The sequence below is a fragment of the Abramis brama genome, assembly GCF_963993115.1.
Source record: "Abramis brama genome assembly, chromosome: 1".
In the NCBI taxonomy this organism is placed as follows: domain Eukaryota; kingdom Metazoa; phylum Chordata; class Actinopteri; order Cypriniformes; family Leuciscidae; genus Abramis; species Abramis brama.
Window position 1 is genome coordinate 54,411,000 of NC_139963.1, and position 55,280 is coordinate 54,466,279.

General features: G+C 39.3%; 1 protein-coding gene across 1 annotated transcript; it reads left to right on the top strand.

The window, feature by feature from the left end:
• The first annotated feature begins 25,402 nt into the window (after nt 1-25,402).
• On the top strand, nt 25,403-31,018 carry LOC311067190 (galactose-specific lectin nattectin-like). The gene is made up of 6 exons (XM_084088879.1): nt 25,403-25,592; nt 25,984-26,037; nt 29,468-29,547; nt 30,031-30,165; nt 30,633-30,744; nt 30,854-31,018. The coding sequence occupies exons 1-6, from the start codon at nt 25,535-25,537 to the stop codon at nt 30,910-30,912; spliced, it is 498 nt and encodes a 165-aa protein (XP_083945005.1). The 5' UTR covers nt 25,403-25,534; the 3' UTR covers nt 30,913-31,018.
• The last annotated feature ends 24,262 nt before the right edge of the window (nt 31,019-55,280 follow it).

Genomic DNA, 55,280 nt, shown 5'->3' on the forward strand with positions numbered 1-55,280 from the left:
AATGTCATACACTTGCAATGAAGCTAAAAATATAAACAACTACATCATTAAGTTGATATCCTATATTTTTACAATAAAACTTACGACAAACATGTCTTCTAATATCCTCAGTTGTTGGGTATACCGAGCTGCATCGAACACATTTGTAAATTACTTTCCTTGAACCCATTGTGCGAGTTCACTTTAATACCACGTGCTTTATATACATGTTGCTGCTGATTGGACTGCAGTTCTGACACACCCACCAAACGAGAAAACGTATCTCAAACCCCGTTGCACACCGGTGCATGCCGTTTTCAGGAAACATGATGTTCAACCCGGAAACCGTAGCAAAACTTTGCGCACCATTTTGAACTTGAATGTGCCCCTGGCTGCAGCTTGCAGATCGGGTTGCAGATTGCAACGCTTCTCATTGGTTAGTGTCACAGTAATGACTTCGACGCCACGGTAAAATGCAGTTGAAAACAATGCTTATGACTTATACATACAAAACTTTTAATCTGTTAATTACTTATATCTGGTAATAATATATAGTATTATAAATATTGTTATTTTTTGGAAAACGTTTCATTGTGTACATTTCCAAGCAATAATCCAGTTACTTCTTTTGACACATTGCAATGTCAACGAACTTAGTTTCAAGTTATTTTTATTAATTTTAATGTTATTTCAGTATATGTTTTACAGTTACAAGTATGAATTATTAACATTTAAATAAAAGTCGAATATTTTCATTAAGTCTCAAGATGTTATTAAAATGAATAGCCTACATTATGGATTTACTTGATAATGAAAAGGGTTATGGTTAAAATACCAGCATTGTTTGTATATGAATAATATGCCAAGACAATTATTTCATTGCTATTTATTTAGGTATCAAACGGTTTAATTAGTTCTGATAAAGATAGGTGAAACTTTACATATACATTTCTCTATACATATACATATCTGTTTGTACAAATTAATTAGATTTTTGTACATATTAGACATTAACATACTTTTAACATCCTACACACTTTCCTCAATCTTATTTTCCCAGTTCACGTCACCTGTAGCCAAAAACACACAAAACAGAACATCCTGGTTGCGTATGCAACCCACCGTTCCCTGAAGGAGGGAACGGAGGACGTAGTCGACGTTGACTGAATGGGATCACACTAGGGAGCTTGTCATCTTTGAGCATGTTAGAAAGAGCCAATGAGCGCACTGGCGTGCGTGAAAACCACAGCATGCCTGGACACTTGTTCTAGGGGCACTCCGGCCCGGAGAAACGAAGGGTCTGACCACAGGCTGAAGGTTTTGCGGCAGGCTGGGGTGATTCTCACATGGAGCGTGGCGCTGTGCCATGCCCACCTCGGGACTCGGTCGCGAAGCCAGTGCTGAAGAGGTCTCTGAAAATGTTTCAGTGGAACCACTTCCCTGCTCTTGAGCGTACTCAGACAGGTCAGCGTCGACTGGACACGTTCCTCTGTGAGGCGTACCGTTTGTTGGACCGAGTCCAGCTCCATACCGAGAAAAGAGATCCTCTGCACGGGGGCGAGTTTGCTCTTTTCCTAGTTGACCTGAAGACCCAACTGGCTGATATGTTGGAGCAACAAATCCCTGAGTTCGCACAACTGTTCCCGAGACTGAGCTAGTATCAGCCAGTCGTCGAGATAGTTGAGGATGCGAAGGCCACGCTCTCTCATGGGAGCAATGGCTGCCTCCGCGACCTTCGTAAAGACGCGGAGTGACAGGGCCAGCCCGAAGGGTAGGACTTTGTACTGATAAGCTCGACCCTCGAACGCGAAACGCAGGAATGGCCTGTGTCGCGGCAGGATGGAGACATGAAAGTACGCGTCCTTCAGGTCGATCGCTGCAAACCAATCTCGGGGATGGATGCACTGAAAAATGCGTTTCTGCGTTAACATCTTGAACGGGAGCTTGTGAAGGGCCCGATTCAAGTGTTGCAGGTCCAAGATTGGCCGTAACCCACCTCCTTTCTTGGGTACAATGAAGTACGGGCTGTAGAAGCCCGACTCCATATCGGCTAGAGGAACTGGCTGTATTGTATCCTTCGCCAGTAGGACTGTGATCTCCGCACGCATGACGGGCACGTTCGGTCAACACCAAAGTGTACAGAACGCCGCTGAATTTGGGCGGATGCTGGATGAACTGAATCGTGTAGCCAAGTCTGATTGTACGGAGGAGCCAGCTGGACCAGCCGGGAAGCACTCTCCAGTCTCTTATTTTTCTGTCAACCTTTCGGGCACTTTTGTGCCGTGGCAAGGAAACAAATGTATGGCAAAAAAGGGACACAGGAAGTGTGTTATAACTTCTGCATATATTAACTGATCTTGATTAAACTTCAGCAGTGTGTTTGTTGTCACAGGCCAATCACATGGATGTGACTATTGTGAGTCAAAGTTATAGCGCCACCAACTGGCAGCAGGAAGTGTGTCACTTTCAAAATGCTTTGAAATCACCTTCTTATTCTTACCCGATTTGCTTAACTTTGTGTATAATGTAAACACACGGCAGATGTAGACCTGTGAAAGGATTCTTGATATCTTAGATACTGTTGCCGTGGCAACACATCAAACTTTAATATTCTTTTTTGATGCTTTTGAGACTCTTAGCATGCTTGAAATTGCATGAAACTCGACAGACACATCACATTTATTAGCCAGTAGACATGTGCAAAGTTTCAGAAACGGGCGTGTTGAGGGGCTCAGTAGCGACACCTTTTGACAAAAGTGGGGGTTAGTTTTATATACAGTAACAAAACTCAGTATGTATATTGTTCTCATCAAGCCATACAGTCATTAGCTCCGACCAACAGGAAGTCAGATATTTTGGTTTGAATGTGGATTTTTGGGAGAATTTTATCCCTCTCTGTCTCTGCGTCTCTGTGCGTGTGTTTGGGGGGATTTGTCTGTTCGGTGAGATTTGCTTTTATAATCGTTTTTCAAGGTTTTGGGGACTTTGGGGGGCCCTTAACGTGCTCAAACTCTTGAAACTTTGCACACAGGTCAGAACCCGTTGCCATCAGGGCCGGGCTGAAACTGGTACCCGGGCGTGGCAGGGGGGGCTCAACAGCGCCCCCTTGAATGGGGTCCAAAAACTTGGTCCATATATAAAACACGCTTGCATGTAATAATATGAAACTCGGTACACATATAGATCTCATCGGGCTGAACAACTTCCGCACTCTATGTTATTAGCTCCGCCCAACAGGAAGTCATCTATTATGGGTTGTTTGGAAAATGCATGCTTTAGAATTTGATATACTCCTCCTAGAGAATTCATCCGATCGCCACCAAACTCGGTCAGCTTGAGGACAAGACATTGAGGATGATAAATTGCAGACAGATTTTTGATATCTCGAACGGTTTGGCCGTGGCTTGGAAACAAATTTATGGCGAGAAAAGAGAAACACGAAGTGTTATAACTTCTGCATACATTAACTGATCTTGATGAAACTTGAGCAGTGTGTTCGTGGTAAGAGGCCGATCAGATGGATGCAACTACTGTGAGTCAAAGTTATAGTGCCACCAACTGGCAGCAGGAAGTGGGGGGGGTTAGTTTTACCTACTAGGGTGGAACGGGACACAGAAGTCACGGTTCGGTTCATACCACGGTTCAGACATTACAGTTCAGTACGAGTTAGGTACAATAGAGGGAAAAGGCAATTTATTTTTAATTGTGCATGTCTCAGGCTGTACCACCAAAGGAAAATAAATGTCTTAAGCCTTGGATTTTTTAAATTGGTTTTATTAATAAAGTAAAGGCATAGAACCAGTTTATTTGTAGTGCATTGACCATAGTTTTATATAATTAGTTTATTAATTAAATGATTAAAAAGACAAAAAGACCTTGAGATATGTTTGGTAATAGTACCTGAATGAATTTAAAATTAATTTGCTATATTTCAGATCAATGTATTTGTTTTCCTTAAAATTTTAATAAACACTAACTTTATTCTCATCTGAATTATAAATAATTTATTTCTGTATAATACTACCATTAAAAACATATTCGATTTTCTTTTTTAATCAATGTAGAATGTGTCACTTAAAAATGAACAGATTAGTGCTCTGTTTAAGGACAAGAAATGAAAACCAATGCAATATGATGAATGTTTGAACCCACAGTTTTTAAATGGGGTTGGATAAATATTTTTTTTGCTTTTAAACTGTGTGTGTATGTGTATGTGTGTGTATGTGTGTGTGTAAAGCACAATGTTGGGTTTTATTGTGAGTGTACACAAATATAAGTAAACGCTTTGCAGTTTGAGTAATGTCCAGGACATTGAGTAATGTCCTGTCCTCTTTTTGCAACACTGAGTTGCCTGTTTATCACTGTAAAGCTGCTACTTTATAAAGTGCTATAGAAATAAAGGTGACTTGACTAGGCTGTGTTCAGACTGCGGGTGTAACAGGATTGTCTCTGCGTTGTGTTGTGTTTAACTCATGATGGACATAAATTCACACTTAAGGATAGATTACTGTTGACAAAACAGAACAGCAGTGATCAAATTCGCAAATCACACTTGCACTTGTTCGCAGCCATTCACTCTCTCGGCTGGTACTAATCTAAATTACTTCCACTACATAACTACATAAACAATTATACAACAACAGATTTGAAACACATGGTCTGTACTTGTTGGCAACACATATGATCAGAATCGGGAATCACATGTTCTAAAATGTCTTTGTATTATTTTAATCTAATGTTGCCAGTTTCTTTTAAAGGGATACTTCAGGATTTAGCATTAAGCTTTGTATTAGTAGAAAACCTGTAGTATTTTTGAATTACCATGCTTTCCACCCTCATATCCCCCTGAGACAAGAGATTTATGTATTTTTTGTCTGGAAAAAATCCTCCGATGACGCAAAAATCGTCATTTTGCGTCATCTGAGGATTTTCTGGCCAGAGACTAAAGACTACAGCCAGTAGATGGCGTTGTTTCGCATGTTTTCAACCCACCCATAGAGGGAGGGATCTCACTCCCAGAATGTACACAGTGTCAGCCGTCTTTCTTTGGAAGCTAAGCTAGCAGGCTCTTGTTCTGTGGAGAAAGCTGAATAGTAGGAGAAAGCTGAGTAAGTAGGGGTTACCATCCTCCTTTTCCCGGACTTGTCCGGCGGGCGAGATCGTTCAAAATGTCCGGGATTCGGCTTTTGCGTTCTGCGGTCGCCATTCATTGTTTACATGCACACCTTTTGTTTCAATCTAACTGAATTCATTCCGATTGGTGAATCTGAATGTAGTGTTTACATGAACGCTAAACAAGTGATCGGTTGATGTGCGTTTTACCATTGCTAAGAAAATTCCTGCTTCTCCGTGAGAGATGCGAGACCCGACGCGTCTCAGTAATGACGCCACCGGCCTCGCGCCGTTCTCCCGCGGCCGTCAGCCTCGTCCTGCTCGCCACAGTAAACATAATGAATGAATGGCGACTGTAGAACGCAAAAGCCGAATCCTGGACATTTAGGGCAATCTCTAAATCCCTGGCAAACTCATCACGTAGACTAGCCTTTTTATTTTCAACTGCAAACTCTTACCGGTAGGCGTGGCCTCCTAAGGCAGCGAAGCAAGTGCATTCTGGGAGTTGTTGTCTTTCATCCACATAAGCCAAAAATACATTTTCTGGCTTTTCTCAGTCTAGAAAGCTCCAAATTAAAAAATTTCTTCACATTTCTTCTACTTAAATGACCTATTTTAAATACACATTCATCTTCCCATAGGTGAAGTATCCCTTTAACTCCCCTCACACGAGTGCTTATCAATGTGGGCGACTGTCAAACTGGATTGTCTTAAGTGAAGATGCTGAGATCTTGAGAGATTTGTTGTGTTTAATGTTCTGTTGGGATTTAAAAACTTTGTTATAGGTAAAGGATTTCGTTTTTTTTTCTTTTGAGTTCTAAAATAACTAAAAGAACTTCACTGCTCTATTTGCACGCGTTGTGTGATCCTTGAGATGCTTTCTTTTTACCACTTCGTGGTAATTCACACAAAACAATATATGAAACTTTATGTAATACTGTGACATGAATTATGTTAATAAGCATTAAAGGGATGTTTCGGAATAATTTCAACCTAGGGTCTTTTGGACCATGACCTCGAGCCAGATGTTGATGTTTCATTGAATGTTTCATTGAAAATTTCATTTGAGTTCACCAAAATCATGATTAGTGGCACCTTTATTTGGGACCCTTGACTCTTTAACATAATTTATTCTCTGGTTACACTAATTGTGTGTTTATTTTGCACATTTGAAGCAGCAAGAATAGTAATGAGATGATATGAAAAATATAATCATTCAATAATATTATCATCATGTAGTACTGTTAATGTCAGCAAGTGTGTAATATATGAAAAGTGATTTTTAAAAAGGTTTTTATTTTTGTGGTTCTACGGTACGAGATCAGCAATGTTGTCGTTATCTGCACATTTGTTTTTAAAGAGACGTTGCGTACAGAAACTTAAAGTCTACACACTGTAAAAATAGATGTACGGTGGCCGAGAGAGCTCAACGCGCTGCAACTGAAGAAAACACACGCACATTAAGAAAACATCATCAGTTTCACAACACACATGTGCTCCAAATACTCACAACACAACCAAATACAGAAACGCGCTACAAATAACACAGACCACAACGGAAATGTACTTGACATTTATTGAAGGTGTACAGAATAATAACCTGGTAGTGAGACACAAAATAAGAGTGCCTTTAATATATTTGGTGAGTGTGACTAACGTTTTCAAATTATAATTTTACTTGTTTAATTATTTATTTATTTGTGGGATTTATTCTAGCAATCTCCATGTGTTTTTTTGTTTTGTTTTTACTGTTGGTAGCCATTTTAGGATGCCAAATTACTTATTCTAATGTGTGTAAGGCTACGTCTACATTAATCCGGATACATTTGAAAATGGCGTTTTCGTTTATAAACGCTCTCCGTCCACACTAGCGTTTTCGGACGTTTCAGTGTGGATGAGAAACTTTTGAAAAATGCCTGAAAACGCTAAATTCACCTTTACTGCGCATGTGTAAAACCCCACAAAAGATCACTGATATGATTCAGATGGAAAAACAAATAATGAAGTTATCGCGCAATTCTTCTGACATGATCATTTTATTTAGTAAAATATCTCACCATTCACTGATGCGGTCCAGGTCGCACGCAGTCACCATATGTTTGGTCTAAAACACAACTGCTCTCATGTATTACCGCAGGACAGCAAATGTGAGTAAATTCTGTCATCTTTGCAGGACTGTGATATGAAGAGTGTGCAATGTAGAATATTTTTAGCAACAGTGTGAAAGTGAATAGCACATAACAGGCACAATACTGGTATAAACATGAATATCTATTGGTACAATATGCGTCACATGACTAAATTTACGTCATCGTTTTTAAATCCCTCTGGTAAATCCCTCACAGTCCACACTACAACGTGAAAACGGCGTTTTCAAAAAGCTTCGTTTTCATTAATAAAAACGCCGTCTCAGAGTGGATGGTTTACATATGAACAGTGTTAAATTTCACTGACAGTAGAAATGATGCACCCTCTCATAAACTACCCAGTTGGGTTATAATAACCAACTGCTGGTTTGACAAACTGGAATAAACTGGATTGGTAATTTTGTCTTCTGTCCTAAGAGAAAACTTCTTGAGGTGAGTTAAGGTTTCTGCAAATCATGCTTAATAAGCTGGATGTCCTTCCTCTGTCGTTTATGCTGTTGTCTTCTTCTAGCACTCTTGCTCTTCTTTACTGTAGTCTTCGTCTATCTCACCTCCGCAGGCGGTTTCAACACATTCTCTTCACGCCCATGTTATCCTCTTGATAATCTCTGTGGTTGATTACAAAACATTAAGTTCAAGAACCTAACTTTCAAAACTTTTGCTCATCTCATCCTGCTCTACAAAAAAGAGGAAGTCAAATGCATTTGTTTCTACACTCAAAAAAAAAAAAAAAAAATGTATGCCTAAACATAAGATTTATGTATTTGAATTGCATATAGAGTTTCCATCCATTTGGATTACATAGTTTTAACATAAACCAATTAATAATCTGAATGTGATTCATATTTTTAAGTCATATATAAATGAAACAAGTAAGATTTATGTAATTGTATTAATAAACTGAATGTGATTCATATTTGTCAGTCATATGTAAATGAAACGGGTAAGATTTATGTAATAGTACACAGAAAAACGCCCATGTTAAATTAACTGCTCAGTGTTCATATGTGTGCACACTACAGAGTTAAAGAACCATTGAAGCAGTGTTGAAGTTAATGAGATAATTAAGTGGTGATTGAGCATTAATTATGAACACCTGCTGTTAACAAGCAGAATCACTGAAGAACAGAGAAACACAAGAACTACAACTGACTTCAGCCACAGCCTTAGATGAAATCAACTGAAGAGAAAAGAAGACATTAAATCTGTGAAGATCTCAGCAGAGGAGGATTAAACAACTCCACAAACAGCATTACCAGCTTCACTTATTACTAACCAGACTGACTTTATTTAATTTCCGTTTGAATGAAACCAATAGTTGTATTTTAAAGTCACCATGATGGTGGTTAGCGTTTGCTTTAGTTGGGCTCTTGACCCTTGATTTTTTTAATATAAAATGTTCTCTGGCTGCTATAATTGTGTGTTTAATCCTGTGTTACTGCAGCATGAAATCCAGCAATATTATAACAATAAGTTAGAAGACTTTAACAAACATGAACATGAAAAAGTCAGTTTAATATGACACACACAGACATCAACAATCAGCGTATGAATCTCAACAATGGTGACAATCAAAAGTACCTTGCTGCAATGCATGCTGGGTACCAGCATGCATTGCAACATGAATAAATTATGCAGCTGAATTGTCCTATAATTTAGTTTGATTCTAAATATTTGCTTTTATTTTTTGCTGTTGTTTTTGTTGTGATTTAGTAGCTTTTCAGTGATGTTCTGAATTAATCTGTTTATCTAAATATTTTTGATTGTCACCATTGTTGAGATTCATACACTGATTGTTGATATCTGTGTGTGTCAGCATAGGCCAATTTTTTTTATTTTATGTTTGTTTAAAGATTTAAAAGGATTGTTATATTGCTGAATCTCATGCTGCAGTAACACAGGGTTTGTGATGTGAATATATTAGAGGAACAACGCAATTGTTAGATTATAAAAACCTCAGTGAATCAGTCTATTTCATGATGATTATAAATCCATCAACAGGAAACCATCATCACCTGATCTCATTTCACTTTAGCTTTCTTTGCTGCTGCAAATGTGTTTAACAAACACACTGTCACAGCAGGCAAAAAAACACAATATGTACATTAAGAGTTAAGAGCCCAACTAATGGAAGCACTAATCACTGATATGGTGACTTCAAATGACACACATTAGAGTTAAACCTCTGTTAATTCTCAATAAAACTTTTGTAGACGTCTGACAGAAATAAAGTCAGTCTGGTTAGTAATAAGTGAAGCTGGTAATGCTGTTTGTGGAGTTGTTTAATCCTCTGCTGAGATCTTCACAGATTTAATGTCTTCTTTTCTCTTCAGTTGATTTCATCTGAGGCTGTGGCTGAAATTACTATTTTTTGGCTACGATAAGGTCCAGTTCTGGTTTAGGCTATTTCTTTGCTCTTGGCTGACATGTGGCATTGCTATGCAGAGGTGTAAAGTCCAGGTTCAGAAAGTAAAAGTCCTCCTCAGTATTTTGTTCCAATCACCTGGATTTGCTAATTCAGACAGGAGAGAGAACTAATTAGTGAAATCAGCTGACTGAGTTCATGGGTGGAATAAACATATGGCAGGACTTCTACTCATTGGGCCCTGGATTTCCCACCTCTGTTCATATGTAAACCATCAGCAGGGTGTTAAATAAACAGACTCAGTGTTAGATTTAATTCGATACTTAAGTGATTAATTGTGTGATGATTGTTTGATTATTGAAGACACCTGATGTTAATGAGCAGAATCACTGAAGAAAAGAGAAACACAAGAACCTGAACTGACTTCAACCACAGCTTTAGATGAAATCAACTGAAAAGACATTAAATATTCTCTTATTACAAACCAGACTGACTTTATTTCTGTCATTTGTCTACAGTTCTTTTTGAGAATTAACAGAGGTTTATAACTTGATGTTTTATTGTAAATGTTTGGTCACCATTATTGGTAATCAGCGTTCCTTTAGTTGTGTAGTTTGACTCTTGGCTTTTTATGTGAGTTTGTGGTTTTTGTAAAAGTGTTACAAAACACTGTTAGTGAAAATCTTTTAACAATGAATAACCACACTGTTAACCCTTGCTGTAAAAAAAAAGTCAAATTCTGACAGTATCATACCATTTTCCATTAAACACGCAATCTACTGTAGAAAACAATGCATTCTGGGTTATAATTGTAGTTTAAAACTGTTCATATAGAAACCATCAGCAGGGTGTTAAAGAAACACAGACTCAGTTTTAGAGTTAATTCGATACTTAAGTGATTAATTGAGTGATGATTGGTTGATTATTGAAGACACCTGATGTTAATGAGCAGAATCACTGAAGAAAAGAGAAACCTTTATGGTGATCAGTGTTACCTTTAGTTGGACAGTTTGACTCTTGGCTTTTTATGTGAGTTTTTGGTTTTTGTAACAGTGTTGACTAAACACATAATTTGTTGCAAAGGATGCGTATACAAAAATGATCAGATGATATAGTTTTCATCATCATAAAGAAAAATGTTTGACTAAACTGACCAAACCTGCATTGTTAGACTTTACCAGTTTTTTTATTACAGTAAAATAATGGCAACAGTAATGTTGTAAAAACTACTGTAAAAAAAAGAGAAAATTAAAACTAATTTCACTTGGAGAAACCGACTGCCTTAATCGTCCAACTGTCATTGTATTAACTATGTATTGTTGTATCTAATGTATTAAGTTTATGTTTATGTTTCATTAGCTACAGTCAGAATTATAAAGTAAATCTGGTTAGTAATAAGTGAAGCTGGTAATGCTGTTTGTGGAGTTGTTTAATCCTCCTCTGTTGTGAATATTTTCAATTTCCAACAAAACTTGTTAATTATTAAACTCAAGAAATAGGCAGAATTATTCATCATTGTGCAACACATTTTGGATACCACATGACAACTTACAGTGCTTGACTTTTTCGTGAAAAGGAGTGAAGAGTATTTTGCCGTTTTGAAATCATTGCAACCTCTATGAAAATGATGGATACAGCGTGGGTGCGAGCATGGGCGTGTCGTGATGCACGACTGACTGATTACCATTGAAATGTGAAAGTCATGTATAGACTATCTTGACTCTTTGAATTTTAAATCTGGATGTATGCACATTGGCCCGCGAAAACCTCAACTTGTCGTGAACACACTTGCACTAAGAAAAAGTGCGGGGGACGAATTTACATTTTTATAAAAAGTGGGGGGGACACGTCCCCCGCATAATCTACGTCCATGAACGAGAGTATAGCGTCATTTTACCAGTGTTGCCCAGCACGGCTATACACACCATGTTACAGCACAGTAGTGCTAATGCAAACAGAAACCAGTCAAGAGAAATTTCATGTCGGCATGTTTTTTTAGCGGACTTTGCCTTTCCGGTGAGCGCGAGCGACTGAGCAGAGCACGGAACACACACACAAAGGTTGCAGCGGAACATTGAGCAGAACGCGCTGCGAACACAGAGCGGAGAGCACAGCGCGTGCACACACACACACACACACACACACAGCGGAAACACGCTTCGAAGATGTGCATCTTCGGAAACTGAGCCACTCGCAAAGTCACAAAACATGCTGAGCCGGAGTGAAACCAGATCGCCGAACACGGAGAGGCGGGGCGGTGTCCCAAAAACCTAAAATGACAATCACAAGACAATTACATGCTCTCGCGTGTGAAAATAAAGTAGCAGGCCGGAATAGGCCCGCGGGCCTTGAGTTTGACACGTCCTGTACAGAAGTCACACAAGATCCACACAGTAAACAGAAGCGGTATCAGCTGGTTTTACCTTCTAGCCTCAAGGGGCAGGCTTTAAAGGGTGTACTTGATCTTGCGGGTCATCAGGGGCAAGCAAAAACCATTCGTCTAGCCCGCCAACACTTCTTCTGGCCGGGAATGGGAAATGATGTGTGTGAATACATCAAGTATTTTCAAAGATGCATCCTAGCCAAGGCTCCTGAACCATCTGCACGGGCACCTCTTGAAAGTATTAAGACCTCTATGTCCATGGAGCTGGTATGTCTGGACTTCTGGTCTGTGGAGGATGGGAAGAAATACTCAGTGGATGTGCTTGTTGTGACAGACCACTTCACAAAGTTGTCTCATGCTTTCCCTTGTGCGAATCAGTCTGCAAAACAAGGAAGCTGTGGGATTGTGTATTTTGTGTGTACGGATTCCTGAGTTGCATCCTCACCGACCAAGGAGCCAACTTCGAGAGTGCCTTTCTAACAGAGTTGTTGAAACTATTAGGAGTCACAAAGTCTCACACCACTGCGTACTACCCCATGGGAAACGGAGGAGTATAGAGGTTTAATTGGACTTTAGGAAGTATGCTCTGAACTCTGCCTCTAAAAGAGAAGCACAAATGGCCAGAGCAAATACAAACGCTGACTTTTGCCTATAATGCTACGTTCCATGAGATGACAGGGTACGCTCCGTTTTAGCTTATGTTCGGTCGATGTTATGTACAGACAGGTGCTACATGACCCTCTAGTTGTTGATCATGGTACTTACATGAAATCGTTGATGTCATACCTCGATGAGGTGGCTGAGATAGTGCAGCGGCATTCTGAAAAACAGCAGAGGAAACAGGCAATAGGTTACGTTTTCTGAATATTGGGGACTGTGTGCTGGTGGCAAATAAAGGAGAAAGAGGGAAGAGGAAACTAGCGGATAAGTGGGACCCTGTGGTGTACTCTGTAGTAGACAGGAACCTGCAGAAGCACAAGCTAGAGGACAAGAAAGGGAATGTGAAAATAGTTCACAGGAACCTGGTGTTACACATTAGTTTCCTACCAGTTGAATCGCCTGATTTGGAGGAAAGCATTCTGCTCTTTGCGGAAGATTCAGAGTGTGAGTCACGTAGCGTCAGAAGTGAGTCCTGTGCGGATGACTTGGAACCAACAGATCTGGAGGAGAGAACCAGGAGATGGGTGAATGGGGACTCTGAAAGCCCTGTAGTTCAAGACTCTGAAAGCCCTGTAGTTCCAGATTCTGATGTTGAGGAAGCTGTGGGAACAGACCATTTCAGTTCGAAGGGAAAAGAGTCCAGTGACTAGTTGCACATCAAAGAGAATAGTAGCAGGGATCTCCCTCAGAGTGGAGCTGAATCCATATCTTGATACCCAAGTTCCAGTTACTGCCGTTCAGGGTGTTAGGACACGAGCAGGTAGAGTTGTTAAGAAAGTGAACAGATTAACTGAGCACAATGGTGACCCAAAAAAATAAATCTTAAAGTAAACTACTGGCAACAGTGTTGCCAGCATATACCTTTTTTATAACTTAGTTTATTACTGTAAAAATACATTTTGTGGGTGTGTCTTTTTATCTTACACTGTTAACCCTTTCAACCCCACAGAAAAATACACACTACAAAGAGTAACTGTAACACGGAGTAAGAGACATTCGAATCCATCTGCAAGGCTTTATTAAGAATCGTCAACAGGCAGGAATAATCACCAGAAAACAGGAACAACGTAGGTAATCCGGGACACAGTTCAATAGACAGGCAATTGTCGCAATGGCAGGTAGCAGGAATCGTCAACGGGGTACACAGTCCAGAGTCATACACAGAAAATCCAACACAGAGATAAACGCTCAGAATTACGACCATAGGGAACGATAAGACTTCGCAATGAACAAGAGAAAGTCCGTGCCTTATAAAGGCGATAACTAATGGGATGATGAGCCACAGCTGAGACGGAAAAGTACTGGGTCCGTGTGAGAAAAGAGTCCGGGCGGAACTAATATTCGGGTGATGGTTCCCGCTGTGTTCGGTCGGAAAGGGCCACAGAGGCGCTATTAGTGACAGAGCCCCTCCCCTGCGAACGGCTCCCGACGTGAGCTCCTCCTCGGCGCCGAGGTCTACCACGAGGACGAGGAGCGGGTTTCTCCGAGTGTTCCCGGTGGAATGTAGCAGTAAGTTGGGGGTCGAGCATGTCCTTAGAACTGACCCAAGACCGCTCCTCGGGGCCGTATCCCTCCCAGTCCACGAGATACTGGAGGACCCCGCCTCGGCGCCGAGAGTCCAAGATCTGGTTGATCTGATAAATGCTCTCTTCTGCGTCCATTAGGGGAGGAGTCTCTGCCGGAGCGGCCTCGTCCTGGTCCCCCTCTCCTCCCGGTTCCACAGCGGGCTTGAGCAGGGAAACATGAAAAGTGGGTGAGATGCGGTAATGAGATGGGAGATCTAAACGGAAAGACACAGGAGTGATTTGTCTGAGGATTTTGAACGGACCCACGTACCTTGGGCTAAGCTTTCTGCAGGGGAGTCGGAGTCTCAGGTCCCGGGTGGAGAGCCAGACCCACTGTCCGACCTGGTATGGGGGAGCGGCTCTCCGGAGGCGATTGGCTTGGCGGGTAACTCGTTGGATTGCCTGTCGTAGGTTGGTGTGTGCTAGATCCCAGGTAGCTTCGCTCCTCCGTAGCCAGGTGTCCACTGCGGGGAGGTTAGTAGGTTCCCCGGACCACGGGAATAGTGGAGGTTGGAAGCCTAACACACATTGGAATGGGGTAAGTTGGGTGGAGGGCTTCCTTAGGGAATTCTGGGCGTATTCAGCCCACATGAGGTATTCGCTCCAGTCCTCCTGATGGAGGTGACAGTAAGCTTGTAGGAAGCGGGAGAGTTCCTGATTCAGCCTCTCCACTTGTCCATTGGATTGCGGGTGGTACCCTGACGTGAGGCTGACGTTGACATTTAACTGAGACCAGAGGGACCTCCACACACGGGACGTGAATTGGGGTCCTCGATCCGAGACTATGTCCTCGGGCAAACCATAGAATCTAAAGACCTGGTTGAGCAAGGCTTGAGCAGTCTCCCATGCAGTGGGAAGTTTGGGAAGCGGAATAAGGCGGCATGACTTGGAGAACCGGTCAATGATGGTGAGGATCACGGTGTTGTGGTGAGAAGGTGGCAAGTCGGTCATGAAGTCGACGGCCAGGTGGGACCATGGTCTCTCTGGGATGGGGAGAGGCTGGAGCAGACCGGCAGGGCGCTGGCGTAGGGATTTGGTTTGGTTGCATGTGACACACTCCTTGACGAAGGTTAGAATCTGTTGAGTCATGGAAGGCCACCAGAACTTATTGAGAACGAGTTCCCTGGTCGCCTGGACGCCGGGGTGGCCGGCGCTGGGATTTTCGTGGATCAGTGTCAGTACGCGATGCCGTAGGGGAGCGGGGACGTAGGTCAGTCCAGGAGGGCATTCCGGAGGTGCAGGATCTGTTTTTAGAGCCTCAGTGATCTCGGCCATGATGTCCCATTGCACGGGGGAGACGATCTGGGAGATGGGAATGATGGTGGCCGGAGAGGTGTCTGATTGGGACAAGTCGTATTGGCGGGAGAGTGCGTCCGCCTTACCGTTCTTGGACCCGGGCCGATAGGTTATGGTGAAGAGAAACCTGGAGAAGAATAACGACCATCTGGCCTGGCGGGCATTGAGACGTCTGGCGGTTCTCAAGTACTCCAAGTTCTTGTGGTCGGTTAGAATGAGAAAGGGTATGGTCGAGCCCTCCAACCAGTGTCTCCATTCCTCCAGGGCCGCTTTCATGGCCAACAGTTCTCTGTCCCCGACGTCATAATTACGTTCCGCGGGATTGAGTTTGCGAGAGTAGTAGGCACACGGGTCCAATTTCTCTGGGGTTCCCTGGCGTTGTGACAGTATTGCTCCGATACCTGTGCTGGAGGCGTCCACCTCCACAGTGAACTGACGTCGGGGGTTTGGGTGTTTCAAGATGGGAGCCGAGGTGAAACGAGTCTTCAGATCTTGGAACGCTTTCTCGCAGAGCGTAGACCATGCCAGCTTGTTGGATCCACCTCCACTGCGAGTGAGGGAAGTTAGAGGAGCTGCCACTTGACTGAAACCCCGGATGAATCTTCGATAGAAGTTGGCAAACCCCAGGAAACGTTGGAGGTCTTTGACGGTTTGGGGACGGGGCCAGTGTAGCACGGCGGAAACCTTGCTGTCATCCATCGTGACTCCCTCAGCAGAGATGATGTATCCTAGGAAGGAGACGGTGGAGAGGTGGAAGGCACACTTAGAGAGTTTGGCGTACAGCTGATTCTGGATTAGTCTTTGGAGCACAGCCCGTACGTGTTGGACGTGTTCGGACAGGGTGTCGGAGTAGATCAGTATGTCATCAATGTAGACTATGACGCACTTGTTGAGCATATCTCGGAAAATATCGTTGATAAGGGCCTGAAAGACAGAGGGACTGTTGGACAGACCGAAGGGCATGACCAGATATTCATAGTGGCCAGTCGTCGTGGAGAAGGCCGTCTTCCACTCGTCACCTGCCCGGATGCGAATGAGATTGTAGGCGCATCTCAGGTCGAGCTTGGTAAAGATACGGGCAGTGCGGAGTTGTTCCAGGGCTGAGGGTACCAAGGGTAGGGGATAACGGTACTTGGTTGTTACTTCGTTGAGGGCTCGGTAGTCGATGCAGGGACGCAAGGATCCGTCCTTCTTTTTTACGAAGAAGAAGCCCGCCGAGGTAGGTGAGGTGGAGGGTCGGATGAACCCCTTGGCGAGTTCCTCGTCGATGTATTGCTGCATGCTCAGAGTCTCGGGTTGGGACAGGGGGTATACACGACCCTTGGGGAACGTGGCTCCAGGTAAGAGCTCGATGGCACAATCCGTGTCCCGATGAGGTGGAAGCTGGGTGGCCCGGGACTTGCTGAATGCAGAGTGGAAATCCCAGTAAACCTCGGGAAGGTCCTGCGGGGGTTGACTTCCAGGTTGGGGAACTGGGACCACGTGATGGTTCCTCTGTGGGGATTTGAGACACCTCTGGAGACAAGATTGGGACCACTGGGTGATGTCCTGATCCTTCCAGGAAATTTGTGGATCGTGGAGGGTGAGCCAGGGGTGGCCAAGAATAATGGCGTGGTGAGGTGATTGGGTGACATGGAGCTGGATGGTCTCGGTGTGCAGGGAGCTGGTGATCAGTGTGATGGCCTCAGTGATGTGGTAGATCTTTCCAGCACCTAGTGGTCTTCCATCCAGGGCTGCCACCGCCATAGGAGGGTCACATGGAACAAGAGATATGCGATGGCGATTAGCAAAGTCTTGGTCAATAAAGTTACCGGCCGCCCCTGAGTCAATAAAGGCTTTAGTCTTGATGTGGCGGCCGTGGACGATCAAGCACACATCCAACAAGAGAGAGGGTGACAAGGAATTGTGGCTTACCCGAGTACTGGTGGTTCTAGGAGGACGAGCGGAACATTGAGCTCGGAAGTGACCAGACTGACCACAGTAGAGGCATAGACGATTTCTCATCCTTCTCTCGCGCTCCTCATCAGAGAGGCGGGAAAATCCCACTTGCATGGGCTCCTCCAGGCGACTCCTGCGAGAGCGAAGCAGATGGTCCAGTTTGATCGCCATCTCCATATACTCCTCCAAAGTCTTGCTCTCATCCCGACAAGCGAGCTCAGCCTGCAGGTCCGTGCGAAGCCCTCGACGGAACATGGCCTTAAGGGGTTTTCCTTCCCAGCCCGCCTGGGCTGCTAGCGTGCGAAACGTGAGAGCGTAATCCGCAGCGGTGGAAGATCCCTGGCGAAGGTTTAATAGTTCCTCCTCCGCCTCCTTGCCATCCTCAGCGTGATCAAACACCTCCCGGAATTTGGTGAGAAAGCGCTGATATGACGGGAAAACCATCTGTTGGCCCTCCCACAAGGCCGTTGCCCAGCTCAAGGCCTTACCGGTGAGAAGGGTGCAGACGAGGGAAACCTTGCCATCCTCCGTCACAGAGCCCGGCGGCAGCGAGTTCACATAGATGGCACACTGCATAAGAAAGCCCCTGCACTTGCCTGGAGAGCCGTCATACTTCTCTGGAAGTCCCAAGCGGGGTGCGTGTATTCCCGTGGGGAAGACCGCGGAAGGCGGCGCGGTGGGGGCTGCAGTGGGAGGATTCGATGCAGTGGGGTCTTGTTGCACAGCCTGTGGGAGCGACCGCATAGACCGCACCAACTCCTCGGTCATGGTGGTCAGCCGATCCAACTGTTGGTGATGCACAGTCAACAGAGAGGCTTGCCGTGTCACTTCAGTAACCACTTGATCTAAAGCCGCTGGATCCTGAGGTGGCGAAGTCTTCTGTAACACGGAGTCAGAGACATTCGAATCCATCTGCAAGGCTTTATTAAGAATCGTCAACAGGCAGGAATAATCACCAGAAAACAGGAACAACGTAGGTAATCCGGGACACAGTTCAATAGACAGGCAATGGTCGCAATGGCAGGTAGCAGGAATCGTCAACGGGGTACACAGTCCAGAGTCATACACAGAAAATCCAACACAGAGATAAACGCTCAGAATTACGACCATAGGGAACGATAAGACTTCGCAATGAACAAGAGAAAGTCCGCGCCTTATAAAGGCGATAACTAATGGGATGATGAGCCACAGCTGAGACGGAAAAGTACTGGGTCCGTGTGAGAAAAGAGTCCGGGCGGAACTAATATTCGGGTGATGGTTCCCACTGTGTTCGGTCGGAAAGGGCCACAGAGGCGCTATTAGTGACAGTAACAAGTAACATTGATGCAGTGTTGCAGTGAGATAATTAAGTGAATATGTAAGTGATTGTTGAGCATTAGTGATGAACACCTGCTGTTAACAAGCAGAATTTAATCACTGAAGGAAAAGAGGAACACAGAACAGAAAATAGAGAAACACAAGAACTACAACTGACTTCCAGCCATTACACATTATTACACTTATAATTACCCAGTATGACTTTATTTCTGCCATACATCTACAGAAGTTGTTATTGAGATGTTTAATTGAAAATGTGTGGTTTGAAGTTACCAATAGCAACTTTATTTATATAGCACAATAAAAACAATACAAGTTGACCAAAGTGCTATACAATGTCACACAGAACACAAAAAGAGAAAAGAACATCACATAGGCAACACATATAATAATTGTCACTGATTAAAAGTAATTTAAAACAGATGTGTTTTGAGTTGCCCTTTAAAATCCTTTACAGCAGTACTCTAATATGTTTAGGCAAACTATTCCAAAGTTTAGGAATGCTACAGCAAAAGCGCATTCTCCTTTTGTTTTCGATGTGTCCTGGGTATTTTGAGTAGCTTCTGAGTCGCTGATCTCAAACTTCGTCCAGTCTGATATTCAGTTAACAGATCTGAGAGATAGGCCGGTGCGAGTCCATGCAAGGATTTGTACACCAATAACAGAAGTTTTAAAATCAATCCTATAGTAGACCGGAAGCCAGTGCAAGGAGATGAGGGTTGATCGCAGTTTCAAGGCCTTTAAACGTCAAGCATGATTTCATCTTTGCTAGATTGCGTGAGTGAAAGAAACTTAACTTTACAACAGAGTTTATCTGTTTGTCCCGTTTTAAAGAGCTGTCAGTATTTACACCTAGATTTCGAATTTGTTTAAAGTTAGGTGACAAAGAGCCAAAGTCTACGCAAAATCCCCATTGTTAAATTAACAATGCTCAGAGCACATATGGTCCCACTCTACAGAGTGTTAAAGTAACACTGAAGCAGTGTTTAAGTTAATGAGATAATTAAGTGATTAATTGAGTGATGAATGACCATTAGTGGTGACAACTGATGATAATGAGCAGAATCACGGAAGGAAAGAGGAATAACAAGAACAGAAAAAAGAGAAACACAAGAACTACAACTGACTTCCAGCTACAGCCTTCGCTGAGATCTTGAAAGATCTTCTTTTATCTTAAGTTGAATTCATCTGAGGAGAATTAAACAACTCCACAAACAGCATCACCAGCTTCACTTATTAATAACCAGATTTACTTTATTTTTGTCATTCATCTACAAAAGGTCTTATTAAGAATGAACAGAAGTTTAGATGTTGATGTTTATTTAAAATGTCAGGTCGGAACTTTGTTTGTTCTTATTTCATGTTTAAAATTTAATAAAGAGATTGATGAAAAAAAAAATGTCTGGCCACCATTATGGTGGTCAGTGTTTGCTTTAGTTGGACAGTTTGGCTCTTGGTTTGTTATGTTAGTGGTAGTTGTAACAGTATTTACCAAAACACATAATTTGTTACAAAGAAAGCCAGAAACAAAAATTATCAGGTGATATAGTTTACAGCATCATAATGTTAACCCTCTGAGGTCGACAAACGCGCAGGCGCGTTTTGCTGGATTTTCTCCACATTGTAGCACTATAAACTTAAATTACTCCGTCATTTATGGTCATACAGAAAAAAGAAATATAAAAAAAGAATCTGTGATATTTCTACTTTTGTATGTGTCCACTTACAATCAAATCAAAACACTGTGCTTTTGTAAAATAAAGAAAATAAACAGGGTGTGCGTTCTGCCTCTCCGTCGCGGTGAACTTTTTTTTCTTGAGCACATCTATAAACTGAAACAAAACTCAGCGAATACTTGTCACACATTTATGAACCATATACCTTTATAAACATTTAAGTGTGTACTTTTAAATGATTCAAACTGAAAACAAATATTCTCTGTTCAAGTAATTTGTATAAAACCAACAAGATGTCCAGCTTTTCAAACGCTTGCTCATTATTTTTTTAATTTACCACGCCCACTCGCGCAAAAGATATTCACATGCAAATCTCCACATGGAAATTCTTTCTTACCTTACATCTTTCTTGTCTTCAAATCGCGTTCTTCTTCTGATGTAAATCCAATGTAAGCTCAGGCGCGTCTAAAAGCAGAGACTTGTAAAGTGTTTTGGTGTTTTGTTTTTGAGGTAGGCCTAATGAGCGCGATCGCGTTCCATGTGGAGATTTGCATGTGAATATCTTTTGCGCGAGTGGGCGTGGTAAATTAAAAAAATAATGAGCAAGAGTTTGAGAAGCTGGACATCTTGTTGGTAATATTATTAGCTTGCTATTGTTGCATAAATTTCACATTGCAGTTGAACTGTTGCTAGATATATGGTGAATATTATAATATTTAGACCCGTGTTTACTGTTACTGTGTTTGTGGATATCTGCTCAAACGTAGATATGTATATGGTAACCATAATGTTTTATATTTGAGCGCGATCGCGCTTGAATGTATCATTTTGCAGCGCGATCGCGTTTGAATGTATCATATTTTGCAGCGCGATCGCGTTTGAATGTATCATATTTTGCAGCGCAATCGCGTTTGAATGTATCATATTTTGCAGCGCAATCGCATTTGAATGTATCATATTTTGCAGCGCAATCGCGTTTGAAAAGCAAACGGCTTCATGTTTTTACTATTATCTCATTTCATATCATCATAACGAATGGAAACATTTGAAGTAACATGATAATCAATATATTTTTCTCTAGCTTAGTTGTTACTGAAATCTTTTGGAAGATTTATACTGCTACAGGTTATTGTTATTTTATCCAGCACTGCGCATAGCTTATGCCTACAAGGCACAACAAACCTGGTGTTCATTATATTATATATTGTTGGAAACATTTGTGTGTGTGTGTGTGTGTGTGTGTGTGTGTGTGTGTGTGTGTGTGTGTGTGTATTCTGTGAATTTTAAAAAGCTATTTTAACCAGAAAAATCTAAAATTTATTCCCAAAATCGTGCAGGCCTTTCTCTTGATATCAGTATGTTCACTTTTTTTTTCAGGGCCCAGATGCCACTGAGGACTTCAGTGAACATGAACATGGTAAAGTGAAAATCAAACACCTTGGAAATGAAAGGTATGTACAATGTTTTTAGGAATGGCACAAAGGTCTCTGTCTTTGGATCATTGTTTTCAATAAGTGCTTTTTTGGCATTTGTTGTGTGTATCTTTGGACTATGTTGTGTTGTAAATAAATCCAAACAATTTAAAAGCCATTCTTTTTTAAATCTCCTCATTTACAGTATTGTGCAAGGTTGCTCAGAATGACAGGGCCTGATAGCTCCTAATAGGGCCGTTAGGGGAGGGTCTTTGTCTTTCTCAGGTGTGAAAACAATACATATTAATGACCTCCGCATAAAGCTTTTTCACACAAAACACGTTGTAAAAATTTTAAATCAATATATTGTCTTATCTGAATGAGCAGTCAGGGTGATTTTCACATAGTTTTAGAGCAAATATTCTAGGCTACGTGATACAATTTTCAAAAGTCTTGTGAAGAAATAATCAGTATGGGTTTCATGGCCTTATTTCAGTGAGAATTCTTTTTTGTGTTTTCACAAACCACGCATAAATGTCATTATCTCAAAACTACAAACTTGTACATACATGCTGCTGATATATTATCGTAGCAGAGTTTGTGCTGAATACAGTGTAATTAGACTTTAGCCAAGAAAATGTCACAAGTAACAGAAATAACCAGAAATGTCAGAGCATGTCAGAACACCTCCAGGGCCCAGAAAACAGCTCAGACCTCAGAGAGTTAAATAAATTACTAATCTTATCTCTGACCAAAAGTGGTTATTTGTTATTAAAATAGATGAGAAATTATTAATTATGATTTTTTTTTTAATCAAGATAAAAAAACATCTTTAGCCACACAAACACAGACATCAAGAATCAGCATATGAATCTCAACAATGGTGACATGCTTCATGCTGCAATGCATTCTGGTAGCTACTGGAGCCAGAGGTGGACAAAGTACACAACTTCCTTACTTGAGTGAAAGTACAGACACTACTGGTCAAATATTACTCCGTTACAAGTAAAAGTTGTAAAGATCGATTTTTACTTAAGTAAAAGTACAGAAGTACTCGTTTTTAAAAGTACTTAAGTATCAAAAGTAAAAAGTAAATGTCAATGCATTGTTTTATTATTGTTGCATTGTTGAATGCAATACTTACAGTACCTTATGCCTCTGAATCTATGCCTGCCTAACCCTCGTACCAAAATCACATTTATTTCTAGAACACAGTTCCAGTAGTGGGATTGAATATGAAATTGAATAAGTGCACTCAACAACGTCTACACTGGTTTCGGACACCCAAATGGCTGTTCCCTCAAATAGTGCCTTGGCTTAGTTTTTTGGCTTTGGCGTCAACCCGACTTTCATTTCCAACCAAAATCTAACGTCTGTCCGACGTCGGGTTCTGACGTAAATCTGACGTTCATTTCCAAACCAAAATCATCCCCTGACTGACGTTACTACTTTCTACTCAAGGACCTTGACAGAAATGTAGTGGAGTAAAAAGTGTGATATTTGTCTTTCAATTGTAGTGAAGTTAAAGTAAAAAGTTTCCAGAAAAGATGATACTCAAGTAAAGTACAGATACTCAAAAAGTGTACTTAAGTACAGTACTCAAGTAAATGTACTTTGTTACTGTCCACCTCTGACTGGAGCCTGTGCTTCAGTCCAGGAGAAGATCTAGAAACATAGATGATTTGCTGCATGTTGAATTAAGTATCAAATTATCTCTAACGGTGGTTTCCATATGAACACAGTGTTAAATTTCACTGACAGTATAAATGATGCACCCTCTCATTGGTAATTTTGTCTTCTGTCCTAAGAGAAAACTTCTTAAGGTGAGTTAAGGTTTCTGCAAATCATGCTTAATAAGCTGGATGTCCTTCCTCTGTCGTTTATGCTGTTGTCTTCTTCTAGCACTCTTGCTCTTCTTCACTGTAGTCTTCGTCTATCTCATCTCTTTCAACACGTTCTCTTCACGCCCATGTTATCCTCTTGATAATCTCTGTGGTTGATTACAAAACATTAAGTTCAAGAACCTAACTTTCAAAACTTTTGCTCATCTCATCCTGCTCTACAAAAAAGAGGAAGTCAAATACATTTGTTTCTACATTAACTCCATTTTAAGTAATGCAGGATCTTTCCAAGCCACATTCAAGCATCTTTATATGGCATTAACTTAAAAGTAAGCAAATAATATTTCTTTGAAACAGGTAAATAGCAATATCCAAAACACATTCATCAGCTGGAGAAATATCATTCTGAAAGTGATTCCAACAATATTGCTTCTCTATGCCTATTTTCATTGTGGTGTGAACGCTACTATCTTTAATATTTAGAACGATCTTAATAACTATATCTTTATCGTTATCTTAATAGTTATCGTCCTTGGTGTGAACGGGCCTAATACTGTTATTTCTCACAATATGACATCTATAAAACATCAGTAACACAAAAACAAACATTAATGACACTCATCTTCATCAACCAGTACAGATAAATAACAACAGCAGCATAATTGAGATTCATATTAGAAGAAGACATGATGATTCTTGATGTTTGTATCTAATGTTTTTTTTTTTTTTTTTTTTTTCTTACTATGTATTTAAAAATTAAATTCAGAATGTTTGATATCTGGCAAGAAAGCATTACTGGTGAAAATCTAATAATAACAAGCGATCACTTTTGATCACATTAGTCAATTTTTCTTTATGATGATGAGTGATGTATCACCTGACCATCTTTGATAGCTAATAGTGAACAGAGTTTCTTGCTAGTTAATAGTAGCCACTAAGCAAAATTATGTTCAAAATACATCTTTTCAATGTCTTTGTCACAAAAGCGTATGGTCAACATACCTTCATCATCCCGTCTATATCAGACGTGCAGAACACGTCAAAAAAAGACGTCATAAAAACGTTTATTCTGGCTCCTCAGTGGACGTCTCTTCAACGTATGCTTTTGTGACAAAGACGTAGAAAAGATGTCTTTTGAACATCATTTTGCTTAGGGTAGTTACTAGAATGTTAATAGTGCATTACTCGTTTGTTGCAGTGTAGTTATTCATTAATGAAGGAACAGTATTCAAAAGTGTTACCATTCACAGTATATTCCAGTAGGCTACTTTCTTGAAAACAACAAATATTACCCAGAATTCATTGTTTTCTAGGGTATCTATAGATACCCTATAGGGAGAATGGTATGTTACGGTCAGAATTTGCCGTTTTTTTGACAGCAAAATTTTACAGTGTGCATATTTGCTGATGACCGCAACAATCCTCCATTCATTCCAGGTGAACAAAGAGCATCTTATGAAGAGTGTGAGAAATGTATAAACCATGTACATAAAACATGCACACTAATGCAATTACAAAATTACACTACTGAGTAGATGAATAATAAACATTTATTCTGTATTCATAAAACACACATAAAACAATAATAGTGTTATAACAGAAGTGGCTCAAGCACAAACTATACAAAAACATTGTTTGTACTGGAAGTGAAAACATGAGCATGTGATGGATGATGCTGATAAACACACTCCCCTCCAGTATATAAAGATAAACCAGGGCTCCGGTCCACAACACAATATCCAGACGTTGATATTGATCTACTGAACTGGTTTGTGTCACAAAAATACAAAACTTTGTAATAATTAATTCTGAATATTTCTGTTTCAGTATTCTTTGAGGAAAAATGGCGGTCTGGACTGTCTACCTGTCTCTCTGTCTTCTCATAGCTTTGAGAGCTTCAGGTAAGAGCATTATTCAACGTCTCACATCATTACTGTTATTTTAACATGAATTGTAGCACACCTGTAATGACTAATCAGAAGAATGATCTAATACAGTATGTGCACTAAAGTAAACCTGAGTTTGTTTCTTAATTATTATGATAATATTTAGACAATAAAACAACAACAATCATATCAGCTAGAGTTATTAATTCATATTAATATATTGTATATTTTATTGTTGACAATAAAAAAACAACAACAAATATGCATGTTAAATCTGTAGTATATTTATTATTATTATTATTATTAGTAGTAGTAGTAGTAGTAGTAGAATAGCAGTGCCACTACTACTGCTGCTGCTGCTATTAGCAGTTCTGTTTTAAAAATGTAGTATTTATTTTTTTTTAAGTGGAAGCGAAACCTGTTCAACATAGACGTTCTACTGGAAGTAAAGTTTGTGGCGGTAAGGCTTCTCTTGTCTTCTACTTCTCTTGTCAGTGTGTATACAGTCCAAAAGTCCAAAACCTTTGCATTTATTTATCTTAACAAGTGTGTGTGATACCTGATGATCATGTTCTCCAGCATGCTTTAAAAATATCCTAAAGAGCATCTTGGAAACAAGAAAATTTAACTGAAAAACAGGTTTGCATGATTAATGTAAACAAAAACTAAAAAATACTTATTTGATTAGTGCAAAATCTTAAATGTCTTTTCACATCATGATGTTTCCTTGTTCATATATTTTTTTTAAATCTTTTTTTATTTATTTAAGGTAGCTTTTTTGTAATGAGTCAATACATCATCAATCTTTCTTACAAAACATGATTCACTGATTCACTATGGTACACTGTTAACCCTTGCTGTAAAATTCTGACAATATTATACCATTTTCCATTAAAACAGTAATATACCGTAGAAAATAAAAGTAGCCTACAGAAATATACTGTGAATTAACAGTGCTCAAAGTCGACACTCAGAGGCTGTTTTCACAATCACACCCTATACCCTCATTCACTATTCTCTACATTAGTTCACTAATATAGTCCACTTGAATGAAAAGAAGTGAGTGAATTGAGACACTGATGAACACCTGATAAGCAGAATCACTGAAGGACAGAGAAAAAAGAACAGAAAAAAGAGAAACACAAGAACTACAACTGACTTCCAGCCACACTGAGTGTGAAACCAGTTTACAAACCAGTTTACGATTATTTCTTTCATACATGTACAAAAGTTCTTGTTGAGAATTAACAGAGATTTAGTTAATAAAATTTGTTGTCACCATGATTGAGATCAGTATTTGCTTTAGTTGGTCTCTTGTCCCTGGACTTCTTACCATTCATCTCCCTCTGACTGCTGTAACGGTGAGTTTATAAAACACATTTGTTATGGCACGAAAAAGTCAAGAGGAAGATGATCAGGTGTTTTTTTTTTGTGTGATGATGTCACAATCATCCTGGACATGCCTGGTTTTCAGATTTTTCCTGTATATAGTCATTGAAATTATAGTTATCTCATATTTAGCATATATCTGTGAATCTACAAAATGAAATCAATATTTCTGTAATCAGGTCTTCTGAAGAATATTGTAATCATATAGTGCATTCAATTTTATTTTTCTCCTGCTTGACTGAGACCCACACAGATATCAACAATCAGCGTATGAATCTCAACAATGGTGAAAAGTTTCATGTCGCAATGCATGCTGGGTTCCAGGATAATATAAAACTCCCAGCATGCACTGCTGCATGAATAATAATAATAATAATAATAATAAAGAAATATTGCCACCATTGTTGAGATTCATGTGCTAAATTGTGATATCTCAGTGTTTCTAAAACACAGTGTAGCTCTGTTTCTCTGGCTATGCATCATGTGTTAAAAAAAAGAGTCATTGTATCTTATTGCTGCGTTTTCACAGTGGTGCTAATGCAACACTTTTGATTGAGGATTAAACTCTGAATAAGTGAGAATGAATTCCTTAGTGAATGAACAGGCAATATGATGATTTTGTCATCATAATCATTATAACTGCAGTCATTCATAAACTGTGTGTGCGCAAGTGTGACTTGCAAAAACACAGCTCAAGCAGCAAAAGAAAAACTAACGTTTTAGCATCAGCATCCCAACTAAAGCAAGCACTGATCTCTATAACGGTAACTTCAAACCAAACATTTTCAATTAAACATCTCAATAACAACTTCTGTATGACAGAAATAAAGTCATACTGGTTAATAAAAAGTGTAATAATGTGTAATGGCTGGAAGTCAGTCGTAGTTATTGTGTTCCTCTATTTTCTGTTCTTGTGTTTCTCTTTTCTTCAGTGATTCTGCTTACAATCACTTACATATTCCCTTAAAGGAGAACTTGGTAACTTTTTTAACGTAATAAAACTGTCTAGAAATCATTTGGATGGTTAAACAACCTGTTCTGGTGATATTGGTGACTTTCCCCGCTCCCCCCAGCGTTCCCAGGCGGAAAACCAACCTTGCAACTTGGGGACTACCGTCCCGGCAAGATAGAAATTGGAAGTCTCGTGAGAAGCGAGAACGAGAATGAGAACGAGCGCGAAACACGAATTGCTTTACGGCAATTCGACATAAACAAACACGCATGTATGATGTATTACCAGATTACCCACCTCGGTAGACATAGCTCCACAAGATACAGTTGGCTTGCTCCGATCAAAACAAACGCACATGAGCAGCGGTAGAGAGGGGAGGAGGCCGCCGCAAGTGAGTTTTTTACGACTGTGTTGTGAAATATACACCCTCCCACAGCTGTAGGGGGAGCTCGTGGGGAAAACATGTGACAACAAAAGGGAAAATCAGCGAAGAAGTGACTAGAGTTCGCTAGAGTTACCGAGTTCTCCTTTAATTATCTCACTGCATCGCTACTTTTTACTCGTAGTGTGGATTTCCCTGAGGGGTTGAAAGGGTTAACTGTGTAAGATAAAAAAGACACACCCACAAAATGTATTTTAACAGTAATAAACTGTAAGTTATAAAACAGGTTTATACTGGCAACACTGTTGCCAGTAGTTTACTGTAAAATTAATTTTTTGGGTCACCATTGTGCTGAAGAGTAGAGCCTGTGCTTCAGTCCAGGAGAAGCTCTACAAACATTGATGATACGCTGCATGTTGCTTTATTTAACAGACGGTGACTGTGTAGTTGCTGATCCAGTGAAAATCTTTTTATGTACAATAGTTTTTTAGTGGTCTCAAATGAAAGAAGTTCACAGTAATACTTTGCTCACATTATTAATGCATTATAAATTTTAGTTAATACATTTAAATGACAGTTGGTCAATTTAAGGCAGTCGGTTTCTGCAAGTGTAATTAGTTAACTATAATTTAGTGCATTTTTACAGAAACAAACTAGATTACAGTAAAGAACTGTACAATTAACAGTATTTTACTGGCAACAGTGTTGCCAGTATTTTACTGTAAAAAAACCCGGTAAGGTCTAACAGTGTAAGCCTGTTATAAGTGTTTATAAGTGTCGGAATGGTTTTCATGGGGAATTGTGTACATACATCACTCGCCCGTGCGTGTCTCGTCATATACGTAAATAGAGAAAAGTTGCTCCGGCTACTTTGCCGTGTGTCTGGTGTGTGAGTGGCAGGGGTTAGCTTTCACATGAGCAAGAAAGGAAGAGATGGAGCAGCAAAAACCCGTTCACTGTAAAGCATCTATTGTGAAGCGTCGCCTTCATCTGCACTGTCATGCAAAGCCGAAGCACGGTCAAAACAATGTTGCATTTTGTGTTTTAACCAGTAAAGGGACAAAAGTTACATACTGTACCTTAAAGTTCTTAATTTAATTACATGAAAGGTCATTAATGGTAAAAATTAAATAAAAAATAATAACACACAAAACTTCCCTTTAACAGTCTGTTTGTCAGGATGGACTGCCTATGGATGCAGATGCTTCAGGTTTTTCAATAACGCTCACACGTGGATTGATGCCGAGGTATGATACATTCATCTTCTAATATGACATAAAAATCATAAACGAATATTCTTGGTTAAATACAACTTAAGCTCTGTAAACATCTGTGACAACTGTCAGTTATCAGAGGAAAATAATTTCAACTTGTTCCTCAGTTTACAAACAAAAATATGTTAACAGTAAATAAATTACAATGAAGCTCTAGGAAAATACAGACACAACACATTTCATGTTATCATGAGACATATATATATATATATATATATATATATATATATATATATATATATATATATATATATATATATATACACATACACATACATACAGTATAAGCAGAACCTTTTCTACAAAAGTAGTCCCACCTCAAAAGGATTAGGATTTAGATTTTAGACTTCATGGGTAAAATAATACATTTGAAAGCATGTCACAGATTTAAAAAAATAATAATAAAAAAAAATATATATATATATATATATATGTTTGTTGTCTCCTCCTCTACAGAGATTCTGTTTTCACTTTGATGGGAATCTTGCTTCTGTGCACAGCCGTGAGGAGTACACTTTTATACAGCGCTTGGTTAGATCCGAAACTTACACCTCAACTCGTACCTGGATCGGAGGCAATGATGCTGTTCAGGTATGCAATTATTTTTTTGATCATACTTTTTGTGCTACTGGGCATTAACAGTTACATTTACATTAAAACAAATTTTCCATTAAAACATTTTTCAAAATGCATAAATGCATGGTCCTCTTATTATTATTTATTTATTTATTTGTTTTTTTTTTATTATTATTATTTTTTGGTCCTCCGAATAGTTAGTTTAGGGCATTGGCAACCATGAGATGGGCACCGCTCACCATGATCATGACATACTCGAGTGTTTGTATTGTGAAACTTGATGTGAAAAGTAATAGTGAAATAGATGGCTGATATAATAGTGGAGTAATTTAGCCCTGCCTTAATTATTTTTCACATGTTCTTTACTGATAACCTTTCTGTGAAATAATTTCTATTCATTTCTGTTTAGATTTCTGACATTTTTGAATAAAGATTAAATTAAGCTTTGTAAGCTGTGGACAAAAAAACAACTCTGTTCACAGGAGGGAGTTTGGCTCTGGAGTGATGGATCACAAATGAAATTTCAAATATGGTCGTCTGGAGAGCCCACTAACTATCTTGGAAAAGAGCACTGCCTTGAGATGAACCATGCCTGTAAGTTACTGCTGTTAATGCTCATAAACTATCTAAAAAAACTAAATAAACTTTTTTTTTCATAATGCACAAATGATTAAAACAAATATTTTGTTCTATCTTGCAACAGATGGCCACTGGAATGATGACTTTTGTTCTGAAAAGAAGCCGTTTGTGTGTGCGTACTGAACCAGCATGAGGAAAATCAATGCAGAAGAAACAATCTACTTTGACTCATTTACTTCCCTTTAGAAATGTTCAGGGGAGGTAATAAATGTGTTTTAAAGATGGTTAATTGTGTTTGTTTGATTGTGTTTTGTGAATGATAAGTTAATGACTCAGTGACACCTGTTAAACACCATTTTATAATTTGGGTATCACTCCACACACTCTCTCTCTTTTCACACTAACACACGTTAGAATAAGTAATTTGGCATCCTAAAATACCAACAGTAAAACAAAACCCCAAAACACATGGAGATTGCTAGAATAAATCCCACAAATAAATAAATAATTAAACAAGTAAAAGTATAATTTGAAAAAGTTAGTCACACTCACCAAATATATTAAAGCCACTCTTATTTTGTGTCTCACTACCAGGTTATTATCCTGTATACCTTCAATAAATGTCAAGTATTTACTCCACTTTCTCCAAAACCAAGTAGTCTATATGACATTTTTTTCGAATGCTGCAAATTTCCCCATTCTGTAACCCATGAAGGACGGTGACCATGGCAAATCCACAGACTAACTAGTGAAAGCTAGTTGAAAAAGACAAGAGGCATGACGTGATTGGCTGCCAAAAAACAAACAAACAAATAAACAAAAAAAAACGTTAAGGTTTTATAAATTTCAAATATATTTATTTGTTTATTTATTTATATGTATTGTTTTATTTATTTTATAGTTTTTATGGGATTCCAAATAATAATAATAAAAAAACTATTATTTTTCATAATAATGCCCTCCACACAGCAAAATCCCCAGTGTTAAATTAACACAGTTTATATAATCCACTCTCAGAGTGTTATAAGTAACACTGAAGTAGGGCTGGGCGATATGGCCAACAAAATTATCACGATAATTGTTTTATATCAATCGATATCGATAATTATCACAATAACTGTCAAATATTTATTTCTTTCAAGTTTAAAGGGGCTATATGCAACTTTTTCCCCAAAATAAACGTAACAATAGCCTTTTTATTTGACCATTTATGACTCAAACATCTCCTGATTAGCATACTGACACCTTGTCCGCTCACAGTGGGTGCACCTATAAGCCTGTATCCTATTTTTCCTATTTTCTGTCGGGTCGGATTTTTCCCGCGCTATCTGCGGATGTGACGTCAAGCGCGTTCATGTTAAACGTTTCAGATCACTCTGCCACCACCGCTAGTCAGCAAGTAGCCTACACTCGCAAGCAGTGCAATGGAGAAACTTACTCTTATCAGTGTAAGAGAACACTTATCTCAAACAATATATGTATACTGTTCTTACCTCTGTAAACATAATGTTGACCTCCTTGCAGCAGATGACTTGTGAAGTGTGCACGTACGAGAGCGAGCAGAAAGGAAGAGCAGTTCTGTTTTTTGGCCACAGGTGTCAGTCGCGAGTTTAAATTTCAGAAAAAAACGCATATAGCCCCTTTAAAGGCAGATTTTTGCTCCTAAGTGAAAGCTGTAGAAACCAGAGCATTAATTGTGGTTTTAAACTACTCTTTATTGTCAGAACATATCATGACAAACACTTGCCAAACGGGTGAACATTTCACAAATCTGAGGTAGAACATTCAAACATTGTCATTTTTCCATAACAAAATAAATATCTTAATAGAAAACATAATTTCTTAGTTTCTGCATGTGTTAATGGGGGATATAGTTTCAAGTCTTGAAACAGGTTTGTGTCTGACTTTGATGGCATGTATCTTCAGCACAGTTTGCAGTGCAGGCTGCAGTATTAATATTACATGTTTTGTCTCGAACGCATATTTGACAGAGAGTTGACTAGTATTAGCTTGAGTTAGGATGCAGATAATTTATGTTCATTAACAAAAACAGTGACATCTGTTAAAAAAAATTAACGACCTAATTTTTATTTGGTAAAATGTAATATTCTGACTGTTTGAGTTTTATTAAAATTAACCATTAACCATCATCCAGTATCATGCATTTAGATCATGATAACCACAGATAAAACCAGGCATAGCCTATAGCACCTCACTATCATGGCAAAATGTAACTTTATGGTTTCTATGGTATTTGTATGAAAAACTGTAGCCTAAATACATTATTAAATACTGTAATTATATTCCATTACTCCTTTAATACATTGTCTATATTATTAATATAATACAATTCAATATGTATATACCACATTTCATGGTGCAGTTAATATTACTAGGCTAACGTTACAGTAAATCCATGGTAAACTAGATGTACCGCATGGCGGTACAAAATATGACCGCCGCTCAGGCCTGCACTGGCTTTCCACAAAAAGAAATGACGTGGAACAATTTGGCTGTATTGCGTGTTTATGTATATACCTAAAAAAAGTAGTAGTATGTGCATGTCTGTCTGTGTGTGTGTGTATGTGTGTGTGTTTGTGTATGTGTGTGTCTGTGTGTGTGTGTGTCTGTGCGTGTATGTATGCGTGCGTACATGTGTGTGTGCGTGTGTGTTTGTGTGTGTGTCTGTGCATGTGGATTTGTATGTGTGTGTGTATGGGTGTGTGTCTGTGCGTGTGGATGTCAGTGTGTGTGCATGCTTGCGTTTGTTTGTATTCCTGCATGTGTGTGTGTGACAGTTAGGGTTGCCAACTTCAGAAAAGGAAAATGCGGGACAATCGTGGTTATTTATAGGAAAATGAGGGACACTCAAAATATTTGTACTGTATCACACAGTGTACGTCATTTCAGTGTCTGCAGTTAAGTTTGTGTTTAAAAGGTTATCAGACATAAACACATTTGTATTGCTTAACCTATTTATGTATTTAATTCTAAAAATAATTTTAATGTCATACATGAAAAAAGTCACATTACAAACAAACCATAGTTCAAAATAACAGCATTTATCTAAAATAGAAAGCTTTTTTAACATTATACACTAGGCTTACAGTTCAAAAGTTTGGGGTTAGTAAGGGGTTATTTTTTTCCCCCCAAAAAATAAAGAAAGTAATTGCCTACTTTTATTCAGCAAGGATGCATTACATTAATCAAAAGTGACAGTTAAGATAATGTTACAAAAGCTTTCTATGTACTTTCTAAAAGCTTTAAAACATTAATAATAATCAGAAATGTTTTTTGAGCATATTATTCCCTCAGGTAGATTACATGTTTTCTTGCGTGGCTGGATGTTAGACTCATGAACAATAATCACGTTGTTTGCATTCGCCAAAATTGATTAGCCGAAATCAAAACGTGGACAGTGAAAGGAAATTACCGTTAGCGCGAGACGAGTCCGGCTTGAAGCGGAAGCGACCAGACGGCAGAGGATGTTCGCAAATCAAACAATGATTTGTCTCAAAACAGTGATTAAAAAAAGCTGTGATTGGATGATGACCGGTGTCGGTGATCCAGGTGCTGTTGCTGTAGTATCAGTCAGTGGTTTATCAGCTTGTCAAAAAACGGGACACGGGAGGTCACGCAAGGGACAAATAAATTAGGCCCAAAATGCGGGACGTCCCGCCTAATTCGGGACAGTTGGCAACCTTAGTGACAGTATCATCCTAAACCAGCAACCCTTCGCTCAACACCACCATCTACAGGCCGATGAGTGTACAGTCACTAAATGTGCACATAAATGAATTTATTTTATACCCCCCCATGGATGAAATTCTACGAAACTTAGCATACCCCCAGAGGATGTCAAGTTAATCATACACATGAAATATGGTGCAGTTCTGAACATCTCAACTGAAGATAGGGGCGATTAAAGCAGAATAATATTGCATTTTCATTTTTTATGGGAGGGGCGCAAATCACAAATGAGTGATTATGGGCTAGGTTGATGTGGGCCCTTAAGACCAACATACCATAAAAAATTCTTCATCCTCGGTGCCACGGTTCAGGTAGTTATTTAGGAAAAACTGCATTTTTGGGGTTTGGGGGGGCCCAGCGCGGGGGGGGGGAGTGGCCCCCGGGGACCAAACTAAATTGTTCCGTAAAAGTCTAGTGGGGCTACATGCCCACCAAATTTCATGTTCCCTGGTGTTTCGGTGTCCCTGGTATCGTTGACGAAAAATTCAGTAGATGACGGGAAAAAAAAACAAAAAAAACTTTGACAATCCCTATATGACCGCTTTCGCTAGCTACGCTAGCGGCGGTCATAATGATTGGAACTTGTAGATGGAAAAGCCTTTGCACAGTGTTTCTCCTGTTTGTCAGCGCTGTTTCATCTGCCTTAAAACTGTTTAAATCACTGAGACATTTGTGTTCTCCGCTGAATTCAAGCGCTTCTCACTGGATCTCGTGTCCGAGACCGATCAGAGTAAACTCATCTGCTCTAGTGAGCTCGCGCTCGCGCTGTCGTTTGGACTTTGAGCCGAGCGGATAAATGGTCCGTGTGGCGCGCGATTCAAAAAGTATGGTGGGGTACCTGCGTGAAGTTGGCCCCCCACCCAACGCAAAACGTCGTCAAAATATGCTCAATCGTTTGTGCTCCGTTTGTGCTGGTTTGTGCTGTAAAATTTTTCGTTTGTGCTGTTTCGGTTTTTAAGATATTAAAATAATATTTTTAGGTCATTCTGAGGTCACTCAGCCCCCCCACATGCTCCAAATTCACCCAAAATAGTCTTGTTCGTTTGTGATTCGTTTGTGCTGGTTTGTGCCGGTAAAATTTTCGTTTGTGCTGCGTTGCGTCTCGGTCTTACCTTGTTACTTCAACTGGTGACGTCATCGTCTATAATTCAATTTCTGATATTTTAAAACCCAAGGCAGCACAAATGAAAATTTTACCGGCACAAACGAAGCACAAACGAACGAGACTATTTTGGGTGAATTTGGAGCATGTGGGGGTCTGAGTGACCTCAGAATGACCTAAAAATATAATTTTAATATCTAAAAAACCGAAGCAGCACAAACGAAACTTTTTACAGCACAAACGATTCAGCATATTTTGACGACGTTTTGCGTTGGGTGGGGGGCCAACTTCACGCAGGTTCTTGACCTTACTTTGGATTATACTCTAACTTTTAAAAGCCATGTAAAAAAGTTGTCTAATATTGTAAAATTTAATTTAAAGAATTTTAAGTACATTAGGCCATTCTTGACAGTTGGTGCTACAAGGTTGTATTTATATTCAGTGATTTTTTCACATATCCAGTATTGTTTCAATAGTTGGTCATTCACAGGTATCACAACTCTAAAGTTCATAGAAACACTGTATAAGGCGGCGATAAAAGTGTTGGATAAAAAACCCCTCTCATTTCATCACTGTAAAATTCTAAAAAAACAAAAAAACAAAAAAAACATAATTTATTGAGTTATGAAAATTATAAAAATGTAAATTATGCATGTTTTATTTATAAGGTCTGGCATGGGCTGGCCCCACCTCCATTGAAATAATTTATAAAACAGAGGACAGATTGTGGTATTGGTACCAGGTCTGTCATTAGAGGAGATTGTGAAGTACCATATAGGCGAACATCTTTTGGCCAGAAAGTATTATCTGTGATAGAGAGCAAATATTATAATAGTTTTCCGCAGACAATAAGACAATGGTCTACTTAACACACTTTTAAAGAACATCTAAAGAAGTGGCTTTTGACAAATCAGGTGTGTAAACATTTTTCTTAGTGATTTTAGTAATGTGTTTTGGGTTTTGTTTTTTTGTAGTGTTGTGTGCTGAGTATTTGTTTTTGTGTGTACCTGCCTAGGGACTGCAGACGTAAATTACCAATGTTGCTATATTCCGGCTTGTTCACATTGTGTATTTTGTGCAAATGTTCATTAACATGCTCCCTATCAAATAAAAACAAACTGAAACTGAAACTGAAAGAAAGTAAATGGTATGCAAAAAAGTAAAAGCATTTGCTTTTATATTATTTGTAACAGAAAAGGCAAACAGTCGGTCCCTCGAGGACTTCTTGGCGAAGTGAGTGAATGCGAACAGAAGATCAGCTTCACAGGAGACACGATCGAAAAACTTTAAATCCTTAATTTTAAAATATGCTGATATATAACCAGTTGCCCATTGTCATATTCATATCGTTTTCACTGTGTGCTGTATGTAATATTAGCGTTACCTATCTTTACCTGTCTTTATTTGAAAAAAATATGATTACCAGTGCGCACAATATTACCAGATTACTGAGTGCCGTTACAGTGTTTACTTCCTTTTTATTCACATATTCATATATTTTTAAACGATTACTTTATTTGTGAAAAATACTGTAATAGGATTGCAGAAGTTGCCATCTAAAGTAGAAGCATGTTTATTTTAAAGATTTGTTTTCTCATTTATTTCTAATTTATTAAATATTGATATATATATATATATATATATAAATCAAAAATAAATATTGGCTTTATATCGGCCATGGGCCACCCTGCTCTCTAAGATATCGGCATCGGCCATAAAAAAACCAGTATCGGTCGACCACTAATATGTATATATACTTACAGCAACGATTTTTGAACGACATTGGGAGCTGTTCTCAATCCGACACGAGCCACACTATCCGTCGATTGCAAGTGATGTCACAGGCGGCGGAAGCGCTGGTGTCTGAGTGTGCAAGTGCAAGTCTGCAGCCAGACCCTTCTCCTCTAGTTACCTCAGGATGGGCATCCCAGGATAAAACAGAGAAGCAAATAGAAAATAATTAGCATAGCTGATGTTCATATTATTAAGATGTCAAAGCAACAGGTCTGTAGTCAGTTAGTCCTGTGATCTTGGGTTTCTTGGGTACAGGGATGGTGGTGGTGCTCCAAGCACAGGACTGAATTGAAGCGCTTGCTTTAGTTGGGCTCTTGACCCTTATATGTTTACTTTAATTTTTACTGTTGTTTGTCTGCTGTTATTGATTTATAACAGTTAAATGAACAATGTAAAATGTGATCTGATAGTGTTGGTTATGTTTTGACATAATCATGCTGTGATCTGAAAATTGAAACTTATTGAGATAGTTTGGTTTAACTTGTTAACAGCAGTTTTGTGATTCTACAGTGTATGATTATCAGTACTTACTTATAATCCAAAATATTTAATAAACATTGTTCTGATCAAAAGACTTTCAAATAAATTCATTTAAAACACAGACATCAATAATCAGCCTGTGAATCTCAACAATGGTGACAATAATAAAGCATGTTGCAGTGGCTGCCACCAATCACAACTCATTAATGGCTCCCATCATGCATTGCGGTATGAATAAATTATGATCTGAATTGTCTATGTAATTTACTTTTCCTAATTGAATATTCTGCTCGTCACCATTGTTGAGATACATAGACTGAATCTTGACATCTGTGTGTGCCTAAAAGAAAGATTAAAAAAAAAAAAAAAACTTTTTAAGAAATCATTTATATTATATCAAAAATTCTGGGCATTTATGCAGATTCACAGTTATGCTGTAACCAACAACATAAATCGAAGTCAGAAAGAAGGATCTTAATGAGTTCAGTGATCAAGTTCAAATGATGATTGTCATAATATAACCAACACCATCAGATCACTTTTTTCTTTGTTCATCTGGCGGTTATAACTCTGATACAAAAGCCAAACAAAATCTAAAGATAATAATATAAGGGTCAAGAGTCCAACTAAAGCAAACATTGATCGCCGTAACGGTGGCTTACAATTTTCTCCTTCAGTGATTCTGCTTGTTAACATCAGGTGTCTTCAATAATGTTCAATCGTCACTCAATTAATCACTTAATTATCTCATTAACTTCAACACTCTTGAGTGTTCATATACACTCCCAGGAGTGTAAATTTAATACTGGAGTTTTTGCTGTGTACAAAGAGCCATAGTTAACTGACAAGCTGAGCCATATCGCATTAATTATCGCTGGTCCGCGATATTAATGCGATATGGCTCAGCTTGTCAGTTAACTACGGCTCTTTGTAGTAAATGCCGCTCCATCTGAAAGCAGGTGATGGTGATTTACTACTAATCAAGGAACCGGCTTTACTGATGAGATGCGCATAACAATATCGTGCGATATATCGCCCAGCCCTAGTAAAGAGTACTTTAAAACCACAATTAATGCTCTGTTTTCTACAACTTTCACTTAGGAGCAAAAATCTGCCTTTAAACTTGAAAGAAATAAAGATTTGACATTTATCGTGATAATTATCGATATCGACTGATATAAAAAAAATTATCGTGATAATTTTTTTTGGCTATATCGCCCAGCCCTACACTGGCTTCTCATTTCTCTATCTCTGTCTCTACATATATAAATATATATATTAAAGTGCTGGCAAAGTTACACGTTACACAATAAAAAGCAGACCACTGCCTGCCCATTATCTACAAGTCAGATGTGTATGGTTAAATAATGTAATGCATGCTATGTATGTGCATTTATGTGTAAATAAAACCCTGAAATAACAGTTTAACCCTTCACTATATTCACAAATAATATTATATTCGCACATTAAGAGGTTATTGGTGGATTTGTCAACTCCGTCAGCTTACAGGTCAACTCCGTCAGACATAGAACCTGACGGAGTTGACGTCTGACGGAGTTGACGTAAGGGCATGTATTTTCCCGCCAAAACATGTATTGTACACTGCAGCTAGGTAGTTTTTCCTCAGTTGCTAGCTGTCCCAATAACCTCACTAAAATGCTTAAATTCAATCCACTATGGTTTAAAAAAAGTATCTTAACAGAAAGATGGTATTGACATGGTGCAGCTGTGACCATAGGAATATTGACATTGTTTGTCTAAAACATTGTTTGTTTTAGACAAACAATTGACATTGTTTGTATATAAAAAAATGTAAAACGTACAAGAGCATGTGTGGTAGTGCTGCATTCACCACAGGCAGGGAGATGAAAAGGGGTCCTCAGGGATATAGCTGACAATGCTATTTCCTGATTTAAAGAGCTTTATGAAAAAATCTGACGGAGTTGACAGAAACTGAGGACACAACTTTAATAGGCAGATTTTTATGGAAAATATTGTTTGATGTTCACTTCATGCATTGTTTTTTATATTTATACCCCTTATTTTTTATTTTTTATATATGTTTTCACAATTGTAGAGCTTTTTTAATTTTTTTTGGGATGGTTAATATTGTGACCTCTTGCTGAGGACAAGTGCAATAACATGGACCTTCTAACCACAGACCATACATTTAAACAAATTTTCCCCAAAAAGATAAAAAAGTTTATTCTAAAAATCAGAAAGGTATATACAATTCCTTTAGATTTAACTTTGTAAGTATGTCAATCATGATGAATTTCTTAATTTTTGCTATAAATTAGACTTTTCTATGTGGGAAAAGAATCAGTCTCAAGAATCAGTGACATTATATATTTTTGTATCATTATATGGCCGTATATTATTGTATCATGTTTGTTGAGATGTGAACATTCATATTAGGTGCAGCAATATATATATATATATATATACAGAATATTTATATTTATTATTATTATTATTTTTCTCTGTATTATTATTATTTTATCACTTGTCTCAGATAATGTTCCGTTTGTTTTGTTCTGTGAAAAATATAAATAAGTTCTAAAAAAAAAAGTCTTGCTGGGAACACAAACGTCCTCACAGAAGCTGATGTAGGATGTCAAGGTGTCAGTGAGCTCATCCAGGGGTGTGTTTCCTGAAACGATCGTTCCAACGAACATTTGCAAACAGCATCACAGAGTTGTGTGTTTGGAACGACAGATCTCGACCTGTGGTTAGAAGCAGAGTTTCTTGTTTACATGACATGTGGACTTAATACATCCTTGTCTTGAGCAAAAGAAGCAAGCTGACTCGCTTACAATCTGTGTCTTTTATTTAGAATACATACAAATGTCATTTACGTCTTTTAGTTTGTCAAGAGATTTAACCCCCAGAGGTCGACGGTATCGCCGGCGATACCAGCTCGCTTTTTTTTTATCAGTGTAAAAGAAACTCATAAATACTCTGTTGACTTTGATTTTCCATAGGAGTTTCATACATCAATCGATTCTGTTAAATGTGTATTATTTTTGTGTATACTCACAATAAAAACAAAGTGTTGTGCTTTTTCGCTTTCGGATTTCGCTTGCCTGTTTGCAAGATGTAAAATAACCAATAAAAAAAAACAAAAAACAAAAAACAAAACAAACCTTGAAGTCATTACAGGTGTGTTCTACTGAAGAAAATAATTACACTATGAATGGCCTGAGGGTTAATAAATTAACAGCAAATTTCCATTTTTGTGGTCAGATATCCCTTCCATCACAAATTTAAAATTCATCTCAGTTAATCATAATCCATAGCAAGTTGATTTGTACAGACCTAAATTTACCTGTGGCTAATATTTAAATAAAACAAAACTATTGTTCTTCATTGATTGAGATAACCTAAGTAAAACCTCTGTTTGTTTCTATTTTAACTCTATTGTCATTTACAGATATCCACACTGTCTGCTGCTGTAAATAAAGTTGACAGTTCAACGGACACTGAACCTCAACAACATTGACTGTGAAGTCAAGTACTGCCACCTAGCTGACACAGCAGATACAATCCTGCTTGCCCTATAGGACTCCTTAGTTGAATTAGTTGAAAGTAACCACTCATACAACTCCACCGATCTTGCAACAAGACTGTATAAAAATAAAATAAATAAAAAAACCTTTTTGTGTGGTGATAGGAGAGACAGCATTATGTTTTGATTTTTCTGCTGATGTGTGGTTTTGTATATGTGTGATGCTTTCGGCAGATGGGCATGCCGGATCAGTGGACGTCTTTTCTGTAGCAGTTGAGGTCTTCTCGCATTGGTTGACTTCGTGCAGTTATGGACAGGCAGTGCTAGGCTTTTGAAGTGAGTTGATGTGAAAATCAGATGTTAAAGTGATATCTAAGGTAGGCTACCACATTTGATCAGAAACTCTTCCATGTCTTGCGCATCCATATTGGAAATGTCACATTCACGCGAGTTCAAGTTCAGAATTAAGTCAGAGAGCGTGTGCAACCCTCGTGACACCGGCAGTCTGTGCGGTGACGAATAAAACGCCTCTGATTTTAAACTGTATATTAAACTAACATCTAACCTTACTTCCCTTTCAGGCCAAATAAAACGAACACTCTGAAACACGATGTCTGAATGTATGTGTGTCTTTTGGAGGAAAAGTCAAAAGTCAAGTCAAGTCAAGTTTATTTATATAGCGCTTTTCACAATACAGATTGTATCAAAGCAGCTTCACAGTATTAAATTAAAATAATACATCAATGTTTGTTTCTAGTGGAAAACGTCCACATTTGGTAATGCTGATCAATAGTATTGTTAATTGATTAATTAAATTAAATATCCCCAAATATCCCCAACTGAGCAAGCCAAAGGCAAAGGAAAACTCATGACTTTGTGTGCGTGTGTGTGTGCGTGTATAAATAACAAAAAGGGGAAATTAAACTAGACAGATGACTAGTTCTCAAACCTTGTGATAAGTAATCACAAAAACAGAGTTTGCTTGTGCCAGTGACAGAGGGAAAAGGTTGGGGCTTTTGAAACAATTGAACCAAATTATATTGATGGTGACATGTTAATCACGATAATATTATTTGTTTTCTCGATTCTATAAAAACTGTTGTATCCGTGTTTTCTGGTGGGATTCTCAATGGAATTTGTCTGAGATCCTCCGGCCTTGCTTCTTTGGAGAGATTCCCTGAGAACTGCTTGGGAAGATCTGGTCGTGATTAAAGCATTTGAAGGACATTTGCTGAAGTCTGTTTGTCGATTTTTCCTGCGCAGGAAATGAGCTAGTTTAGGGAAGCAAGTTAGTTAGAGTAAGACTCGGCCAGTTGTCGACTGAAGACGCAAGAGCTAGAGTATAAAGGTATTGGGTGTCGATTAGTAGACGCCCCAGTTTAAGGAATTGGGAGTCGATTTGGAGACGCCTCAGGTAATAAGATCAATTGGGTGTCGATTTGGAGACGCCCCAGATAAAGGTATTGGTGTCGATTTGGAGACACCCCAGGTAATAATATCAATTGGGTGTCGATTTGGAGACGCCCCAGATAAAGATATTGGTGTCGATTTGGAGACACCCCAGATAAAGGTATTGGTGTCGATTTGGAGACACCCCAGATAAAGGTACTGGTGTTGATTTGGAGACGCCTCAGATAATAAGATCAATTGGGTGTCGATTTGGAGACGCCCCAGATAAAGGTATTGGTGTCGATTTGGAGACGCCTCAGGTAATAAGATCAATTGGGTGTCCATTTGGAGACGCCCCAGATAAAGGTATTGGTGTCGATTTGGAGACGCCCCAGATAAAGGTATTGGTGTCGATTTGGAGACGCCCCAGATAAAGCTGTTGGTGTCGATTTGGAGACGCCTCAGGTAATAAGATCAATTGGGTGTCGATTTGGAGATACCCCAGATAGTTCCAAAAAAAAAAATGGTGGTGGGAAAATCTACCACATTGGACATCGCATTCTTAAGGGGTCATGAAAGCTCAAAATGCATTTTTTTGAGATATGCTTTCACCCAATCATATTTAGTAGCCTATATATACACAAACAAATACCTTGAGAACAATAACCCTCATGTCCATCACCGTCATCATAACCTTCACATTCGTAGGAAATAAGGTTTACACACTAGTGTTCCAATGAACCACATTGAAACTTTTCTCCTTCAATTGTTTGTTTGTTTATTTAATATACAGTATGTTATAAACAGAACGTCTGTCAGGACCACTATTGTCAAATACGATTGACAATTAGCATACAGTTTGGATTGGCGGTATGGTTCTGTTCTGGGCAAGCATGCAGCCTAGCGTGGATAAGAGCAATGATATCTGCAACACATTCATGTTGGTTCTGTTCTGTTTACCCAAAGGGGGTTTCCTTAGAGTAAACAGAACAGACCCAACGTGAATGTATTTAGTTTTTATTCAATCGTAATTAAGCCCCAGGGCCCATTTAATACCAGTTCCAGTACCCATCCCTACTAACAAGAGAAGCAAAGAAGGATCAGTTGCAAAGCTACATGACAGTATATCTTGCATCTGGGTTTTCTAAATAAATCATAAGTGGAAGAATAACTAGTCATTTTTAAAACAGCAGTGAAGAACACATTGGAAAATCTCAGCTTCCTGAACAGTTAAGCTTTTACTTTCCTTCATGAAAGAGTAAGCAAACTATAAGAGATACACAAGTGACCATAATATAAAACTCATAAGCATGCACAATGATATCATTTATATCATGAAGCAAAATGATATACAAGAATACATTTTTTTGACATTGTTCTTTGGAGAGGAACTCCACCTTAGAGTTGATCTGAATCTCACAAGTTCTCAAAGATGAACTTTATTCACAGTGAAAACTTTTGCTAATGTTTCTTTGTCATGTCGGTTATGGCTGGTTAAGACAGATTTTTTTCCAGATATTTTATCGCTCGATGCATTATTGTGTTGCATTGGGTGAAGACGCGGCATCAGACCTGAAGATGCTGGACCTGTAGAGGATCTACTTACTGTGAATGGTTTTTTAATGTCTGTATTTTGAATGTGAATCTTAAGGTTTGCTGATTGTGTGAAACTCTTTCCACACTGATCACATGTGAACGGCTTCTCTCCAGTATGAACTATGCATTGTAAGGTGTGCTTTTTGTCCGAAACTTTTCCCGCACTGATCACGTGTATGGTTTTTCCTTAGGGTAGATTATTTTATGGGCTTTCAGATATGCTGTCCGATGGAATCTCTTGTCACAGTGTGAACACTTGTAAGGTTTTTCTCCAGTGTGGATCCTCTCATGTTTTTTCAGGATTGTTGACTGATTGAATCTCTTGTCGCAGTGTGAACACTTGTAAGGTTTTTCTCCAGGGTGGATGTTCATGTGTTCTTTAAGGTGTCCTGATTGTGCAAAACTCTTCCCGCATTGATCACATGTGTACGGTTTCTCTCCAGTGTGAACTCTCATGTGAACCTCTAGACTATCTTTCCTTGAGTAACTTTTCTAGCATTGATCACATGAGAACGGCTTCTCTCCAGTGTGAACTCTCACGTGACGCTCAAGACTTTGTTTGTTTGTGTAACTCTTTCCACACTGAGTGCAGGTTAAAGATTTCTTGGCTCTTCTTTTCTTTACATCTTTCTGTTTGGTTTGAGAGCAACTCTTTACACATTATTGCATTTAATATTACCAGTTTGACTTTATTTCTGTCATACATCTACACACTCTTATTTAGATTAAACAGAAGTTTAGACGGTAATGTTTTATGGAATGGTTTGTTTCATGTCACCATTATGGTGGTCAGTGTTTGCTTTAGTTGGGCTCTTGACCCTTTCCTTTTTAACATTAGTTTAACACTCTGTAGTTGGACCAAAATGTACACCGAGGAGTGTTAATTTAACACTGGGGAGTTTGCTGTGTGAAATTTTTCATGAATGAGGTACATTGATCTTCAAATTAGGGGTGGGCGATCTTCCCAAAATTTCATATAACAATATGTATGTATGTATGTATGTATGTATGTATGTATGTATATATATATATATATATATATATATATATATACATACATATACAATATATATATATATATATATATATATATATATATATATATATATATTGTAATGTAAACGACTCTGGGTTAATGCGAATTAGCTCAAGGATATAGGGAATTTTGGAATTCATAACTCATAATCATAACTCATGGTCATAATTCATAAATCGCATATACATTTACTTTATCAATTATCGGTATTTACCTCTTAACTGGCCTTTCGCGTCTAATAAATCAGTCACTTGTCCAGCAAATGCATGTAAGATAGCTTATCTCAGATCAGCAAGGGCATTACCGTGTTTACAAAACTCCAAGAAAGTTTTATCTTCTGGCCACGAACATCAAACTTTCTGAGTTTATGAATTAAAAACTACTCAAGGTAGTCTATGATATCGAGCTTGTAGCTTAGATCTTTTATTTCATTCATTTTATTTCATTTTATTTCATTCATTTTCATTCATCAGAGACAGTCAAAGTATAAATGGATTTTAATAAATGCAAAACTAGAGAGATTATATGAGCTACAAATATAAATGTACGTAAAAATGCAAACAATAAAACAAACAAACATTTAACCAAACAAGAACATAACGTGATCAGAACAAGTGAAATGAAAGAAAGAAAGAAAGAAAGAAGGATATAGAGAGAAGAGAAAAGAGGGTAACTTAATTCACAGACCTAAGAGCTAGACACCTGAAATCAGTAGGGGTGTGACGAGACGCTTACTCCACGAGACGAGACGAGACACGAGATTGGGTTCACGAGAACGAGACAAGACGAGATTTTTACACAATTTTTAAGAAATCCTCAATGATGAAATATATGAATGGAAAATAGTCAACTGAAAATCACAAAATGCAAAACAATTTAGGTGCATTTTGAAATCAACTTGTAATGAATGTTATTTTACTTCTATTTTAATGAATTATATGCGATAAAGGACATGCAAACACTGCAAAATGTTTTGCTATAAACTCTACCGTCTGGCTTCTCCCCTGTACGATTTCACATGAGAAATCTAACTCCTTTCCACAAATCGAACATAAAAAAAAATAAAACAGTATAAATAAAATAAATATAAATAACTGAAATAACACTTTAAATGCAAACAGTAAGTGTGTATCCATAATCAAAGTACTGCTCTCTCAAAACTAGTTCAAACAGAGACAAATTTTTTCTTCAAGCATGAAAAAGAGATAAATTAACTACACAGAACAACCTAAGATTATGGTCATGTTCTTTTTCAAGAATATAAGCATGTCGACGATTTCTGGCAGCAGTTGAGACCTTTGGGCAGTAACTAGGGCTGCAACGATATGAGGAAAAGCTGCGATGTGCGATAACATTGTTTAATATTGCGATGTCGATATGACTTGATATGTGAATGTTAGCTATACTGTTCCCATGTCTTAGTGCTTTAATAGGTTCTTTGCGTGATAGGTCAAATGTTTATTACCTGCCTGGTTCAGATTACACTATTTTAGCGCGATTTTGGCACGATCCGTTTCGTGGAGATTCGTAAAGGACAACGGGCGTCGGGACGCAAGATTCGATCGTTTCATTTCGTGTGTCATAGTGGGCGACAACCTACGCGTCTGCGATGCTTCAGGACATCACGACAGAAAGACCAGCATGTTTAATTTTAACGGTCCTCCACGACGGGTTGAGTGTGTGCGAGAGTGAGTGTGCGCGAGTGAATGAGAGTGCGAGCAACAGTGAGTGTGCGTGTGTGCGCGCGCGAGTGAGCGAGGGACAGTGAGTGTGTGTGTGTGCGCGGAGTGTGTGTGTGATTGGCCCGGCACACAAATGATTTAAAAGTGGCAGGGGCATCTTCAATACTAATTTCACCCTCACATCACAACAACTCAGGAGACAAAGTTTCACCTCGACGAGAAATCTCGTCGCGTTTTAATCTCGCGAGATCTCGTAACACGAGATCTCGTCACACCCCTAGAAATCAGCTTTAGAGAGATCAAAAATACTTGCAAGTTTGTTCTCTGTTCGGGTGATGCTGAAAAGCAGGAAGCGCGGAAGGTGTCCTGTTTGTGCTGCGTCTTCCGGTGTCGCGGGAAGCTTAAAAGGCTCACTGAATGTAACGTTACCAGAAAATAAGATTCATCTCCCGTGAAGGAAGAGGCAAATATATATAACTTAGTTGCAAAGAACGGCAGCTACAACTCGAACATGTGTTTGTCCGAGGAGAAGGCCGGAGCCTTTCAGATGTTTCTTGGAGAAGCGTTGCGCCGGAGAAAAGAGGAGGAAGGGGTGAGAGAGCAGGGTGAGAGAGAGAGCAAGAGGAGAGGGTCTCTCCTCTTAAGGACATTTGTTTACACCCTCTTTTTGGGACAACAGCGAATCGGATCTTCTGATCTGAAGCGGGAAGAGGTTTCTTTGTTTGTGAAGAAACGCCTACTTTGACTGTCATGTGAGAGATCGAAAATAACATTCATATTTAGAAATATGGTATTTCCTGGAATAAATGCATATTATTGTACTTTGCAGTCAAGATTCGACTCCGACATGTTTTTCCCATTACATTGACACCTCGAATGACGTTTTTGCATGAAAGAAATACAGGGTTACATAATTTCCTCATAATCACTAGCATAGTGATTTTGATTAACATAATAACGTTGCATAGATACCTCAGACATTATCTGGCCAATTATACACACATAAAAATACATATCAAAAACATTGCTATTGGATCACATGTGTGGAAATGTCTGTTTCAAAGTCCACGAGTGTTTGTGTGTGGAGTGGAATGTCTTTGAGGCTGGTCACGTGATTCAAAGGCATGTGGTTTTTACAGAGAGGGGGGATTTTAAACAACAAGGTGTCCTTCTGTTTACGGCAATGTGTGACTTAATGTCTCTCTGGAGAGCCACAAAGTTGCAATATTGACAGTTCATGCAGACTTAGAGACGCCAGTGCAGGAGTGAAAAAAGACCTCTTGTCTGCTCAGACAATGAAGGATGTGTTTGCGAGATCGGGATCCCCTAATTTGAAAAGCAGCTGACCGGATGTCATTGTCATTGTTGCTACACAGTATTCGAAATAGGCTTGGGCGATATCCAAATTTGACACCGTCAAACCTCCTCCCTATTTTACCGGGGTATACGGTATTATCGTGACTAATTAAAAATTATGACATAAGGCTCAGACAGCGTCACCAAACTGTTGGCTTGTGCCTACACCGTTCAGAAACTGAATACCAGATTGGGCAAAAAAAAAAGAAGAAAAAAATCAAGCCCAGCAGTGCACCTTGTGTCCGAGCATTAAATGTTATTATGAGCCCGAGCCCGATTTAGACTTGACTATTTTTAATACGTGGGTCGTTATAAGGCGGCGACAAATATTTTTTTAACGCAGGTGCTGAGGGGGTGCTAGATCATATAAATACTATTAATAAATGATCAAAAATGGGACACTTAATATATAATATTTAATTATTTTAATTATCACAATTAAATTATTAATTTTATTAAATTAAACAAGCACAACATTCATCATTCAATCAAATATTATTAAAGATTTATTATTATTAATACATTTTTTCAACATAATATCTCATTATTTTGAAATGTGTGCGTGCAACAAGCAAGAAGTGCATTTATAAATCTGGTGACAAGCGTCAATTGATTTTTATTAATACAACTTTTCTGTCAGCGTCTGCTGCAAAGATTAAGTTGACGATCGCCATCTCCTAGTGAACGCGCATATATAGAGAGAAATGCAAATCATGGATTACATAATCAGAAGGTATAGGCTAGCCTTTTTCTTTTCGTTTTGAATAGTTTCGTGAATTTGATGATCGCCATCTCCATATGAACACGCATATAGAGAAATGCACATCATGGATTAAATAATCAGCGAGTGGCGTATTTCTTTTCGTTTTGAATTTATTCGTTTAATGAAATTTCAAGCCCTATCTGTCATGTCTGTGAGGCATACACTGAGCTTCGGTTAATTTATGATGAGATTTCAATGCAAGTGACCGCGGCGCACGCACGATCATGTCATGATATTGTCTGCTATATTGGATTCTTATTTATTAAATCCAGGCAATTTGTTGATGAAAAATGTATTTAAATTAAGATACAATTTATACAAAACAAAATTCACTGTAAAGAAAGGCCTTTTACAAAACGAAACTTAATTGGTCAAAATGTCTGACTCTCAATGCATCCCATCTTACTCGTGCTGTTCACTTTTTATTATCAACATAGATGAAAAAAAAAATAACATTATAATATTTTAACAAATGAACTAATGTGCTTATTTAATGAACTCGGGGCATAATGCATCCTCGCAGCAGTGAGTGGGTGGTTGTTTCAGAGATGCGACATTAGGTTAGAGGTGTTTCCATCTCTCCCGTTCACCTTTTTATTGCACAATTTACAAATTGCCTCGTCAGTATTTACCGCCTCTCCCTTCTCTCTCTCTCTCTCTCTCTCTCTTTCTCCTCCACACTGTCACTTGATGACAACCACACATAAGCATTTTTAGACATTAAATAAATTATAAATAATATTATATATAATTAAGTGCCGGTAATGACGGTATTGAAACTGATACCGTTGCTATTTTAAGACCCCGCGGTATACGATATTACCGTAATACCGCCCAACCCTAATTCGAAATTATGAAAATGTGAAATAAATTATTTTTTATCTTCTGTGACGGTGAAAAAGTCACGTCACGTCAACTACCCCATTGTTATTGAAATATGTATATTTTCATTCTGGGTTTAAAACTGCTCTTGTTGAATCTTAACTTGTTCCGTTGAGGTTTATTTGTGTACTCTATTACTCAGGTCTCTTATTTCACTACATTGTGGCTGCATTGTGACGCTCTTCATCGAGCGCTTACAGATAAACACGGGAGTGTTTGAAAGCGGGCGCCTATCAGCGGATCCGACTATCAGTGGATACATTAGGGATCCTGCTTTTAAACACTGCTCCCGTGTTTATCTGTGTAAGTGCTCAGTGAAGAGCGTAAACAATTTCATTGTTGATCATTGTAGCCAATCACAGACAGTCTATATGTTGAATGCGTCAACACGATGGCCAATTAGAGGCGCTTAAGAATCTGTTCAACAGCGCTGAGAATGCTAGAGGGAAATGCTGGCATCGTCACATTTTTTAGATTTGTCACATTTTTTAAACGGGTGGTATAATGCCATTTTCACAAGATGTAAAATAAGTATCTGATGTTCCCAGAGTGTGTATGTGAAGTTTAGCTCAAAATACCCAACAGATATTTGTATATAACATGTTAAAATTATCAATTTTTGAGGGTGAGCAAAAACACACCATTGACTAGTCTTCACATCATCATCTTTTGGAAGGGTTTACAAAGAGGATTGGTTTTGCAGAGCAGAAACTGTCTTCTACATGCATCGAACACAAACTAGCTACAGTATTTTGAGGGCGGGTCAAACATTGTTTGCTTCACGGGCGGGGAACGCAGAACATAGGCAGGCATTTGCAAATGTGTTACCCTTTGACGTCAAGACGTTACAAAATAAGATTCTGATCCCTAACGACTCGCCGATTCTGTCCTTTGGGAGACAATATCTTTATCATGCACTTTCGACTTTACAACTTTGCAGAACCGTTATATAAACACAGACAGCTGTATTACACACTACATGAAAGGGAATTTTCAGAAAACCATAATAGGGGTATAACAGGGGTATCCATAATAATAAAAAAATAAATTTTACTTACTTTAGATTGTAACTTCTTGATTCTGTAATCATATTACAGTATTCTTCACAAATAAAGAAATTGTTTTGAGAAACTATGATTAGAAAGGACCAACAGGGCACTTAGTAATCCAAGTTTGTGTTCATATTTTTTCAAATAAAGACAAGCTAAGCTAACACTAATTTTACTTACAGCACAGTGAAAATGACTAGGGATTCACCGATATGAAAATTTTGGTCGATACTGATAATACTTAATATGTGAAAGCCAATAACCGATATATTGGCCAATAAATCTAAATCCAAGTTTTCACATCATTATTATGCACAAATCCCATGTTTCTATTGGGAGAACTATTAAATATGTTTGATTTTGTTGAAAAATAAAATAAAAAATGTACCCAGTTGTTCATAGAAAGTGTCCCTTAGCCGATTATTTGATGCTTCAGCTATATAATTGCACAGCTTTAAAGATTTATCCTAATACAACAAACCAAAATGTAAATCTTCTTGAAGCTTTATAACCTTCAGCATCATGAATGAGGAATAAACACCAACCTCTTTGTTCTTCAGGATCTTCAGTGTGTTTCATTCTGCAGGGTTCTGGATCACTCATGTTCTCACTGTCCTCTTTAATAAACTCAGTCTTTGCAGATTTCAGCTCTTCCTGATGCTCTGATGCTCGTCTTCACTTGTAGCTGATGGGAATTTACAGAATTTATTGAAGAAGTCAGTCACTAAAGGCAGGATTGTTGTAGGGGGAGTTTCACTGAACATGAATTTCTGTGTCCAAAATCAACAATAAATCAGTTACTGAGTTTTTTGTGGGGAAAGAATAATAATTTATACATTTAAGCATTTATGTAAGTGAAGCAGATATCCTTCAAATTCTATCGTTGACGATACCAGCCTTACAAATATAAATTGTTGCCTCTTTGTAAACCATTATATTACATAACTCATCAACACAAAAATTCACACTCATTCACACTGCACTCACAATGTCACAAATGTGGAAATTCACACATTTTAAGCATTTGTTTTGTCTCTTTCCATTGCTAACATTTCTATCCATATTATTTCATTCTGCCTCCTTACATTAACACACAAGATGATTTCTGTCAAGAAATATAGAAAAGAATGTAATGTTAACTATAAATAACAGTAAGAATGAAAAAATAAATAACTACACTTTCTAATAACTACATTCAGAGCAATTAACTAATGAAATGATTAACATGATGTAGCCTAGTAATATATGCAGAAACATTATATAGACTCAGTATTTGTTTTGAAGCAGGAGACTGAGACGGATCCATGTGCAACGTTTTATTAATGGTTTGAGTGAAGGTAAAGGGTTAAGGGGATATGAGGGCAGGGTAGCTGGTACAGTCCGTTCTCAGTGGTCAGGCAGGCTTAGTTCAGGGCTGGCAGCGAAAATCGAAGTCGGGTCACAGGCAGGGGTTCACTTGGCAGGCTGCACAGAATCAGAGTCGTTAGAACAAGCAGGGGTTTCAGTAATCAGAGATGGGTTATATAAATCATCCAGAGAATGCTCAGACATGCAACACAGTGGTGGAACAATACTTCGCAAGGAACACTGAGCTAACGAGCCAGATATACGCTGGTGCGTAAAGGTACCACCCGCCTTCCCTGGACTGAGAGCGCCACTCAAGCTTTCAATCAGCTCAAATTCTGCTTCACTACTGCCCCGATCTTACGTCACCCCAATCCAGAGTTGCCCTTCATCGTAGAAGTTGATGCTTCCAGTACAGGCTTGGGCGCCGTTCTCTCTCAGCGCCAAGGAAATCCCGCTAAATTGCATCCGTGCGCATTCTACTCCAGAAAACTGAACTCTGCAGAACGGAATTACGACGTCGGAGACCGTGAGTTACTGGCCATGAAATCTGCATTTGAAGAGTGGCGGCACTGGCTCGAGGGGTCCTCTCATCCATTTACTGTGTTTACCGACCACAAAAATCTTGAATATCTGCGAACTGCCAAGAGATTGAACCCACGCCAAGCCCGGTGGTCTTTGTTCTTTTCTCGTTTCCAGTTTACTTTGACGTATCGCCCTGGATCAAAGAACACGAAAGCTGACTCCCTGTCTCGTCAGTACGACTCTGAACTCACCAGTCAGACTCCCGAAAACATTCTCCGTCCTGACCTGGTCATCGGTCCCATCCAGTGGGATATTGAGACTGAATTAAACAAGCCAACGCTAACTCCGAACCTCCGCCTGACTGTCCTCCAGGAAAAATGTTTGTGCCCGAAGCGCTCCGGGAGGAGGTGCTTAAACACGTCCATGCGCTGCCTAGCTCTGGTCACCCTGGCATTACTGCTACGATTCATATTCTCCGGAACCGTTACTGGTGGCCCACACTGCCTCAAGACACGACTAAGTTCGTTCAGCAATGCCAGAACTGCAATACCCAAAAATCTTCACGGCTCCTACCTGCAGGTCTTCTACAGCCACTACCGGTACCCCAACGCCCATGGTCACACATAGCCGTTGATTTCATTACTGATCTCCCTCCTTCTGATGGACATACAATGATCCTTACTGTTGTCGATCGCTTCTCAAAAGCCTGTCGTCTTATTCCTCTGCCTAAACTGCCCACAGCCCTGCAAACTGCTGAGCACCTCTGTAATCTGGTCTTCCGTTTCTATGGTTTACCTGATGACATTGTCTCTGATCGCGGACCACAGTTTACCTCCCGTGTTTGGGCAGCCTTTTTCCGGATGCTTCAAGTGAATGTCAGCCTCACATCTGGGTACCACCCTCAGTCTAACGGGCAGGCTGAACGTCTCAATCAGGAGATTATTCGTTTCTTGAGATCCTACTGTCATTTCCACCAGGAGGATTGGAGTCGGTATCTCATGTGGGCTGAATATGCTCAAAATTCCATTTGTAAGCACTCCACGGGTCAAACGCCTTTCAAGTGCGTACTTGGTTATCAGCCACCTCTGTTCCCCTGGTCCGGCGAGCCCTCTAATGTACCGGCTGTGGATGACTGGATGAGGCGCAGTGAGGAGACGTGGAATCTAGCTCACACCCATCTTTTACGTGCCGTCAATCGCACTAAGAGACAAGCTGATCGTCACCGCCGTGCTGGTCCCGTCTATCAGCCCGGTCAGTGGGTGTGGTTATCCACTCGGGATTTCCGACTCAATCTGCCCAGCAAGAAACTCAGCCCTAAATTCATGGGTCCCTACAGGATTATACGGCAAATTACCCCAGTGTCTTTCCGCCTTGCCCTGCCCCGTCAGCTCCGCATTGCTCCCACATTTCATGTTTCTCTATTGAAGCCAGCCACTGCACCTTCCACAGTCAGAAATGTAGAGTCTGAGGATCCCCGTTCTCAGCCCATCCTGATAGTGGGCGAAGAGGCGTACCGTGTGCGCCATCTGCTGGATTCTAGACGTCGTGGCGGGCGTTTACAGTATCTTGTAGAATGGGAGGGCTTTGGTCCTGAAGAACGCTCCTGGGTGGACTCAAAAGACATTCTGGATCCTTTGCTCGTTCAAGTATTTCATCATGATCACCCAGACAAACCCGCTCCTCGTCCCCGCGGCAGACCTCGCCGCCGTCAGGGTTTTCGCGCCAGGAGTCGCTCCCAGGGAGGGGGCTCTGTTACGGCGTCCAGTGACATGCCCGTTATTCGGTCTCGAGCGCCGTCCCCTGAATACTGAGTATGCATACTTGGCCTAGTATGCATCATTTGTGCGCTGATGATCGATGCACCTGTTCGCAATGAACGCTGAGCTGAACGCTGATAACTTGGTTCATCTCCCTCACGGATACGAACCAAGTTATAAGCTGAGCGCAGATCCAGTTTCGTGAAATACTTTGCTGTGCGGAGGAGCTCGAGTGCCGCGGGAACTAACGGCAGAGGATAGCGGAATTTCACAGTGCAGTCGTTAAGGGCTCTGTAATCTATACATGGGCGTAGACCTCCATCCTTTTTCTTAACGAAGAAAAATCCAGCTGATACAGGAGAGGTGGAAGAACGAATGAAACCCTTGGCCAACTCTTCCTGGATGTAATTCTCCATGGCTTCCGTCTCGGGCTGTGAAAGGGGGAAAATGCGTCCCCTGGGAGGCGTGGACCCGGGCATGAGTTCAATGGCACAGTCGTACTCTCGATGTGGAGGTAACTGGGTGGCTTTAACTTTGC

Bases quoted from the DNA above. Each gene is read 5' to 3' on its own strand.
- LOC311067190 (XM_084088879.1), top strand. From the start codon at position 25,535: ATGGCGGTCTGGACTGTCTACCTGTCTCTCTGTCTTCTCATAGCTTTG. The intron at 26,038-29,467 runs GTAAGGCTTCTC...TCCCTTTAACAG, and splicing joins TGGAAGTAAAGTTTGTGGCG to TCTGTTTGTCAGGATGGACT. The intron at 29,548-30,030 runs GTATGATACATT...CCTCCTCTACAG, and splicing joins ACACGTGGATTGATGCCGAG to AGATTCTGTTTTCACTTTGA.